The sequence below is a fragment of the Pinus tabuliformis genome, chromosome 2_2 (genome assembly GCF_031772625.1).
Source record: "Pinus tabuliformis cultivar Carrire ecotype Pingquan chromosome 2_2, CPIR1, whole genome shotgun sequence".
Classification (NCBI taxonomy): domain Eukaryota; kingdom Viridiplantae; phylum Streptophyta; class Pinopsida; order Pinales; family Pinaceae; genus Pinus; species Pinus tabuliformis.
In genome coordinates, this window is record NC_142300.1 from 39,287,539 (window position 1) to 39,359,627 (window position 72,089).

The 72,089-nt window shown below is 39.2% G+C and overlaps 1 protein-coding gene across 1 annotated transcript; it reads right to left on the minus strand.

The window, feature by feature from the left end:
• Positions 1 to 27,681: 27,681 nt before the first annotated feature.
• LOC149191395 (uncharacterized) lies at positions 27,682 to 57,257 on the minus strand. The gene is made up of 7 exons (XM_089404203.1): positions 55,978 to 57,257; positions 35,503 to 35,604; positions 35,028 to 35,300; positions 33,731 to 33,859; positions 32,708 to 33,346; positions 29,703 to 31,949; positions 27,682 to 28,601 (listed from the first exon to the last, which is right to left on the minus strand). Exons 1-7 carry the CDS (start codon positions 56,434 to 56,436, stop codon positions 28,560 to 28,562), a joined length of 3,891 nt encoding a protein of 1,296 aa, XP_089260329.1. The 5' UTR covers positions 56,437 to 57,257; the 3' UTR covers positions 27,682 to 28,559.
• Between the last annotated feature and the right edge of the window lie 14,832 nt (positions 57,258 to 72,089).

Sequence of the window (72,089 nt, forward strand, 5' to 3'; positions counted from 1 at the left end):
GATGAAGTGGGCTACTTGATTGGATGGAAACTTGAAGGTATTCTCCATAACCTACTCCCTCTAGAGGAGATCATGAAAGAAAATCTAGTAGGTTGTGCCCCATGAAATCAACACATTTTGGACCAACTCAGTTGGAATTCTTACATTTACACTATCATAGATGGATATGAAGAGTTGTTCTCCAACCAAGTGCCCTCAAAGTCCTCCATCTAGAAAGAGATCTGGCTTAATAATGCAAACCTAAGGTAAACATCTTATGTTGGCTTCTATCTCATGAAAAAATTTTGACGTATGAAAATCTAAGGAAAAGGGGCATTCTAGGCCCATCTCTCTGCTCTCTATGTGAAAAGCATGAAGAATACTATCTCATCTCTTCCTTAACTGTCCAAACACCAAAAACAATTGGGTTGTTCCCTTGGGTCCCTTGTTCTCCCACACTAGAGGGCATATTGACCTCCTATCATTCTTCTTGGTTTGGCATAAGCACTATACAGGATCATTCTCAGGAAAAATCAAATTTAAATGGATTTGGATCTCTCTTCCTAAGTTCCTTTACTGGAAAGTATGCTTATCCCAAAACAACGCCATACTTAAAAACCTTTGTCACCCCCCAAGGAATATTTTGATGAAGTTTCTCTCTCTCTATGTGATGTGTATAGTATATTAGAAGTAAGTACCTTAGACCCTCTCATGGAACAAAATGAAGAATAGTGGATGGACTCATTGGTGGAACCCTTGAAATGAATTCTCTCTCTCTCCAAATCTCGAGCACCTGAGAGGAACTAGAAGATCTGCCTCTCAGATTTTGACCTAGCAGGATGCATAAAATAAAAGAAATGTTGGACACTTCATTTTGACGGGGCTTCCAAAATGAATCCAGGAGTGGCAGGAGGGGGAGGGGTTATACACAATCCCGATGGAAAATTTGAGATCTGTTATTCCTTGGGGTTGGGACAAATGATCAATAATCAAGCAGAGATGTATGGCCTTCTGTTAGGTTTAATCTTGGAAAAAAGTTTGAATATACAAAATTTGGTAATCTTGGGGGACTCTCTTCTAACAATTCAACATTTGTACAAAGGCACTTGGCCTAAAGAAAACCATCTCAAACTCCTACTCCAAAGAATCTCTAGAGCTCTTGAATTCTTCCCTCTTAAATCCTTCTTCCACATCCTCAGGCACCAAAATTCAGAAACTGACAAACAAGCCAACCTAGCTTGTCTCCTTAAAGCTGGACAAATAGAAGTAAATGGTAGTCATGGATGGAAAAGTATCCCATGACCCCCTCCTCCAAGTACATGTTTTAATGTCTAAGATTATAAGGCCAAACCATTTTTGTTGAAAATGCAACAAGACAATGGAGCTTAGTGAAAAGAAGTCGCCTTCACTAAGTGGGCCCGCCGGCTATTTTTGGTGCAAAGTCTATTTTTAGACATATGGATCATGGTCTATGAGTTGCAGGATGCTATTTATGGATGATTGGTCATGTTATTAAAAATAGATGGACCTCTATTTTTAGACATATGGGCAGAGTCTATTTTTAGACTTCCGGTCAAAAATTATAACAGTCGAATATTATTAGCTCTTAATAATATTTGGACTATAAACATTATCTTATCCTTTTGCAGCACTTCAGTACGAGCTACGGATGTGGCACATGCAACTTCCAGAAGGAAATACGCTTTTCCTATGGGTTAGTTGAGTTATTGCATGATGGACTTCAGTTAGAACTCAAGTGATTGAGTTTGGTGGAGTTGATTGAGGAGTTGATGGAGTTGTGTTCAGTTTGACTTAGTTGAACTAGTTGTATTTAGTCTAACTGCCAAATACACTAGTGATGAGTGATGTGAATTAATTATTAATTAATTCACTAATTATTAACTCATAAATCAACTAAAGAATACATCAGTTAACTCAGTGCATGGACAGTTCAGTGGAGACAAGTGTTAGAGGTGGGTGAAAGGGTGAGACTACTATCAGTTGTGACTATAGTTGTGCATGAGATTTGCACAATCATTGATTGAGATTGCCAATGAGGATTGCGCAGTACAAGCCAAGGGAATTCGAACTTGGATCTGATCTATTCTCAACTTGGATTGCGCAGTAGAGGCAGGCAAACAGTGGAGGAGATTTGAACCCGTGACTTGTTCAGATCTGAGCTAGTTTGTGTGTAGCATGTGGAGATAGTACTGAGTACTTGTGAGGAGTATTGTACTGTGTATTGTTACATGTTCTCTATCATTATAATATACAGATAGTTGGGGGTTTTCAGCTGTATGCTTTCCCCATTACATACTGTGTCGATATGTGTGATTGATGTTTCAATGTGCACATGCAATTGTTTTTTTAATTCCGCAAATTGATGATCAAAGGTAGAGGAGGTTATGTATTATGCATGCATTCCGCAAATAGTGTATAATCAGGATAATCTCTGTGAATAAGTGTTATATTATTCAAATTTCTACATGGTATCAGAGCGAAGTTGATCATGAGATCTATTATTCAGAAAGTGATTACATTTTTATTTCTTCAGGCAAAGTTTGTAATCGGGCCAGGTAGCCTCTGGATTCATTCTTCTTTTGGAAGGTGAGATATCTGGTAAATTCCCATACAGTCAATCTTTGTACGATAAATATTTTATTCTCACGAATTTTAGATTAGAAGCGGTTGAGTTTTGCGCTGGTGGAATTTGAATTTGCAGCAGTGTTTTCTTGGTGTCGAAGTTGAAATGTCTTTCAACGGATTGCGATTGGAGTATGCCCTTGAAGGAAGCTCGAATTATATTGCATGGAAAGATAGGATGGAGGCGGTGTTAGATGACAATGGGTTGAAGGAGTTCATAGAGGCTGAGGTCCCAAAGCCTACTGATGCTGCTCAAGTTGAGGCTTGGCAAAAGAAGACAGAAAATTGTCGAAGGATTCTGCTGGAGGGCGTGAAGGATCACATTGTATCTAGCCTGCATGGAAAGGCTTCTTCATACTTGATGTGGAAAGCGTTGACAGATTTATTCCAAAGCAAGAGCGACCAGAGGAAGTTGGCGCTCAAGGATAAACTCAGAAAAATTAAGTGTGAGAAAGGAGACAGTATGCCCAAGTATCTCACGAAGTTCACCCAATGCCGAGATGAGATGGGAAGTGTGGGGGTGACTGTCGATGATGAGGACTTGGTGAGCTTGGATCTCCTTGGTCTTCCAAAGAGTTGGAATTCCTATCAGGACTCTGTTAACGGTCGGGAGAAATTGCCAGGATGGGAGAGACTTTGGTCTGATCTTGTGCAAGAGGAGATCAGGTGGAATACCAGGGACGGATCTTCATCAAAGGCATCTGATGAAGAAAATTGTGCTTTGGCTACCAAAGCAAAGAAGGGGAAGAACAAGAAAGCTTCTCATTCCGGTGCGAAAGGCAAGAAGCAGGACATGTCCAAGGTGAAGTGCTTTCACTGTCACCAGCACGAACATTATGCCACAAATTGTCCGCAGAAGAAGAAAAATAAGCAAGCTTCTGGATCTGCAGCGGGAGATGCCTTAGCCTCGCGTTTGAGCTGGATTTTTTGCTCATCGCATGCTTGGTATCAAGTGTGATGGGATCGGTATGGTTTTTGGACAGTGGTGCGTCTTTTCACATGACAGGAGATCGAGATTTGTTTTTGATCTGGATAAGAAAGATCTTGGAGTGCACATCGAGATGGGCGATGATGGTAGATACAGTGCGACCGGTATCAGTACCATTTCCTTTGAGAGGGAGTCTGGTAAACCCTTCGTATTGAAGGAAGTGATGCATGTTCCAGGATTGAAGAATAATCTTATCTCTGTGGCGATGTTAGAAGACAAGGGATATGATGTTGTCTTCAGCGAGGGAAAGGCTTTCCTGCGCAGTAAGACAACTGGAGAAACCTGGAAGATAGGGGTTCGAGTCAAGAACCTTTATCAATTGCATGTAGATGGTTGCGCAGCAATGGCATGCAAGGTAGAAGGATTGGTGAGCCAGGATGATGGCGAGTTGTGGCACCGGAGATTGGGCCACCTTCACCATGGAGCCTTGAAGATACTGCAGCAGATTTCTACTGGGCTTCCTAAAGGCACTCTTGCGCAGTTAGATCAGTGCAAGGGGTGTACTTTGGGAAAATTTGTGAAAGCCACCTTTCACAAGAAGGATAGTCATGCCACAACGATCCTTGAGAGAATTCACACAGACATGTGTGGACCTTTCTCAGTAGCTTCGACAACAAAGCACAAGTACTATGTGATCTTTGTTGATGATTTCTATCGAAAGTGCTGGATTTTCTTCATGCAGAAGAAGAGCGAGACATGCTCAAAGTTATATGAGTTCAAAGCACTGGTCGAGAAGGAATCGGGGAAGAAGCTGAAGGCTCTTAGGAGCGACAATGTTGGTGAATTCATCTATGGAGAGTTCAAAGACTTCTGCAGCGCAAAAGGGATTCGAAGAGAGCTCATAGCTCCCCATAACCCACAGCAGAACGAGGTTGCTGAGCGGAAGAACAAAACGATCGTGGGTGTTGCACGGGCGATGTTGCATGATCAGGGCCTACCCCTTCACTTGTGGGCGGAAGCATGCAATACTGCAGTATATGTGCAGAACTGTTGTCCTCACAAGATACTTGGCATGAGTACACCCGAGGAGGCTTATTCTGGTAAGAGGCCTGATATTTCCCATTTGAGGATTTTTGGTTCTCCTGTTTACATGCATGTGACGAAGGATGCCAGGAAGAAGCTGGAGCCGACCGCAGAGGTTGGGATATTTTTGGGGTAAACTGATACGCCCCACAACTATTGTGTGTATTTTCCAGACAGTCACAAGACTGTTGTGCGACGGGATATCAAATTTTAGGAGGAGAAAGCCATGAAGTGTTCGCTTGAGAGGGAGCCAAACTTGCATGCAGATGAGGAGCTATTAGTTCCTAAGGATGAGCTTCAGGATTTGGATCAGCCACAAGATGAAGTTCATGGAGTGGAAGAGACCACTCATGCAGCGCCAACCATAAGAGGGCGAAAGTGCACTACGGAAGCTGAGCGACTGGATTAAGATGCAGAGAAGGTTGTAGGACCACCTACAGCACAGCGCAGACAGAGACAGTCACCTGATCAGTACACTGGATACATGGCTCTTGTGAGCAAATGTGTCGTGACTGAGCCATCCTCTTTCGAGGAAGCTGTGGAGGATCCCGCATGGGTAGATGCCATGGTGGAAGAGTATGATTCGATTGTCAGAAACAATGTATGGTAGATTGTCCCAAGACTGGAGGGGAAATCAGTGGTGGGTTCGAGATGGATCTACAAAGTGAAGCAGGCAGCTGACGGGAGTGTGGAGAAGTACAAGGCAAGATTTGTTGCCTAAGGCTTCTCACAGATAGAGGGGATCGATTATGAGGATACCTTTGCACCTGTCGCAAGGTATTCTTCCATACGAACGATTCTTGCTCTCTCAGCGCAGATGGGGTGGCACATCCATCAGATGGATGTGAAGGCTGCATTCCTCAATGGAGTCATTGAGGAGGAGGTGTACATAGAGCAGCCCGAAGGTTTCGAGATCTTCAGCAGCGAGTCGCATGTGTGCAGGCTCAAGAGAGCGTTGTATGGGTTGAAACAAGCAACTCGTGCTTGGTACACACGAATAGATAGTTATTTCACCGGACTTGGATTCTCTAAGAGTGAGGCGGATCCTAACCTATACCAGATTGTGGTGGAGGGTAAGTTGTTGATCATTGTACTTTATGTAGATGATTTGATTTTGATGGGAGATGAGCTATTGATACTTTCATGCAAGGAGGATCTTGCTAGAGAGTTTGAGATGAAGGACTTGGGCCTCATTCATTATTTCCTAGGATTGGAAATTTGGTAGCGCAGTGATGGACTATTTGTTTCTTAGGGTAAGTATGCCCGGGAGATACTGGAGAAGTTCAACATGCATGGCTACAAGCCTGTTGATACTCCTCTTCCTGGAGGTTGGAGGAAAGAGGATGCTACTTCAGTGGAGGTAGTGGATGCCACTGTTTATCGACAGTTGGTGGGGTCGCTTATGTATTTGGTCAATACACGACCCGATATATGCTATGCTGTTAACTAGCTTTCACAAGCTATGGTTAAGCCAACCAAGCTCTTCTCGAAGGCAGGCAAGCATGTATTGCGTTATCTCAGAGGCACATCGGGATATGGATTGTGGTACAGACAGGAGAATGAGGTGAAGCTATGTGGATTCACGGATGTAGATTGGGCAGGGAGCCCAACGGACAGAAAGATCACATCTAGAGGGATCTTCAGTATCAATTCGACAACAGTTTCTTGGTACAGCAGGAAGAAGAGATCTGTGGCACTCAGTTCAGCAGAAGCCGAGTATATGGCAGCAATTTTGGCTACATGCGAGGCTATATGGATGAGGAAGATCCTGGTCGAGTTGTTTGGGTCACACTTGGAGCCTACTGTGATTTATTGTGATAACCAGAGTTGCATTAAACTCTCGGCTAATCCAGTATTTCATGATAGATCCAAGAACATCGACATCAGGTACCATCATATCAGAGATTGTGTGCAGCGGAGAATCATGTTACTTTCATACACTCCCATGGAGGATCAGGATGCTGATATCTTGACGAAGGCGCTCACCAGGAGCAAATTCGAATACCACAGAGGTAGGATAGGGGTTGCAGATAATCCATATCTTGTTGAGAGGGAGTGTTGAAAATGCAACAAGATGATGGAGCTTAGTGAAAAGAAGTCGCCTTCACTAAGTGGGCCCGCAGGCTATTTTTGGCGCAAAGTCTTTTTTTAGACTATGTCTATTTTTAGACATATGGATCATGGTCTATGAGTTGCAGGATGCTATTTATGGATGATTGGTCATGTTGGTAAAAATAGATGTACCTCTATTTTTAGACATATGAGCGGAGTCTATTTTTAGACTGCCAGTCAAAAAATATAACAGTGGAATATTATTAGCTCTTAATAATATTTGACTATAAACATTATCTTATCCTCTTGCAGCACTTCAGTTCGAGCTACGGATGTGGCACATGCAACTGCCATAAGGAAATATGATTTTCCTATGGGTTAGTTGAGCTATTGCATGATGGACTTCAGTTAGAACTCAAGTGATTGAGTTTGGTGGAGTTGATTGAGGAGTTGATGGAGTTGTGTTCAGTTTGACTTAGTTGAACTAGTTGTATTTAGTCTAACTGCCAAATACACTAGTGATGAGTGATGTGAATTAATTATTAATTAATTCACTAATTATTAACTCATAAATCAACTAAAGAATACATAATTTAACTTAACGCATGGATAGTTCAGTGGAGACAAGTGTTAGAGGTGGGTGAAAGGGTCAGACTACTATCAGTTGTGACTATAGCTGTGCATGAGATTTGCACAATCATTGATTGAGATTGCCAATGAGGACTGCGCAGTACAAGCCAAGGGAATTCGAACTTGGATCTGATCTATTCTCAACTTGGATTGCGCAATAGAGGCAGGCAAACAATGGAGGAGATTTGAACCCATGACTTGTTCAGATCTGAGCTAGTTTGTGTGTAGCATGTGGAGATAGTACTGAGTACTTGTGAGGAGTATTGTACTATGTATTGTTACATGTTCTCTATCATTATAATATACATATAGTTGGGGGTTTTCAGCTGTATGCTTTCCCCATTACATATTGTGTTGATATGTGTGATTGATGTTTCAATGTGCGCATGCAATTGTTTTTTTAATTCCACAAATTGATGATCAATGGTAGAGGAGGTTATGTATTATGCATGCATTCCGCAAATAGTGTATAATCAGGATAATCTCTGTGAATAAGTGTTATATTATTCAAATTTCTACAATTTTTCCCTCAATCTCATTCCAAACTTTAGGAAAATGGATAAAAATTGAGGGAGCATGTGGCAGGGTTTCATGGCTCTCATTGACGTAGCGCTTCATTCAACTCAATTTATCTGAATCTCTTCACAAGGCCTGAGTAGAAGGAAACAACAACATTTTGATCTATGTTCAAACCTCGCACTCCTATTATTGATTGTTCCAATGGCTATAGTAATTATGAAGGTTAATGGAGTCTGTAGTAGAATCATGTGTGTGATTAACTCCGGGCGTGTTAAATTTACAATGTTAGATTGATATCTAACTCTGTACCTCTTAATTCCCTTCCATTTCGGGTTTTGTTTCCCTCAGAGGTGCTCCAAGTAGTTTTTCTTGAACATAATCGACATATCCAGGCTTCTCTGTGGTAGCAAGCATATCTTTTTGGTATGTTGCTTCATTAGTTTTTGAATGAACTCTGGCAGTAGCACTTCCATCTAAGCTCATATGCGTTTCAAGTTCATTATGGTGTGCCCATATCAATTAGTCTTTTTTGGTATCATTTTCATTTCTATGTTTATCTTTTATGTTGGAGCTCCTCAAATCTAGTTTGCTTTATCTGTTTGTCTATTACCCTCCTCTTCTAGCTCGTCTTTGTGTCTTTCAATTCAATGGAGCCTCTTCCATTTCTGGAATTAGCTCTGTACTTTGGCATCTTTGTTATCTTCACCCTTTTGTCAATGAATTTAGTCAATCTCACTACTACATGGGCCCGGGTGTGTCTATATCTAGTTTTCTTTCGGTGAGCTCAGTCTCTTTTGGTGAATTGTGGTTGTTTCCTCTGCCTGGACCGTGTTGTCTGTACAAGGTTTTGTTGCCTTCATAGGTGCTCCAAGTAGTTTTTCTTGAACACAATGACATATCGAGGCTTCTTTGTGGCAGCTGGCATGTATTTTTGGTCTGTTGCTTCATTAGTTTTCGAGTGAACTCTGGCAGTAGCACTTCCATCTAGGCTCGTATGGATTTCAAGTGTTGGAAATACTGAGAAGGGGGGGTGAATCAGTGTTTCTTACTATTATTTTTAATTGTTCTAGTGATTTCCAAAAGCATATATAGGTATGTATAAGTATACACAGAACACAGAAATCAACAGCTAGAATTAATGCTTTTATTAATTCTCAAAATAGTGCAATGAAATAAATACAATATAAGTATAAATTTGATTGTGAATAGTTGCCAAGCTCCAACTTGGACTTTAGTGAGGCTCCAACCTCCTGAGCACCAACTCTGTTTTGCAGTGGTTCTACACTTAGGAGCACCTACCCCCAATGACTTCAGTCCTGTTCAGTTCTGAGGCTCCAACCCAATCTTGGTATACACTAGTATGCCGCTGCACTCTATTCAGCTGAGATTCACTCACTCCTACTCTCCTGCCTCTACAGCCTCCGCTGCTTTTTCTGCCTCTTTTGGCTCTGCTGCTTCAACTACCTCACCCTCTGGTTCTTCACCACAACAACAGTTCTCTGTTTTTACTATTTTTATACATTCCCATGCCACTTACACCGTCTCTTAGGCTTCCTCCTCAGTCGTTGTCGTTTCCTCTGACTCGCTTGATCTTTCAGCTTCCCTCCTTGATTGCTGTGACTTCCTCTGTGTTGGGTTTCCATTCAACTTCTTGGCTTTACGGTCACTGTGTGTTAAAACTGTAACCCAGGCCCGTTTTTTTCAATGATAACAGGCATCCACCGAGACTGTTTCGTTTAACAGACATGCTATGTCCTATCGCAGTCACAATCGGCATTATTTCAGCCTCCTGTGCATATATTTTCAAGTCCTCTTTTTTGCCTCCGATAGTGTTAAACGCATGTATGTAAGGTTTTGGCCACCGATGTATGTTTATGCCGTGGATAGTGTTAAAGTATATGTGTGTGTGTGTGTGTGTGTTTCTCCTCCAATAACGTATTCTGCGCATATATATATAAAATCTTCCTTTTCCGTTGATCGCTACACCCTGACGTAATATTTCCTTATCACATCAGACGAAGCCACACGGTTTAAGCCCTGCCATCCAATCATCCGCCAAGCGATCCAATGGCATTCGCTCCTCCTAATGTCGTAACTTAACCGCATGTTAACGCGCGGTAAAACGGTTTTGGTTGTGTCCCGTCATCCATGTGTCATGCAATGAATGGTATCGCATGCCATGGTACATTTACCACCCACCTCCGAAAGTGGTGCGGAGAATACCGCTTACCGTCATCCCCGCTCGCTATCTCCCATGCATCTTTATCACCCGCGACCGTTGGATCCGCCCGTCGTGCTATATCTGTCATCCATCTGCGCAACTATGATAGTGTATTTTCCAGGGATTCATAGTATTCCGCCTATGTTTACGTTAATGCATATTTATATGGTTTCTACTCTGATAATGTATTAAACGCATATATGGGCTTTACAGGCCCGATAAGCTTCTGATAGTGTAATCGCTAGCATCCGATAAGCTTCCGATAGTGTAATCGCTAGCATACAACTCTTTTGTGGCCTATACGGCTCCCGATGGCTCCCGATAGTGTTATCTGTGGCATATTTGCTCCTCTCGTCTCCATCTGCTCCGATGGCTCTGTGTGCTCCTCTTCTTTGGATTTGTCTGCTCCTCTTGGATCCATTCCATCTGCTCCTCGAGTATTGCCATATTGACATCAATGACAATCTGTGTCCAACAATCTCCCTCTTTGTTATTGATGGCAATATTATTATGCTCTCTCCCCCTTTGACATCAATGGCAAAGGGATGCATATGGACTCCCCCTGTCAAATTGCTCCCCCTGTCCTACTACATCTTTATGACTGAACTTGAGTAATGATAAAGAAATAACCCCCATCTTTTGACGCAAATGTTCAAATGCTTCTCGACGAAGAGGTTTTGTGAAAATATCAGCTATCTGCTCCTTAGTACTGATATATTCTAGGATGATGTTTTGTTCAGCTACTTGCTCATGGAGGAAATGATACTTGATTGGTATGTGTTTGGTTTTTGAGTGCATCACTGGATTTTCGCTGAGACTGATAGCACTTGTGTTGTCACAATAAACTATAATTGGTTGATCTGTACATATGTCGAGACCTTTTAGAGCTTCCTTCATCCATAGTATCTGAGTACAATAGTCTGTTGCAGCAATATACTCGGCTTCGGCTATGATAATGATATGGATGACTGTTTTTTGCTGAGCCAGGATACCAAGCAGTCTCCTAGGAAGAATGCATTTCTACTAGTACTTTTCCGATCATCTATACTTCCAGCCCAATTAGCATCGGTGTACGCAGTTACAGTCAGTGTTGAGTCCTTTGGATACCAAAGACCGAAATCAGAAGTTCCCTTCAGATATATGAGAATTCTTTTTACAGCTAATAAACGGGAATGTTTGGGAGCAGATTGAAATCTTCCCACCATTCCTACTACTTGCATTATGTCTGTTCGTGTCACTGTTAAGTATAGAAGGGCTCCAACCATTGACCTGTAATGAGTTGCATCTACTAGAGGGGAGTCATCATCTTTGCTCAATTTTCAGTTTGTAGTCATAGGTGTGCTCACGGGTGCACAGTCCTCCATTCCATATTTTTTGAGCATGTCTTTTAGATATTTGGTTTGAGATATACACAATCCTACTCGAGTTTGAGATACTTGAAGTCCAAGGAAGTGGGACAGCTCTCCTATCATTGACATCTCAAACTCTTTTGACATGCTTTGAGAAAATTCATGGCTCATTTCATCATTATTACTAGCAAAAATCAGATCATCGACATAAACAAGAGCAACTAGTAACTTACCTTGATCTGTCTTTATGTATAGATTACTTCCAGCCACTCCATTTTTGAAGCCTTGTTGTTGTAAATAGTGATCCAGTCTTGCATACCAAGCTCTAGGAGCTTGTTTCAACCCATATAAATCCTTTTTCAACTTGCAAACTAAGTCCTTTCCTACTATTAGATCAAAACCTTCTGGCTGCTCCATGTAGACTTCCTCCTTGAGTTCCCCATTTAGAAATGCTAATTTCACGTCCATTTGATAGATTTTGAATCCTCTTGAGCAAGCAAATGCCAAGAACATCCTAATAGCTTCCATACAGGCCACTGGTGCAAATGTCTCTTCAAAGTCAACTCCTTCAATTTGTGAATAGCCTTTACAGACAAGTCTTGCCTTGTTTCTGATAACCTGTCCTTCCTCATTCATTTTATTTTTGAACACCCATTTGGTTCCTATTATGTTTTTGTCCTTTGGACGAGGTACCAGCTCCCATGTCTTGTTCTTCTCAATTTGGGACATTTCTTTTTCCATGGCTTTTACCTAATGAGGATCCTTACTTTATTCTGCAAATGTTTCTGGTTCTATCATAGATAGGAGGGCAATGACTTTTCTCTTGGGTGTGATTGATATCCTTCTTCGGGTCTGCACACCTTCATCTCTATCGCCAATGATCTGCTCTTCTGGATGATGTCTTTGGACATACTTCATCTTTGAAGGGGTATTAGGTGGTTCTCTTTCCTCTTCTTCTTCTTCTTCTTCTTCATCTATTACTTCTTCTTTAAGTTCTTCTTCTTCAGTGAGAGAGTCATCTTCATGTTCTTCAATTTCCCTTTCTGGAAGATCTTCATCAACCTTTACATCAATGCTTTCCACTATTTTCTTCAATCGATAATTGTAGCATTTGTAAGCCTTGCTCCGTGTAGAGTATCCAAGAAATATTCCTTCATCAGCCCGAGAATCAAACTTTTCGGGTGATCCATCATTTATTTTTATGAAGCACTTGCTTCCAAAGATCTTGAAGTACTTCACAGAAGCAGGTCTTCCTTTCCATAGCTCATAAGGAGTTTTTTCATAATTTGGTCTTAATTGAGTTCGATTTAGTGTATAGACAGCTATTCCTACTACTTCTCTCCAGAATTTAGGTTGTAAGTCTGCTGCTAATAGCATAGTTCTTGCCATTTCTTGGACTATTCGGTTTCTTCTTTCAACTACCCCATTTTGCTGAGGTGTTCCGGCAGCCGAGAATTCCCTTTTAATTCCATGAATATTACAGAACTCACTAAACTCATTTGATGTGGATTCTCCTCCTCTGTCTGTTCTGAGGCACTTAATTTTTGAATCTTTTTCATTTTCTACAAGGGCTTTTAGATTCTTAAAACACTCAAAAGTTTCAGATTTATACTTTATGAAATATATCCACATCATTCTAGTATAATCATCAACAAATAACACAAAGTACCTTTCTCCTTGGAGTGCTTGATTTCTAGTTGGCCCACACACATCAGCATGAATGATCTCCAAGGGCTTTGATGTATAGAGCTCCTTTGTCTTGTGGCTGATTTTGGTCTGCTTTCCATGTTGACATGGACCACATACTACTTGATTTGGTTTGAACGGCCTTGGGATGTCTCGTACAGCTTTGATCTTGCTGATATTGATCAGATTCTCAAAGCTTGTATGTCCAAGTCGCTTGTGCCACAGCCAACTCTCATCTGTCTGACTCAAGTAGCATTTATTTTCTTGAATCTTGTTCAGAATGTAAATGTTGCCTGGTGTTCTCACCCCTTCTGCCACAAGTTTCCCTGAGGTAGAGTTCCTTATTTCACAGTCTTTGGTGATGAAAACAACCTTATGTCCTTGATCACAGATTTGGCTGACACTCAGGAGGTTGTGTTTGAGTCCGTCAACCAGCAGAGCATCTTGAGCTTTTCCTTTTCCATTGATCAGAGTAACTGTTCCTTTTCCTGCAATTCTGCCAGATCCGCTTCCAAAGGACACATTCCCTTCCTTTTTGCTCAGTGAGACAAACTTCCTTCTGTCTCCTGTCATGTGTCTGGAGCACCCACTATCTACAAACCACTGGTTTTCATTATTTTGAGCATATAGAGCCAGGCCGCACTTGTCCATGTTGGAGTTCTTGCTACTCGTCTTTCTTTCTTTGAGTGGGCAGTCTTGTTCATAGTGTCCATTGTTGTAGCAGAAAGAGCAAATTAGATCAAATTTGATCACGGGATCAAATGAATTGAAGGTTTTGATTTGTCCCTGCCTTTTTGGGGGCATATGAGTTGATTATTCTATCATTTATCTTTGTCTTTCCACTTCTACGAGCCATACAATGTCTGGCTTGATGACCGAAGTTTTTACAGTGAAAGCAGTGTCCAAGAAAGATGGTTTTGTACTTGTTGAAGCAACCATGGTTTGAGTCAATTTCCTTCCTGGTAATTAGTCCTCCCTCGTTCTTTGGATTTGCGATGGGCCGTTGGTGGAGTACATGTTTGTATTTGCTGTAGTGTCCATGATTGGGATCTGGGATGCACTTTTGATAACATATTCTTTCATATTTTGGATTGCAGGAAAGTGCATCGGCATAGCTTTTTGCACTATTCTTAGTGCTTGAGGATTCTCCTTTGAAACCTATTCCAGACTTGTCATGTTGAGGTTTCTGATTTTTCAAAATAGTCTCAAGTATTTGAGAGCTTTTACAGCCCTTTTTAATTTGCTCTAATTCCTTTCTCAGAGACACTATTTCAGCCTCACATTCTTCACAAGTCTCTTCTTTTTCTTTAAGTTTTTCTTCCAAGAGATCTTATCTCCTTCTTATTTCCTCGTTTTCCACTTTGAGAGAAATGATCTTGTTCCGTAGTTTCTCATTTTCTTCAATGGCGCTTATTAACAGTTCATCTACATTTCTTTCTAGCCCTGAGTCATCATCATCTGCGAGTGCCATGAATAATGCTTCTTGGCTTTCATCATGATCACTTTCCTCATATGATTTCTTTTTGATGACCATAAGCTCATCCTCATCAGATTCATCTTGCTTGGAGAAGAAGTTTTTCTTATTGAACCCTTTCTTTTGATGTGCCATTCTTTTAGAATTTCCTTCATCATCGCTGTCATGTTTATGAGGACATTTTGCTGCATAATGGCCTATTTTTCCACATTTAAAACAGATAAGAGGATACTTGCCTTTAAGCTTAGATCCTCTCTTTAGCTTTCGTACAAATTGAGCCAATTCAGATTCCACATCTGACTCATCACTACAATCATTCCTTTCTTTCCCCTTCTTTGACTTTGAGGCCTTGAATGTTGCATCTTTGGAGCTTGGGCCACCTTTCCTCATTTCATAGGCAGTGAGAATTCCATGGAGTTCATCCATTTTGAGGGTATCTAGTTCCTTTGCTTCTTCTATAGCGCTTATTTTGGAGTCAAATCTGTCTGGAAGAGACCTTAATACCTTTTGAACAATGGTACTTTCTTCAACTTTTTCGTCCAATCCTTTCAGGGAGTTTACCACTTCAGCTACTCGGAGGAGGTATGCTACAATATCTTCTTCATCTTCCATCCTCAAACTTTCAAATTGTCTTCTGTGAGTTTGAAGCTTTGCCTTTTTGACCTTTGAGTCTCCATCGTACAAACCAACTAGTTTCTCCCACATTTCTTTGGCAGAGGTACAGTGCATGATTTTTGTAAACTCGGAATCAGTGATTCCACTAGTGATGGATTTCATGGCCTTTGCATTTGTGATGTAGGCTTTCCTCTCGTCTTGGTCTGTTGGAAGAGTGGAAGTAGTTTTGTATTCATTTTGAACAAAATGCCAGACTTCAGGTCCAAGGGACATTAAGTAGTAGGTCATTCTTTTCTTCCAGAAACCAAAGTTAGTGCCATCAAACAAAGGAGGTCTTCCTGATGCTTTGTGATTTCTCATCATGGCTACAGATCCTTCTTCAAGCTGTTAGGCTAGTATGAAGAAGCCTTCTCTGATACCAATTGTTGGAAATACTGATAAGGGTGGGGTGAATCAGTATTTCTTACTATTATTTTTAATTGTTCTAGTGATTGCCAAAAGCATATATAGGTATGTATAAGTATACACAGAACACAGAAATCAACAGCTAGAATTAATGCTTTTATTAATTCTCAAAACAGTGCAATGAAATAAATACAATATAAGTATAAATCTGATTGTGAATAGTTTCCAAGCTCCAACTTGGAATTCAGTGAGGCTCCAACCTCCTAAGCACCAACTCTGTTTTGCAGTGGTTCTGCACTTAGGAGCACCTACCCCCAATGACTTCATTATTGTTCAATTCTGAGGCTCCAACCTCTTGGGCTCCAACCCAATCTTAGTATACACTAGTATGTTGCTGCACTCTATTCAGTGGACATTCACTCACTCCTACTCTCCTACCTCTATTGCTTCTGCTGCCTCTATAGCCTCCGCTGCTTTTTCTGCCTCTTTTGGCTCTGCTGCTTCAACTACCTCACCCTCTAGTTCTTCACCACAACAACAGTTCTCTGTTTTTACTGTTTTTATACATTCCCATGCCGCTTACACCGTCTCTTAGGCTTCCTCCTCAGTCACTGTCGTTTCCTCTGACTCGCTTGATCTTTCAGCTTCCCTCCTTGATCGTTGTGACTTCCTTTGTGCTAGCTTTCCATTCAACTTCTTGGCTTTATGGTCACTGTGTGTTAAAACTGTAACCCAAGCCCCTTTTTTTTCAATGATAACAGGCATCCACCGAGACTGTTTCGTTTAACATACATGCTACGACCTATCGCAGTCGTAATCGGCATTATTTCAGCCTCCTGTGCATATATTTTCAAGCCCACTTTTTCGCCTCCAATAGTGTTAAACGCATGTATGTAAGGTTTTGGCCGCCGATGTATGTTTATGTCGTGGATAGTGTTAAAGTATATATGTGTGTGTGTGTGTGTGTGTGTGTGTTTCTCCTCCAATAACGTATTCTGCGCATATATATATAAAATATGCCTTTTTCGTTGATCGCTGCACCCCGACATAATATTTCCCTGTCACATCCGACGAAGCCGCACGATTTAAGCCCTGTCGTCCGATCATCCGCCAAGCAATCCAACGGCATTCGCTCCTCCTAATGTCGTAACTTAACCACATGTTAACGCGCGATAAAACGGTTTTTGGCCACGTCCCGTCATCCACATGTCGTGCAATTAATGGTATCGCACGCCATGGTACGTTTACCACCCACCTCTGAAAGTGGTGTGTGGAATACCACTTACCGTCGTCCCCGCTCACTATCTCTTGTGCATCTTTATCGCCTGCGACAGTTGGATTTTCCCGTCGTGTTGTATCTGTCGTCCATCTGCGCAACTCTGATAGTGTATTTGTCGGGGATTCATAGTATTCCACCTCCGTTTACGTTAATGCATATTTATATGGTTTCTACTCTGATAATGTATTAAACGCATATATGGGCTTTACAGGCTCGATAAGCTTCTGATAGTGTAATCGCTAGCATACAACTATTTTGTGGCCTATACAGCTCCCGATGGCTCCCAATAGTGTTATCTGTGGCATATTTGCTCCTCTCGTCTCCATCTGCTCCGATGGCTCTGTGTGCTCCTCTTCTTTGGCTTTGTTTGCTCCTATTGGCTCCGTTCCATCTGCTCCTCGAATATTGCCATATTGACATCAATGACAATCTGTGTCCAACATCAAGTTCATTATGGTGTGCCCATATAAATTAGTCTTTGTTGGTCTCATTTTCATTCTATGTTTATCTTTTTACGCTGGAGCTCCTCAAATCTAGTTTGCTTTATTTATTTGTTTGTTACTCTCCTCTTCTAGCTCATCCTTGTGTCTCTCAATTCAATGGAGCCTCTTCCATTTCTGGAGTTAGCTCTATACTTTGGTGTCTTTGTTATCTTCACCCTTTCTTCAATGAATTTAGTCAATCTCACTACTACTTGGGCCCGAGTGTCTCTGTATCTAGTTTTCTTTGGGTGAGCTCAGTCTCTTTTGGTGAATTGTGGTTGTTTCCTCTACCTGGACCGTGTCCTCTGCTACAAGGTCACTCTTGTCCTCCTTCGGGAACTTTTTCCCTGGCCCCTTTCTCTTGTAGCCCTCCTATTGTTCTCCATTACCTCTTGTGCATCTTGCAAGAAGGAAAAGAGGTCTTCCCTGCCATTAATCTAAGCATGTGGGAAAAAGAGATAAAACTCCTTAAACTGTGGGTAACTTGGATTGTAGCAATTATTCCCAACAAATTGAATCTCTACAACTAGAAACAATGGAAATTAATTGGAAGTTGCATTAGCAAATGACATCCATCAACCTCCTTCAAGAAATACAAGCCTTGAAAGGAAAATTAGCTAAACAGGAGGATGAAATTGACTCTCTCTAAGAGTAGATAGAAGGCTTAAAGGTGCACCACCTAGCTAGTGATAGACTACCAACAATAGTGCTTCCAGTCGACATGTGGGCAGACTACTATCTAATCTCAATCGACTTCCCGAAAATGATCCCCCGTCAATTCTCTAATGTATTCCCTCTACAAATGTGTTTTGTTTCTCCATCAGTTTTGTAAATTTTATGCATATAACTCGTCAGTGATAGTCAGCTTACAATATAGATTTTCTATAATTCCAAAAAGCTTCTCTCTAAAAGACCCCTACTAAATGAATTGTTGCAACTACTACCTGGGTAATTGTTTCATCCCAGTGCAGATTTTAATAGAAAATATTCTCATTTTTGTTTAAATCCAGTAGATTCATCTTAACCATGTTGGAAATAATACTGAGAGGGGGGGGGTGGCGGTGAATCAGCTACTTCTATTAATTAAACCTGCATATATACGTAACTGTGTTTTGAGAAAACCGCGTATATCTTGTAGACTTTTAATTTAGTTAGTTGATCTTAATCTGTGTATCAGAACCATAAAACAGTAATCAAGTGCAGTAAAAAGTACAGGCAATCACACACATGGACACAAGATATAAGGTGGAAACCCAATGTGTGTGAAAACCACCTGCTGCAATTTGTCTCTATCGTCTTTTAATAAGAAACTTCTTTTTACAATATTTCTATATTGGTGCAGTCTTATACCAGTACGCAGGCTTCTACCTGCAGAAAACTACAACCTTCTCTTATTCTCTAGCTTCTCCTGGAAGGGAGCTACAACCCCCTTAGCTCTTGTATTAGCTGATGAACTAGTATGTAAGCGCTGACCTATAGAAGGCTACAACCTTCTCTTTTCTTCCAGGGACCACGTTTCATAAATTTTCACACTGGATCCATCAATAACATTAATCAACCATCAAATACATTTGCATCAACCAATCTCCTTTGTAACAACCAAAACTGAATCAAACAATCACTTCTCTTAAAGTTGTAACCAGAATACAGTAACAATAACCAAAAACCAATCCTGAACCCAGAACATTGCAGCAATAAACAGAAGTAGCTAAAACATATTTCAAGAGACGTATGCTACTTCAATCTGTATAACCTGCGTGCATACGCTGTTATATTGAGGCAAACCTGCGTATACGCAGTTTTGGTATGCCGAATCAGCGTGCATACGCGCCTTTTCTATGTGGAACCTGTGTACAGATCTATAAAAGATAATTTACCCTTTTTCAAATATTCAGACTTCATTTATACCCAGATCATCAAATTTATAGATCAAGTCATGCACCAAATGTAACAGATCAAAATCACACAAAGATACTTCTCTTCAAGCCTTGAGATCTTGACCCATCAATAGAACTTATCCTTCTTCTAGCGCTCAGGGTTCTCCTCGATTTAGATCCAGCTATGCACCATTACCCAAAGACCAGTATTCTAGATCTTGTTCTTTATGAGATATTCAATCCTTGAGTGCCTTTTCCTAATGATCTCCTTCCCCTTTTATAGTCTTAGGACTTACTCAATACCATGGTCCAAAACCATATAGAATCAATACCTTGGACCTAATACTTGGGGTCAATACTTCGGACCAAATACCATGGACCAATACCAAAATACCATGGACCAAATACCACGAACCAAAACCAAGTTTTTCAAACTGTACGCGCTTTTTTATTCATGAAAGTGCGTGTATACGCATGCGCGCCTTTTGGTCTGTGAAATCGCATGTATATGCGTCTTCGTCAAAGGGAACCTGCGTATACCTCATTTTCCTTTATTCTGAGAGCCTGAACTATGATCTATCATTTGAGTGAGTTTCCATCAAGCACAACACCTCGTCATAGTGTCAAACATGTGTCATAATGCCAACAATCTCCCCCTTTGGACTTGATGGCAACCCCAAGTCACTCAAAGTCATTCTCCCCCTTTGTCATCAAGGGCAAAGGGTTATGCTCCCCCTGAGTTCATGCTGAAATCTCTGCTCTATTGTGTTGTCTATGCTCCCCCTGACTGTAGGCAAGGTCTGCAAAAAGATGTTCTACAAGAAAGAACATGACTCTATACATCATAAATGACCTTCCTATCACCAAAGACTCATACGCACATCCATTTTCCAACCAAGTGGGGATGTACCAGGATAGACTCATCCACCCAACCAAGTGGGGATAAACCAAAAGTTTATACATGATAAAACAAGAACATTACATCATCCATCCCAGGCATAGTGGGGAAACCAAAATAGGTTGTTACATGACCTTGATAATAAAAGAAATACATGACATAGAGACTAAATATCTAAGACAAGACTATGATAGTCATCAACAACTAACATCAGCAGCATCTGTCAATCACCATCCAGACTGGCAACCATGATTTCCCTCTGCACCTGTTCCACCTGATTCAAAAACAACTGTGAGATTGTACCAAGATCTTCTAAGATAATGCCCTCAATGCATTATTATGTGCTCCCCCTGAACCTATGCTAGATGGTCTCTGTCAGACCTATATCAGACTCTTTTCCTCCTGAGTCTAGCCCACTGATTTCCTTCAAAACAACATATATGTGACTATATCCATAGAAACAAGCATATGTACGTAGATGATATTCATGAAACTTGCGTACACCCATTTTTCTCTGAAACAGATAAGTTTCAACAGCGAGATGATGCATCAACTACTCTCAGCTTCTATCTGAGGTATTCAAATGTCTCCCTGGGCAGTGATTTGGTGAATATATCAACAACATGTTCCTTGGAGGGAACATACTCCAATTTGACCTTTTGTCCAAGCACTTGTTCCTGGAGAAAATGATATTTGATAGGTATGTGCTTGGTCTTTGAATGCATGACTGGATTCTTTGAAATATTATCACATAAAATGGAGATAGGTGGATTACAAGTGATTTGAATGTCTTGCAAAGTTTGCATCATCCAAAGGAGTTGTGTACAACAAGATGCAGCAGCCACATATTTTGCTTCAGCTGTAGATAATGCAATTGAGCTTTGTTTCTTGCTGAACCAAGATACTAATCTAGAACCCATAAAGAATGCACCACCACTAGTACTTTTTCTGTCATCCATGCTTCCTGCCCAATCTGCATCTGTATATGCATGAAGTGTGAGATTTGTATCTCTAAGATACCATAAGCCATAATTTTGTGTTCCTTGAAGATATTTGAAAATCCTTTTAACCGCCTGAAGGTGTGCTTCTTTTGGATTAGCCTGGAATCTTCCAACTATTCCCACTGCATGCATGATGTCTGGTCAGGTACCTGTCAAATAGAGCAGACTTCCAATCATGGATTTATAGGTTGGTTGATGTACTATTGCTAATTCATCATTTGCGCTGAGGCTACACCCTGTTACCAGAAGGGTACATACTGGTTTTGAATCTTCCATACCATATTTCTTCAAGATCTGCTTGAGGTACTTGGTTTGTGATAGAAAGATATCGTCTTTGTTTTGTTGGACTTGTAAACCAAGAAAATATGTGAGCTCACCAAGGAGGGACATTTCAAATTCTTTCTGCATCACAAAGGAAAAGTTTTGACTCGTGATTTATTCATTGCTACCAAAGATGATATCATCAACATACACAACAAGTATTAGTGATTTATCATTGTCAACTTTTATATATAGATTGCTATATGTTGATCCTTTTGAAAAACCTTGTTGATGGAGGTATTTGTCCAAACGATAATACCAAGCCCTTGGAGCCTGTTTAAGGCCATAGAGAGCCTTTTTGAGTCTGCATACAAGTTTTGGATTATTCCCAAGGATGAATCCATCTGGTTGCTCAATATACACTTCTTCTTCTAAGTCTCCATTTAGAAAGGCAGATTTCACACCCATTTGATATACTTTGAACTTCTGAAAAAGCTAGAAAGATCAAGGAACATTCATATGACTTTAAGTCTAACCACTGGTGCAAAAGGTTGTAGCCTTCTGTTCATCCTTGAAGTATATTGACCTTGATTTACCTGGTGATCCGCTTTATGCCTTTGCTGACGATTGTCAATCTGTTCACTTCTCCTTGGTACATCAAGATAACTTCTGGAGGTGGATGGCTTCTGTGCTTGAGATGCTTCTTCTTTATATCCAAGACCTATCTTGATTAGAGGAGAACTTTGCACTTTGATAATCTCATCTAAAGTTTCAGATCCTTTAGCAAATCTAAGATTAAGAGCTTTTGTTTTCTCAATATATTTTCTAAGTCCCACAATTTCACATTCTAACTTTTCATTGTGTTTTTCCCTTTTAGCAAATTGGAATGTCAGAGTATCTATAATCATACTCTTTTCTTCTAAACAAATTGTAAGTTTAGAAATTTCTTCATAGAGACCTTCTTCATCTATAGCATCCAAGAAATCATCATCTTCAAACGCCATCAAAAGTCTATAATCATTACCATGTTCATCTTCATCACTATTTGAAAATTCATCGTTGTCTTCATGTGTATAATAGCTCTTCTTACTTACATTTTGTTTTTTGTTCCATCTAACTGGTTCCTTACCTTTATCAAGCTTATCTTTATGAGGACATTTGGCTGCATAATGACCGACTCTTCCACAAGCAAAGCATTTGAAAGGTATCTTAGCTTTGAATCTTCCAGAACCCCGTTGAAGGTTCTTGACAAAGTTTGATTCTTCCTCTCCTTCTGACATGTCCTGACTCATTGTATTCTCCTTTTCCTGAAGCTTTGAAAGCAGCTTCTCTCATGTCTGAAGGACCGCCTTTTCTCATTTCGAAAGCGGTTAGAATTCTGTGCAGTTGTGACATGGTAATACTCTGAAGATTTTGCTTTTTTTATATGGCAAAAACTTTTGATTCAAACTTAGAAGACAAAAATCTTAGAACCTTTTCAACTAAAGTAACTTCTTTTATCTCTTCACCCAAGTTTTTGATGCGATTAACAATCTAATCTATACGTAGAAAATAATTAACCACACTTTTATCATTTTGCATTCTAAGAATTTCATATTGAATTCTGAGAAATTGTAGTTTTGCACGTTTTACCTAATCATCTCCTTCATAACTTAGAATGATCTTGTCCCATATTTCTTTGGCGGTTTTGAGCTGCATAACCTTGACGAATTTTGATTGAGATAGAGTCCCCAATAGAATGTTGACAGCCTTTGCATTTGTTTCATACTACTTTTTACCAATCGTATCTGTAGGAGTCACTGATGGAAATGTGTATCCTCCTTCCACGATATCCCAAACTTCTGTACCAAGATATTGAAGATATGTTGTGGTTCTTACCTTCCAATAGACGAAGTTGCTCCCATCAAAGATTGGTGGCCTGATGGATGCCTCCTTTTCATAGTTGCTCATGATGATAGATCTTCCTTCAAGCGATCAAGCTTCTTCTGAAGGACCTGCTCTGATACCAATTGTTGGAAATAATACTGAGAAGGGGGGAGGGGTGAATCAGTATTAGCAATTTAACAATCTTTCATTTCCATAAACAAATTGTTATACGCTACTTCTGTTAATTAACCCTGCGTATATACGCCACTGTGTCTTGAGAAAACCGCGTATATCTTGTAGACTTTTAATTTAGTTAGTTGATTTTAATCTGTGTATCAGAACCATAAAACAGTGATCAAGTGCAGTAAATAGTACAAGGAATCACACACATGGACACAAGATATAAGGTAGAAACCCAATGTGGGTGAAAACCACCGGCTGCAATTTGTCTCTATCTTCTTTTAATAAGAAACTTCTTTTTATAATATTTATGTATTGGTGCAGTCTTATACCAGTACGCAAGCTTCTACCTGCAGAAGGCTACAACCTTTTCTCGTTCTCTAGCTTCTCCTGAAAGGGAGCTACAACCCCCTTAGCTCTTATACTAGCTGATGAACTAGTACGTAAGTGCTGACCTACAGAAAGCTACAACCTTCTCTTTTCTTTCAGGGACCACGTTTCATAAATTTTCACACTGGATCCATCAATAACATTAATCAACCATCAAATACATTTGCATCAACCAATCTCCTTTGTACCAACCAAAACTGAATCAAACAATCACTTCTCTGAAAGCTATAACCTGAATACAGTGACAGTAACCAGAAACCAATCCCGAACCCAGAACACTGCAGCAATAAACAGAAGTAGCTAAAACATATTCCTTGAGACGTACGCTACTTCAATATGTATACCCTGCGTGCGTACACTGTTATATTAAGGCAAACCTGCGTATATGCAGTTTTGATATACCGCACCAGTGTGTGTACGCACCTTTTCTATGCGGAACCTGCGTACAGATCTATAAAAGATAATTTACCCTTTTTCAAATATTCAGACATCATTTATACCCAGATCATCAGATTTATAGATCAAGTCATGCGCCAAATGTAACAGATCAAAATCACACAAAGATACTTCTCTTCAAGCATTGAGATCTTAAACCACAATAGAACTTATCCTTCTTCTAGCGCTTAGGTTCCTCCTTGATTCAGATCCAGCTATGCACCATTACCCAAATATCAGTATTCTAGATCTTGTTTTTTATGAGATATTCGATCCTTGAGTGCCTTTGCCTAATGATTCCCTTCCCCTTTTATAGTCTTAGGCCTTACTCAATACCATGGTCCAAAACCATATAGAATCAATACATTGAACCCAATACCTATGGTCAATACTTCGGACCAAATACCATGGACCAATACCAAGTTTTCCAAACTATACGCACTTTTTTGTGCATGAAAGTGCATGTATACGCATACGGGCCTTTTAGTCTGTGAATTCGCATGTATACGCGTCTTCGTCAAAGGGAACCTGCGTATACATCTTTTTCCTTTATTCTAAGAGCTTGAACTGTGATCTGTCATTTAAGTGAGTTGACATCAAAGACAACACCTGTGTCATAGTGCCAAACCTGTGTCATAGTGCCAACAAACCACAAATCTAGCTAGAGCCGAGGGATCAAATCCGTTAAAGTGTAAACCTCCTTTAGAGTAAAAAAATGACTAAAAAATTGCACTACATATTTGATCCCTCTAGAAGCCTAATATATATATATATATATCACATTTTTGAATGTATAAAATAGATTCAGTGTCTTCAAAACTTACTTGGGAACTTGGATTGTGTGCACTACATAGTTTAAACTTGCAATTCGAACATAAATACTTTAAAAAATGGCTACAATTAGACTACTTGAAATGTTTTAGCCATATATTGGCTTGCCATGATTCCTATCATCAGAATGCCTCTATGCCAAACATGTCTGCCATATGATGCTGCGGGGTTTTGCTCCTGCAAGAGGTTTTATCCCTCCAGATCGTCACTATCATGTCTGTTGGATCCTCTTTTCCATGGCCGGGCGTATCTGCCCCTTCTTCCTTATATGTTTTTGCATGTATCTGTATATGGTACAGTCTCGTCAAGTATTGACATGTCTCTGTCGAGCTTTTTTTGGAACACCTAGTCTTGTAGATGTGTAGTATATGTTACTTCTCTCTTTTCTGAGTGTTTAGATCTGGTCTATCTGACATCTATTTTTTTTGCTAAGGATGATAGGCATATATCACCTCTATGGATTATCTGTATGCTTTTTCTGAAAGGGAGACTGGGCATTTCTATGCCTCATCCGTATCTCGATTATGTATTGATGATCTTTATATACTCTTAATATAAAGCTATGTTGGTTTTTTTTTCTCTGAATAAAAAGATAGATAAAAATAATAATAAATAAATAAAAATATTATATATATATATATATATATTGAAATATTTTATTTATGGATCACATTATATTAAAAATTAAATGAATTACATATCTTCTAATTTTTAAGTACTCCTCTTTAAGCATTAAACATAAATACTTTTAGAAATGGCTACAATTAGAATACTTGAAATGTTTTAGCCATATAAATAGATAAAAATAATAATAATAAATAAATAAATAAAAATGTTTTATATATATTGAAATATTTTATTTATGGATCACATTATATTAAAAATTAAATGAATCATATATCTTCTAATTTTTAAGTACTCCTCTTTAAGCATTAAAATATTGTATTATAATCAATGTTACAATAATTTTTCATTTACTTTCTCTCCATATATATATATATGAATGAAGTTGAGATTGAAATAAATTAGTTAAAATATATATATTAAAAACATTATTTGAGTCATACCAAAATAAAAAAGTTCTTTTACTTTAGTTACTTTATTTTTCTATAAAATTAGTATAAGATTATAATATTTCATATGTAAATTGAAATATTTCATTTATGATTGAAAAAGTGTAAAACATATATATTCATTTTTGTTTTGACATTTTCTATTTAAAGAATATATATTTTTTTAAAACACGTGCAACTTGACGTATAAATCTCCCATCTCCCTCGTAATAGACTGTAAAAACAAAAAACTAAAACATTCCCTAAACCATATAAATTGTTTAAAATTTGTCCTTATACAATTCATATCCATGAATGATTTAATATAAATTGCAAACCAAATAGAAAAAAATTGAGTATCATGGGGTTAAAAATAAACACTCGTCAATTAATCACGTAAACTTAAAAATATGGGGCAAGGGGAATCTGTACTCTTCTTATTTATTTTTGACATTGGCAGTCTGATGTCAATTGAGATATGACCAAACATAAATAATTTTGACATTAACAGTCTGATGTCAATTGAGATATGACCAAACACAAATTCATTTTATACCAACGTGCCATGTAAATTTAATTTAGAAAAAATAAATAAAATAATAATGCTGTGGGAAATTATTTTATGCCAACGTGCCATGTAAATTTAATTTAGAAAAAATAAATAAAATAATAATGCTGTGGGAATTTTTTTTTAATAAAATTATAAAGTCGAGTGGAATCTATAATTTGCTTCCTTTATTTTTTAAGGACGGTTTTTTGTTGACATTAGCAGTGTGATGTCAAATTTTTCTCGTTTAATTCGCCACGCCACGAGTGGTGCAACGCATCCGATTGGGAAGAGCATAGTCTAACTTAACTTTTGTAAGCTGTAATTTTGGCTGGCTTTATAGACTTTTCGCATTCTGATTCCATAAATTGAAATTAGGGCCCTCTGCTGTTATGGTTCCCTTTAAAAGGCCTCAAATATATTCTTATCTACATCCTAGGCATATTGCATACACGATTGGAACAGAAGAAACCAAAAAGAAATTATCCTTACCGAGCCACTACATCGAGTGTAGAGCTGGAGCAGTACTATATGAGGCCATAATACAAATAACATAGCAGGGAAGCAAATATTTATTAAATCGATCTGCATTTAAAAACATATACAAAATCTTCCAGCTGATTCTTTCTTAGTTGCAAAACAAGTCAAATAACTTCACAAACTCCATGGTGATTCTTCTTACAAGTCAACATTTTAGAATTAATTACAATTAAAATTAATAAAATTCGTATTGCCAAGTTGTTCGTCCCTAGCCAAAACCAAGACACGACAGCAACAAAATCTCCATGCTCATTATTATCCCATGCCACAACAATAATAAAAATCCTAACAAATATAAGAAATGAACCATAAGTATTCATTTGCTACTGAAAAATATCAAACCTAAATATCATTTTCGAGGAAAAATAATGGATATAGATAGAAGTTGAACATTGGTAAATTAACCAATACATATGCTTATCAAGCCAGCACTTTAGGTAAAAGAGAGACTCGGAAAATGCATTAAAACTGCTATAAGCAAAAGCTCCATGCTTCCCAAAATCCATCCCAACGCTTCATCAGTATACATGATAACAAATAGCATATAAATATCAACCCCTCCAGCGAGCAATACTCAGAGATTTTGACACACAAGTTCACCTGATGACCTCTAATAAAATTTTATTTCCAGCATGATTACTAGGTTCCAAGCTCGTAGAACAGTATACATCCACATGTCCAAGTTCCAATGTTATTACTGTAGTAATTGAACGTCACACTAGAAAATATAGAACAATAAAATGAACTCGTCCTCGAAAGTAGCATCTCTTCCAAAAGAATAAAATACACGAAAAGAATATCATTCGTTTGTAAGAGAGTGAACAGGTTCTCTTATTTGATGTATTTCTAGATATCGAACATCTTCAGTTTTGTCGAATCTTGAACGAAATTGCCAAGAGTCCCTAGCCTCATCACAGTAGTTTATTATAATTTTATGAAGGGAAAAAAATGACAATTAAGCACAATGACTAGAAGCATTACATCCTTTCTGGCGATCAGCAAACCCGACCATAAGTGTTCAGTCAAAATTATGTATCACCGCAATGGACCTTCACTTTAGCAGGAGTGTCAAGCATGTATTAGGCCAAATATCAAAGCTCATCCTGAAGACGCTAAATTAAAATCATACATCACGACATGCACAAGCACATTAGGAAGCCCATATGGAATATCTGTTGATCCATTTCTTTCTTGAGGAAAATTGGGGGGGAGTAGCAATCTCCCCATTTACAAATACAGAAACAAGATGTTAGCATGCACAATTTTAATTTCTAACACATTGTGTCTACACACGATTCCAATACTTCTACACATTGAGGTTATACCTGCATTATACTTAATATTGTATTCTTCTACACCCTAAATCGTCATCATCATCCTGCATAAAAATAAATCCAAAGCTTATCAGTACATGTTCTTTGTATTAATAAATTAAACAGGTTGCTAGAATATACCTCAAAAAACCTGCTGCTAATGTCACAAAAGGAAATAACTTATAAAGTTGGAAGGAACAGTTCTATATTCTTGGAGCAAAATCAAGCAAATCACATGCTCTATAAAAATCGATAACATAACAGGAATATCTCTAGAATGGCAAAAATGATATTTTATTTTCAAGGGGGGACCATGGATATTTTCCTTTATGAGGAGACAAAAGTGGCCACTATGACATTTTTCTGAGAGCATTCTCTCTCTCAATTATAACAAGACAAAGGGGAAGCTATTGGACATTTTCTGAGCTTGCGATAAATATTAAAATGAAACCTTCCCACCTGCTCACCCACTTGCCCTGAGACCCCGCAACTTGTATAAATTCAAAAAAAAGGCCAAAGAATAAATAACTTGAAAAAACAAATAAAAACATCAAAAAAAAGCTGAGGTTTCCAGTTGGCTTAACTTTGACGACAGATCTGTCATTAGAGGCTTTCCAAGACAGTAAACCTGATATACAAAGCCCATCGCATGGCCAGCACAAGAATTGGAGCAGAGCAACAACTGGCACAAGATGGGCGAGGGTACAGTAAAGCATGCAAACATGCCCACAAAAAAGTGCTAAAATACAGGAAAGGGACAGTATTGGTCCCTTTGCACCCAGAAAAGGGTCATGGGCAGGCTATACAACATTAGAAGTTGCCAAGCTCTAGAATGAGAAGTAGACCAGGTTTAAAGCAAAATACAAACACACATGAAGCAATAATGTACCACTCTTGAAGAGCTTCAATGAACCCAACCAGACCACATCAACAAAACAACCTCACTAGTGCATTGTATTATATATACTTCTGAAACTGCCTGTTCGTACTCTACATGCAATTTTGTATGCACTAACTAGCTTGAAAATATAGTCACCTTAAGCTACATATATTTTTACAACTAAAAATCACAACATTCAGCAATAAAAAGTTTACCCTTAAACAAGTATAGTTTTAACAAAGATCATGAAAATGACAAGCTATTCAGAAGTGATCAGGAATCTTACCGCATCATTTCCTTCAGAATCTTCCAAAGTAAATGTTGTAGATTCTGATCGACATTTCACATGAACAAGTGATAGAGGGCTGTCCTTGTCTTCTATGCTTCCTTCAGAGGAAGCATCCAATTTCACGTAAACAGCTCCCCTGTACATCCACTCATCAGTTTCGTCACTATAAAATTCTTCAAATGGCTCTCCACAAAGTGCACAAACACTCTGGTTATCATCAGCAGGGACTGCCAGTTGCTCATTATCTTGTGCCTGCAAGTTTGCATCTTTAGACAAAAAGGATGGAGCAACATCAGATGTCAAGACTCCAGTTCCACTACGCCAATCCTTCACACATGCAAACCATTGCCGTGATATCTTTTTCTGGGACTTTTGCTCACGATTTTTGGATGCATGCCAATCCATGTGCTTGCTATGCTCTTCCTGAAACTTAAAGCGCAATCCACATGTCCTGCATTGCCTAGGAAAGTCATCATAAAGCCCATTGATTACAGATGCATGGTGCTCCCGGATTATTTCCTGCTTGAATTCAAATCCAATTGGATCCTTGACACCCTGCATTTCACTTGATGTCTCTAGAGGAGGCACTGCACAGGCTGGAATGGGAGGTACAGTTACTGTGGTTGAGACAGTAGCAACACCAACAAAAGGTACACTGGAAGAAGCCTGCAATGCTGTATTAAGATTATGTTGTTGGTTTGACATCAAAGATGTAGCGGGTAAAGAAAGAGAAGATGAGGTTGACTCTGCTGGAGGGGGGAATAAGCCATTTGCCACAAGAGAGTTTAAAAGAACTGAATATGGATTCACAGGCGGTGTGGTAACTAAACTTGTCACTTGTGATGCTGATCCAACCAATGATGAAGCAGGTGGAGGGCCAGGAGGAAGAGGGGGCTGCATTATCCTTGGAGGATGTGAAGGAAGCAATGGAAGGTTACTTGGGGGTGGGGCTAGTGCAGCCGCAGGTGTTGCCCCTGAAAGAGAAGATATTGGGATGGGAGGTAATGGTGCAACAGGCACCGAAGGCAATGAAACTGTAGTTGTTGTTGACAACTGAACAGGAGGAGGACCACTGGGAAGCGGTGGCTGTATATGTAAAGTTGGGTGAGTGGATCCCAAATCTGAAAATCCAGAGAAGCCACTCGAGGAAATAGGTTGAGAACTGGACACAACCTGACTAGAACCAGATGGAAAAAGGCCACTTTGAAGGATAGCAGCCAGTAGACTTTGTGTACTTGTTGTTCCTTGCAAAGATGGACTTGCAATTGTTGAGATTCCACTTGAAACATATCTGATTGATTGAGGTGGCCCATAGCTTGGAGGTGGAGGTTGGGGTGGAGATCGCAAGCCTGGGTGTTGCAGGGCATGGGATGGAATTAAAGGCTGTGATAAGGAGACAGGTTGAATTTGTGGCAATGGTGGCTCTGTTGGTGCTTGCTGTGAAAAATGTATTTGGTTGCCATGCAGAGGTGGGACTGCAGAAGGTGGATTCTGGAAATGTTGAGAAGGTTGAATCTGCTGAGGCATTTGTAAGTGCTGCAATGAAGAACCAGACTGAACATGACTATGTGGCAACTGATGTAAGGAATCTTGAGTATTTTGTGGCTGTGGAGCATGCTGCATTTGGGAATGGGATGTAGTGGTTTGTTGGACAAGTCTTGACGGATGTGTTGGGAGATTTTGAACTTGTAGATGGTCAGGCTTAATAAAATTATTCTGCTTCTGATGCTGCACGGGTTGAAGTGGCTGTTGAAGAGGCAGGGCAGATGAAGGTGAACCAGGTAATTGTTGTAAGGAAGGCAGTGATGGAGAAGTATTGGGAGATTGCCGTTGCCGGGAAGATAGCCCGCTTGATACTGGTGTCACAGTTGGAAGAGCACCAAAGCTCGGAGGGCCAGTCCCAAGTGAAATTCCATTATTTGTTCGAAAGCTTGGTCTTGGACCTGAAGGTAGACCAATACTTGTTGACAAGCTACCATTCAATGAAGAGATGGATTGACCATCTGATTGAACTACATTTATAGAATTTACACTACTATGATTTGAAAGATCCATTGAAGGTGTCCTGGGCCTTGAATGTCCAGAAAGACTAAGATGTTGAGGGGGCCAAACTGAAAGCGGTCGATGACCTAAAGCATTCTGATTTGGCCGCAGTAAATTAGACGTTTCCATCAACCCCTCTCTACTATTCCGAGATCCAACGTCATGTTGCAAAAGAGATGACGGAAGGGGATCATCTAATTCCTGCATCACAAAAAAAGGTGCACAATGTTTATCAATCATTTTCAGTCACTGCATCTTGTGCAATTAACACATGGTTACTGGAGGCAGCTGAATATCATTTATCATTATGCTTAACATGCATCATGTACTTAAATGAAAAGTCAGATAACCAATTATAGTGCAGAACATCTGCCTGATATGCATATGAGATTTCAGTTTCATCACGCAACAGAACAGTTCTAAAATCAAACTTTATTTATTAAGCTTGCTAAGTCAAAGGAGCTGAAAACTGAAATTGTGGTGTTATTAGTCAAGGATAAATGCCCCCAACGGAATTGAGTGAGAAATCAGCATTAAAGTGCATCTAATGAGGGAATTCTTAATGCTTCCCTTATAGAAATATATTTATATATAATAAATAAAATAGTAGAACAAAGCAAAAAGAAGAGAAAAGCCAATTAAACTACAGTTGCATGGCAAGAGAGGCCATGCACCGGTTATCAAAATTCTGATCTCCTAAAACAAATTTTCATCTACCCAAGAACATGAGTTTAGGACAATCAATAGACTTGCCTGCTACCAAAAATGCTCTATAAAACATAACCTCAAATGGCAAATATGTGATTTCAGAATACTAAAGAATGATCAGATTTGTGATGATCCATGCCAGTTAATTGATCTCAGTTATCTATTAACTATCTCCTATTAACCATCCAGCCACCATCAAGAATGATTGCATTCACATAAACAAATCAGAAATGTTAAAAAGACAAACATACTCTTTGATGAATCCTATCTTCACCACCCATGGGCTGATCCATTTGAGACAAGGGCCCAGGCCTGCGCCAATTCCCATCTGGAAGATCAGTTTCTGGTCTCATTCTTTTGCCCCTACCAAGGCCAAGTGACTTGTCTGTATCTACGGAAAACCAATCATCTTTCCTCATTTTGTCATTTCCTCTGCCATGGTCCACCGATCTTGTGCTCATGCTGTCCCACATGTATTCTTCTTCCTCTGAATTTTGCCAGTTTCTAGACATCACTCTACTGTTTCTGCCATCAATATCTTGAGGGGGCGGTAAATGTGAAATTGGCCCACGTGCAGCTCGAGGACCCCTGTAATTGCCATAAGAATCAATTAGAGCACCATGTGTAGATGGTTTTTGCCAATCATATCCGTTCCTTTGACTATACGGCACATTGGCTGTACTACTTTCAGGTTCCTCAATCCGCTCCCTATACCAAGGTCTCTCCAATCCATCATCCCTTTCTGTCACTCTCTCATTGGGTTTTCCCATGCCCATCTCTGATGAACGAACACGATCAATGCCAAAATCATAATCAACATAGCCAGTGGATGCCTTTTGTCCATATCCAGGTTCATTAAAAGCATCTCCTCTTGGTGGCCGCTGTATATTCTGCATAAAAAAATTATAAATAAACCCTATAAGTAAACTGAAATACAAACAGCTTTAAGCATATCCAAAATCAATACAAAATAAATGCAAGTCTGGCAATGAACTATGTCAAAATATGTTGACACTCCAAAATCATGCTTGAATTAGATGCCTAAGAATGAAATATTATATAAGCATAATAAAAAAGCTCCAAATGGATGCAAAATAAATAGCACGTCAGCTAGCTTGAATTTATATGAAAATTAAAGCAATGAAATATAAAGAATACCTAGACCATAAGTCTGGAAAATCAAGAAGTAGAATCAATGTAAACTATGGATATCAAAATAAAATAGTAAAAACCAAGAAGCTTATAGAATAGAAACAGAGATAAAGACTGCATACAGGTCTCTTTAAAGGAGCTTCAGACCACGCCTTTGGACTTGCATGCATACTTCTTTCTGATCTCTCTGATTCATGAATTGGTTCGTCTCCATTGTTCTCTGAGTTTGCTCCCTCTGCCTGAAAACGAGTCTAATTGAATTCATTGGAATCAGCAGTGAATACAAGGATTATTAGTCTTTTCCAAATTGAAGCTGTTTAAGAGTACTTAGTATCAAAATTCATAGTTGTATAACTATAGATTAGGCTATAGTTATAAATTTGATTAGGAAAATAATACAACAGAACAGAACAGCAAAGTGTAAACAATTGTATCACCAGTTTGGATTGTAAATATTAAAATCTTAAAGCCTAAAACATCACAGTGGTTTGGGCCATACCAGTGTTATACAGGGATGTGTTCCTGGGGATAGGGAATATGTTCCCCATGCTCCCGGAACATGGATACTCCACGGGGAGCGTTCTCCCACATCCCTTTTCTTGGAGGCACAAAGAGACACACTAGGCAAACAGCCCCCTCAAAATTGAGATGTTTCCATGCTCCCTGTTAGTTTTTATCAAAGCCCGTTTTTTAAACCCACCTCCCTAGTAATTACTGGGAATATTAAATTCTTTAAGGATAGAAAAGGAGAAGTGGAGAAAAGTCCACTTTATCAGACTTCATATAGAGAAAGTAGAATTCCACATCCCATTCAAAATTCAAGAGACTTGTCAGTTTTCAGGGTTCCAGTATTTGGGCAGATTGCAGCATTTCCATTGGTTCTAATATCTATCATATATGACAGTATGGGATTCACATTTAATCAACAGCACCCAACGCTCTATGCACCCCAATGTTTGTGTGCTGATTGTTGAATTCCTCTGTCATGATTTTGGCAAAAAGGTACCAGGGAAAATATATTTTGTCACTAAACTTGGAAAGACAGTCATATCCTCTGATTTTTCAATTTTGTAAATATAACAAGAAAAACAATCGTGATAATGTATAGATGATTTATGATTTATTAATTATTATGTTACATTGTTGTCTATAAGATTACAAAATTTCAACCATTCATCATTTAGTTCCAAATTTCATATATTCTTATTGAAATTTTTTAGTATTTTGGGTGTGGTCCCCTATGTTGAAGACGCCAACGTTTCCTAAAATTTTTGGAGTGATTTACATATTCCCTGATGTGTTTTCCTGCTCCTGTCTCCTGGAAAATTGGTGGGACATTGGGCTATACTAGCTAAAAAGTAACTTTAGCATGCAAATGCAAATAAGGTGTATTTCTTAACAAATGAATAATTCACTCACTCTGTTCGACTGCTGAAGACGTTGCCTTGCCTCTAGGTACTTGGGATTTACATGGATGCTATGACCTGGACGTTGAGACTGAGAGTCTGAGGATCTAGGTGTTGCAGTGCCAGAATCTGAACCATTCACAGAAGGGGAATATTGAAGCAACTGAAGCTCGTCCTCAATGGCATTAAGTGGTACTTTATCAAATACTCCTCTCCAAGTCCGAAATAAATGCCGCATTGCTTTGTGTATCGCAGGATCAACCTGCCTGTATGCCTTGCAAAACACCTAGAACAAAAGCAACTCAAATGATGAGAAGTTTAATAAAAAAGAGATCAGGAAAACCTTAGTGAATAAATACAAATGGCATGCCTACTGAAATATTAAAAGCTAATTTTATATCAATCAAAGGTTGTTGCCTTTCAAATGTGCATTAAACAGATTACAATGATAGGTGAGGAGATGAAAGCTTGAATGGATAAAAACATACCTCAGGTAATCTTGCTGCAAAAAATTTGACATAGTCTTTGCCAATGTTCTTAACAATGCTATCCAAAAGATAGAGTGAAGGCAATTTCTGCTCCTTCGGAACCTGCAAAGAAGAATATACATACATTAAGACAAAGGGAGGACAGTGCAGAGAAAAGAATCAGGAAACACTAGTAATTTTGAAAAATAATCTAAACAAGAATTAGTAAATATAGGAAAAAACAATATCAATCACAAACGGAACAACCTGACAAACTACTGTGCAGATAGACAAATCTACAATTTATACTAATGCAAATGCATTCAATTCAAATAGCACAGGTAATAACTCCATCATTGCACTTAATTAAAAAGACTACCATACAATGCTAGCCAAAACCTGAATCCTCTACAAGATCACCCATGGGAGATCTTCGATATAATTTTCCATACTCTTTAGATCAGATTTTAGGATCTGATTTAAAGGTCCATTAGCAACATATTGCAAATCCAGATAGCAAGCTACGGAAGGCACATCATACTTTACAAGCAGCTAGTGAGCTAGAGGGTAATACTACCAAGACACAGAGAACTAGTTTTCAGTTTTTTGGTATACTACAAGCTCTCACTGCTATTGTAAGCAAATACAAGGTTCAACCAGCAGCAAAAGGCTTTTCACATGATGGTAGATGACAAATCCAAGACCAGATACATTATGGTATAGATCAGAAACACAATTCTTCTACACTGCAACTGCAAAGTAGACATAGTATACATCGTATTTTGAAAGGGGGGTTTTCTTCGCATTGGGTTTTCTCTCTTTACCTTACTTTTTCATATTGTATCTTGCATTAGTTGTTCCATGAGTACCTAACATGGCTGCAAATTGTCAAGACCCATTGATTGTTTTACTGTTTACATAGTTGTTTGTAGATGAGAACCTAACATAGCTGAAAATTGATAGGAATCATTCATTATGCACACTCACCGCTTGTGCTTCAAGAGGGGTAGTGGGGTACATGCACACCCGGGACCTCAACAAAACCTCACTTAGGATCTCATTTGACCCCCTTACATACAATATTAGGGGCGCGTATGACCACTTTTCTTTCACCACCAGACCTTCCTTACCCTTTGGGATCATCCTCTACTTTTAGTAAGCCTAGTTTTAATGGGGGTGACACATAAGATGACATGTGGCAGTGACTAGGCACTGACTAAGCCATGATGTGGTTATTTCCTATCCATTAGTATGAATTGCCTATTCTCTAACCTTCCCATTCATGCATGTGCATTCCCTCTCTTATTCTAGGAGACTACCTTATCCCCTCACCTACCAACCTTATCCTTTGACTTTAGTCTTTTTGTCTTATTTTTGGAGGGTTCATACTCTAGTTTTAGTAAGTCTATTTTTAGCTTGGGTGACACCTAGGATGACATGTGGCAGCGACTGGTCACTTACTAGGCAATGACATGGCTATCTCCTATCTATTGGTATGAATTGCTTATTCTCAAACCTTCCCATTCATGAATGTGCATTCCCTCTCTTATTTTGGGAGACTGCCTTATCCCCTCCTTGTCCCCTCACCTACCAACCTTATCCTTTGACTTTCAATCTTACTTTTGACTCTTGAGTTAGGAGTTGCATGAGGGGGTCTACACTCCAATTCTAACTTATTTTTTACTCCATTTATATTTAGTCAACCCTCTTTTGGACTTTCACTCTATTATAGGGTATCCAACTCTAATTTCAAGCTACTAGCTAATTAGGGAAAGTGTTTTTCTATTTTCTAGTGTGCATGCACTATGGAACTGCAGCCTACTGTGCATTGGTTCCCTCTCAATGAGTGTTATAAATATGTATTCATGTCAAACAATAATACATAGAAGAGTTTAAGTAATTCAAATTGATCTCTTTAGCTACATAGTCTTTTTCAATGCAGCTTCATTCTCTTCTTTCTTGTTATGCAATTGCTAGTCTTGTATTTTTACACAGCTAAATCTTGTGCTTGTGCTTAAAATCCAACAGTAAGGACACTGACACGTTGCCAGACACTCATGAGTCATGAGATTCTCCCCTTTCCCAATTTTCCAAATGGAGGATGATAGTAACCACCACCCAAAATATTTAACCCGAGGGATTCAATAGCATTTGACCCCACAACTTCCATGAAATTTTGCACAAGATCATCTACCACTCGAACTAGCCCTTCAATCTCCCAACCAGGTATATTATGAATTAATTGCGAACCCTTTAATTATTTGCTTTAAAAGTGCACTAGTTGCTACTATGATTGATCCAATCAAGCTGCTAGAAAATATGGTCAAGCCTTTGGTCGTTAACAAGCTCAATGCCATGTCTTGTGAATATAGTGCATCTCCTCAAATCTACAACATAAGCTAAGCCAAAAGTAACAACTTCCACTGAACCAGATAGCAGTAAATTCAGAGTCGCGGTAACCTCAGTACAGGTTTGTCACAATATGAAAGCATGACTTCTAACAAATTATTGTTTTTGTATTCTACCCATCACCATTGCAGGACCCAATTGCATGTGTATTACATAATTGACCCCCTTCCATTTGTACGAACCACCACATGCATATTTAGATAACAAGCAAGATAGATTTCACTAAACCACTTTTATGTCATTTTCTTAAAAAGAAATAATGATTTTGTATTCAATATTTACCCTTGATTTGAATAGATTGTGAAGTGAAAGAAAAATCTGCAATATTGATCAAATGTCTTAATGTATCTATCTATTCAACTCCCATGACCCTGTGACTTTTCTTCCATTAGAAGTCTAACATTGATAGAATATCTTCATGAATTTCCATAGCTAACAATTATGATATAATTTTTATACTTGGTTAAGTTTGAGTGCTTGCAATCAAACTCCAATTCACTTGTACAAGTTCAAATCCAGATAGAAGGACGAGAGGTACATCATTTTGGTTAACTAAGAATAAGCTTTCTTTCAGTTAACATATCTTCTTATGAAAAGCATAGCCAACAAAGGATGACCTTACAAAGTGGGTCAAGAGATGTGAAGTATAGCTTAGGGTGTGGTGTTTCTTAGACCCACAGTGCACAAAATCTAGGAGTGAAAAACATTATGACTACACCAATATGTAGTTTACCTATACAGTGTCATCAAAGGTTATTTAGCTGGTACAAGCAACTACTTGGTATCAACAAATCAATGTGAATCTACTTAGTTATATTGTTACCGAACCTACTTGATGATTTATCAATAAAGAGCACCTAAGGTTGATGGTAGTTAGCATTACTGATTGGACATATCTAGAGCTACCTAAATGCAAGCAACTGTTTCTATGGTTACCTATTATATAAGGAATTTTCAGTGTTTATCCATTAATGTATGATATCTTTATAAATGAGTGATAGCCTCCCACAACCACTTGACATTGTTGATACTAGTAAGATGGCCTATGTGCATATGATGTCACTAAAGGGCAGAGAGATAAGTGCGTGAAGAGCCATGAGTTGAAAGAACAGAGAAGGAATGGGATCAATTGATGCACAAAAAATAATTAATTTAGCCACTCAGTAATAAGCTACAAGTTAAATAGAACCCATAGGGCATAGAACAGTCAGCAAATGGGTGCATTGTTAAGGCACTCCTTGCATAATGGTAACTAGTTGAAAACCTTGCAGGTGTCCCACCTGCCCAACCCTCACCTAAAGGTTATAGTGGTAGTGTTGGGGATCAACCCCATGTCACACAAGTACAAGACTTGATTAGTTGCTGTTCCTATTTGTCATGTACAAATATATTATACAACAACAACAAAAATTACAAGTTAAATAGCATTACCTTAAGCTTACCTGACCTCTGAATCTGCAGACATCACCCAGCTTCAGTGTTTTACTAAACTGTTGGACATCTTTGTTTCTAATATTATGATATTTCTGTATTCAAGAATTGACAGGAAATCTAAAGCAGAAATCTACAGGTGTATGATTTATGTTTTTCATCCAAGGTTTAGGTATTTTATTTTTCTTTTACCATAGAAAAGCCTTTACTATGATTCCTAAACAAATCCATTTTGAGAAGTTTTGTTGGTTCAGCAACCATCAAGCCATTAGTATAGATATATTTGAAACAATGAGATTACAGGAGATTCCGCTCAAGTATGTCCGAGCTCAAATTACACCATTTTAAGAAATCACCACACACAAAATGTAAAATTACGCAACAAAATAACACAAAAGAGTAAATAGAAGCAAATCCAATAGCAAGTGACCCAAAGGCTTAAATACTACTCAACAAGACCAAAAACCAGCCCCAGATGGAAGGCATAACAATTATCAATGAAAACAGGAAGCATTGTAACATTGCAATGTCAGAGGAATATTATGAAACTATAGTCAACTTATTTGTCACTGGCAAACACTGTGGAATGTCTAAGGGGTGCAAATCAAGGCTAATAAATGTCTATCCTCAAAAACCAAGGCCAAAAAAGAAAGGAAGAAGCTGGTAATATGTTGGCTTGAGCAAGGAAAACCATGTAATCAATGAGGTAATGTTCACTGTCAAAATCGCCCTCCTTCGGCAGGTCAACTAAAACAAGGGTTACTTGAAGGATAATACATGGCCTGTTTGAGCTCCATGTCACATCTTCCCCCCATTCTAATGACGAAGTGCCTCATTGATACAGTGGAAAGGTGAAGTGATTAGTCTGCCCTCTGATCACACAGCTGAGTAGCCTCAAATGCTACAAGTTTGTGTTGGTGTAAAGTTATGTCTTGAATCAGAGATCTATGCACCTCCTGTCTAGATGGGAAGAAAGCAAGAAGCTAGTTATATGAGCTGCAAAAGGGAGAATATTGTTTCTTTTCATTGTGAGGGGTTGAAGGGTGGGAGAAGACATGGACCTCTGTTTCAAGCTTGAGGAACAATAATCTGCTAATTGAACAGCAAAGAATCCCGCTCTATAAAACAAAAACAAAAAATAAAAGATAAAAGAAGTTGCCCTAAGGGGTGAGCCAATCCATAAAATAGAGATGTATCATCGTCTAAACAGCTGCAGTAGTTAACCCATTTACAATCTAAAGTTATGACAGGAAAGAGGAGTCTCGCTCTGCTTGGGAGAAACAAGGTAACTAGCTGAGGAGATCCAAGTAACCTGAAAGAACTGTAGAGACATCTTAAAGCAACCACAAAATTGCAGGGTGCTAGTATACTTGATTGTATTTTGATCCTCATCCCCTTCTATTTGTCAATGATATCATGCTTCTCTCTTCCACTCTAGATAGTAACAGAGAGTTATAGAGAAAGCTTGACACTTGGTCCTTTTTCAACAACTAGAATCAACCTTTTTAAAAAAAGATTATATGTTTGGATCCCATTAAAAAAATACTATCAAAAAAGCAGATAACTCGTAGAAGCGAAAATTTTCAGAACCCTTCATCCTATACTATTTGGCAATCCAGTCTATAGACTTGATTTTTAGCATCACAACTTCTGTTCAACTTCGTAAACAGTAGGTATTGGGTATGAAATTAAATTTGCTTGTAGTAAATTTAAATAAAGACTTTAAAGTTTATGTAGTCCTGCAATTAAGCCACAGGCCTGTAGGGATTTACATTGACAGATACTTGACTCAAATATGTTTAACTTTCAAAATGCCATTTGTCAACATAAAAAGACATGCAGAAGACACAAAAAATGGTAATTATCAGTGACATTTGTTGTTTCTGCTGTTCCCTTGTTGAGACCACAAAGAAATGATCCTTAACTATTTACACAATAATGGTAAAGGTTACTCTATTTTTCTTATAATTGTATTCATATGTGTGCCTATGGTTAGATTTACATATATTTTTTCCTACTCCTTTGTTCTCTTCATATCATTTCAAATTGTGTGATTGTTAATTTTAGGTATGTTCTATGCTTAGAGCAATTTATTTCAATTTTCACAGTTAGCTCCATATCTTTTCCAGATTAGCAATCACATCAGCATTAAAGTAAACTGCAGATAGAACATATACATAAATCGCAGAAGACAGGAAAAGACAAGACGATACAAGATGTGGCGCTAGCCAGGGACAAGCCCGAATGTGGGGAAACCCTTGATCAATTCTTCTTATATGTTCTTCAATAGTTCAGCAGAGAGAGAGAGAGAGATAGTAGGTTTACAACAGAGGTCAACACTTTGACTTATCTAGATAAGAGCATAGATCATCTCTAAGAAGATGATACATGAGATCAATTGAATACATGCTGCTTCAACTAATTCTCCAAGGTGACTCCTTCACCTATCGTTGTTCTGCATTTCGTCATCATCCTGCACCTCACCGTGCTGCACCCATCATCACTATGCTGCATCTCATCACGCTTCATTAATCATGACTATACCCATCACTGTACTGCATTATGTGCCATTGCTGCACCATGTTGCCATCCTAACCTATGTGTTGGTTGCACCATGTTGTCCTTCCTTGCATGCTGCTCTCCTTCGGAGACAGATGCTCCGGCTGTTTCGTCAGTTCCCGGCAGTTCCAATTGTTCCCCATTGTTCCAGTAGTTCCGGCTTTTCCCGCAGTTCCTGCATTTCCGGCTATTTCGGCTTTTTTGGCTTTTCCAACTTTTCTGGCAATTCCGACTTTTCTAGCATTTCTGGCTTTTCCGACTTTTCCGGCAGTTGCATCTTTTCCGACAATTCCAGCTTTTCCAACAGTTTCGACTTTTCGGACAGTTCCAACTTTTCCAGCAGTTCTGGCTTTTCTGGCAATTCCAGGATTTCCGACAGTTCCGGCATTTCCGGCATTTCCAGCAATTCCGGCTTTTCCGGCATTTCCAGCTTTTCCAGCAATTCCGGCTTTTCCAACTTTTTGCCCTCTAGATTAGAGCAACGTTATTCCTTAGGATCTCTCCTCCTACTAAAACCCAAAGACAAGTAGAGAGAGGAAGAGATCCCATGTGTGTTGAAATGACTTGAAGGCCACCTCTATTTATACTAAAACGTTGAGCACATGTGGGGTTTATTTGGTCGCTGGTTGACCTTGACAAATTGTCTTATAACGCAAATAAATTGATAACTCCATGAATACTTATCGGAATCGGATGATCTTTAGATCAATCCTACACCTCTTGATGAGAGGGATCCAAGAAAAATATCAGTTGCCATAAATAAGATGACCCACATGGAGTTTGGCCCTAGTTGCCAATTTTAACACTCCCTCTCAACTAGGGAGAACTCCATCCGTTGATCCATATGTCCGAGTGTACTATCTCTGCCATCAGTTCCCTGCACTGCTCTGATCTGCTGAGCTCTGCTCTGCTTTGATCTGCTGAACTCTGCTTTGATCTGCTGAGCTCTGCTCTGCTCTGCTCTACTTTGATCTGCTGAACCATGAAGAAGAAGAATTGATCAAGAATGTCTCATACCATTCTCTACTGACCCGAAGTCAATTTTGTTGATCCCAGATCAATATCACAAGAGAGTGTCTCAAACCACTCAAACTGATCCCAGATCAATGTCACAAGAGAGTGTCTCAAACCACTCATATTGATCCCAGATCAATGTCACAAGAGAGTGTCTCAAACCACTCACACTGATCCCAGATCAATGGAGGTCATCCTAGCATAGGGAGTACGGTAGATACAGTGATGCGTCTATCAATGGTACTACTATGGTCCCTATCCTCATTTCCCTGCTCATTGATCAGATGAGAGGTACTTCCCATGAGTCCCAGACTGCATGGGTAGGATGCCTCGACAAGAGAACTAATCATCCTGTCCACAGGAGAATGAATCATCCTATCAATGGATGCCACAGAGAACTAATCATCCTAGCCCACAGGAGAACTAATCATCCTATTCCACAGTCGCCACGGAGAACAAATCATCCTGGCCCACAAGAGAACTAATCATCATGTTCCATAGTCGCCACGGAGAACAAATCATCCTGGCCCACGGGAGAACTAATCATCCTGTTCCATAGTTGCCACGGGAGAACTAATCATCCTGGCCCACAGGAGAACTAATCATCCTGTTCCACAGTTGCCATAGGAGAACTAATCATCCCGACCCACAGAAGAACTAATCATCCTGTTCATAGCGCACCACAAGAGAACTAGAGTCCCAGAGTCCCAGACTGCATGGGTAGGATGCCTCGACAAGAGAACTAATCATCCTGTCCACAGGAGAATGAATCATCCTATCAATGGATGCCACAGAGAACTAATCATCCTAGCCCACAGGAGAACTAATCATCCTATTCCACAGTCGCCACGGAGAACAAATCATCCTGGCCCACAAGAGAACTAATCATCATGTTCCATAGTCGCCACGGAGAACAAATCATCCTGGCCCACAGGAGAACTAATCATCCTGTTCCATAGTTGCCACGGGAGAACTAATCATCCTGGCCCACAGAGAACTAATCATCCTGTTCCACAGTTGCCATAGGAGAACTAATCATCCCGACCCACAGAAGAACTAATCATCCTGTTCATAGCGCACCACCAGGGGAGGGTGAGTCGCCCTGTGGTCGTATGTTGCTCCAGTAAGTACCCCAAGCCCCCCAGAGCTCCCAGAGCTCAATGCATGCAACATGCAAGACCCTTATAAGAAGGTCTCTCAATGACTCCAAGTCGTTCGGGAAAGTCACAGATTTGACCTTTCCCCAAGGCTTTGACAAAATGTCTGCGACTTGTACATCAGTCTCAATGCAATGGAGCCTCCTCGCTCATCAACTTACCATATCGCAGATAAGGCAATATCTGATGTCTATCTGCTAGAGCAATCATCGAATACGGGATTCCTCAATAATCAAATCCCCCCTCTGGTTGTCACAGAGAATCACAGTGGTATTCATCATGTGTACAAACAGCTCACTTAAGAGCTTCTGCAACCATGCAGCTTCACACGAGATCATACTCGTAGCTATGTATTCGGTCTCGGCGGTGCTTATAGCAACCGACTTCTGCTTCCTACTCATCCATGATATCAAAGCAGAATCCAAAGAGAACCAGCACTGAGAAGTTCTCTAGTGATCCTCCACACTGCCTGCCCAGTCAGCATTCGAATAATCATGCAATTTCATATTTCCAGCAGTGTATCTCAATCCATGAGAGATTGTGCCCCAAAGATATCTCAAAAGATTCTTAGCACCAATCCAGTGAGGCTCAACCAAATATGAGCTCACCATGCTAACTGCAAAACATATGTCTGGACAGAAGTTCACCAAGAACATCAACGCGAATGAGTTTATGAAACTCGGAGGCATTTCCCAAATCTGGTCCGACATCACTTCCATATAACTTCTGAAAGTTAAGATCCTCGAGGTAGTCACAGGCTTGCAATTTATCATTCAACATCCGGAATCCAACTCCCTCTTACTTCTGCAAATGAGAGGGTCTGCACCTGTCAAAATAGGTCGTCCTCATAAGGTGTCGGTATGAGAGGTCTATCATCCACAACCTTCGGGTAATGGTTTGGATCGGTTTCACTCCTAGTGAATCTCAGCTTCATCAGAGAGTTATCAATCCTCTCATACTACGCCTGGGGTGTTTTGCTTCGAGCCATAGAGGGCTTTCTTCCACTTGTATACATGAGATCCCCGATCATGAATCTCAAACTCCTCGAGTTGTTCCAATCCTATGGACCTGCTGCATGAGGGGAATGGTCCCCTGATAAGATTTTCCTTTGGTACAACTCAGACATGTACCTTCATGCTCTACTTGAATTCAGACATCCCTATCACCATTTGACTCACATCAAGTAGGGCCCCATAAGTAGACCTCCAGTGTTATAGATGCGATATGTCAATTGACATGATCCCCAATGGACCATCTTGCAACTTGATACAAATTGCCAACCCTGAACCCATGAGAAAAAGCATCTTTGAAAATTATAATTTTTTTAACACGTACCTTTCCATTGATGAATGCCACCCTGAAATCTTTGACTTCCATTTCCGAGATGGACACCAAGTTCTTCTTGCGATCAAGTACATAAACGAGATTTTGTAAATGAATCGAGTTACCCTTACTCAATTGAGAGTTAACATTCCCTACACCCTTTCCGAGATAGGTGGCATCGGCTCCAAGTATAATCCCACGATTGTTTCCACCTCTACAAAATTAGAGAGTGCACCCATCCATCCAATGAAGTGCCTTGAAGCACTACAATCTATAAGCCAGATTCCCAAAGAATCTGAAGGAGAGGGCCAATACAAGATAACGCTTCTTTATCTTATCAAAAACAACATTTGATTCTTCATACCTGGGGTTCCTTGCTTTCTATGAAGAATCGGCCATTTCCTTAATGATCTGCATTACCTGTCACTCCTTTGATCATTGAAGATGTCCCTGGAATGATTGTTATCATCATCAAGTGATGTGTCCCTGCCATTCAGACACTCCTTCGCATAATGGCCGAACTAGTTATCTGCCTTTCCTTCCACCCTGAGATCCGGTCGTCCAATGAAGTGATCTTTAGGTAGGCCATATTCCGTTGCGCCACTCTGATAATATTCTCTGCTTCGACTTCACCCTTGGTGAATTTGAAGAGGAATGAGGAATCCATTGATCCTTTTGTCCTTTTCCAGCTGTCTTCGGTGATTGCTCTTTCACTCTTGCTTGGGCATTATCTTCACCTCGACTCTGATACCATGTTAATTTTAGGTATGTTCTATGCTTAGAGCAATTTATTTCAATTTTCACAGTTAGCTCCATATCTTTTCCAGATTAGCAATCACATCAACATTAAAGTAAACTGCAGATAGAACATAAACATAAATCGCAAAAGACAAGCCAAGACAAGAGGATACAAGATGTGGCGCTAGCCAGGGACAAACCCCAATGTGGGGAAACCCTTGATCAATTCTTCTTATATGTTCTTCAATAGTTCGGCAGAGAGAGAGAGAGAGAGAGATAGTAGGTTTACAACAGAAGTCAACACTTTGACTTATCTAGATAAGAGAATAGATCATCTCTAAGAAGATGATACATGAGATCAGTTGAAGACATGTTGCTTCAACTGATTCTCCAAGGTGACTCCACCTATCGTTGTGCTGCATTTCGTCATCATGCTACACCCATCATCACTATGTTGTGTCTCATCACGCTTCATTAACTATACCATAGTCATGATTAATGAAGCGTGATGAGACGCAACATAGTGATGATGGGTGCAGCACGGTGAGGTGCAGCATGATGACGAAATGCAGCACAACGATAGGTGAAGGAGTCACCTTGGAGAATCAGTTGAAGCAACATGTCTTCAACTAATCTCATGTATCATCTTCTTAGAGATGATCTATGCTCTTATCTAGATAAGTCAAAGTGTTGACTTCTATTGTAAATGTACTATCTTTCTCTCTGTTTAACTATTGAGGAACATATAAGAAGAATTGATCAAGGGTTTCCCCACATTGGGGTTTGTCACTGGCTAGCGCCACATCTTGTGTCCTCTTGTCTTGGCTTGTCTTTAGCGATTTATGTTTATGTTCTATCTGCAGTTTATTTTAATGCTGATGTGATTGCTAATCTAGAAAAGATATTGAGCTAACTGTGAAAATTGAAATAAATTGCTCCAAGCATAGAACATACCTAAAATTAACAGTGTTGCAGAGTTTACAGAAGAACAAATTGTAGACATTGCATAAATTTGACAAGCATAATTATATTTGGAATGAGAAAGCTAAGCTCCCCCTCCACTGGCAAGTGTTTTTATCAGTTGGAGCAACATGAGAAGACTAAATGATGATGGAAAGACCATTACAAGGAGAAGATAAAACATTTGGTCATTAAGTATTATTTACTTTTATAAAATTAAAGAATGATAAGCATTGAATAAGTGAAATAAGTGAACTTGAATTGGCACTTCAAACTCTGTTGTGATTTTCCACATGCCATGCATCCAAGCAATAGCCAACAATGGCAATGTATGAGCGTCCAACAATATTGTGGATAGCCATACACTACCAAACTCGGGACTCACAACCAGAACTCACAATTTGGAGGTTTACGTTGGCATTCCTATGACTTATGCTACCAGGTATTGTGTGGGTATCCTTGCACACTTGTGATTCCTATTTCTTAGGACACGAGATCTCAATTTTGCGTGCACACAATCTCCTAAATCCTTGCACACAAATGATGCCCAATTTTGCGCTCTTCACAAGAATGATGATATCACAAACTTGTGTGAATTATGTGCCTTCGTCCTCCTCTTTATAAACCCAATTTGAGCATGCAAATAAGGCTCTATTCAATTTTAGAACTCGAGTTCTTGATTGCAAGTTAATTAAGAGTCCAACTGATTCTCTCCCGAATCAACACTTGGAGTCTTAACTCATTCTCTCTCCAATCAACACTGAAGACTAACTTAGCTCTAACTGAACTAGCAACCGCCACCTCGTTCTATAGTCAAACTGAAGAAGACTCCATGTAACTAAAGCTCCTACTCTTTGCATGCTATCTTGGTGATCATTCCAATAATATGAACAAACAAAGAAAAATCACCCGAACTGAAGTCTGACTCATGAGTTCGCATTCATGGCTAGAGAAAGACAAATCGAAGTCTTCACTGGCTAAGGCACAAGCCAGAAGACCTTTACTCGCTACATTTTCAATAGTCTCAAGTATGGTAAAAACCTCTTTTCATCAAGCCTTGCAACCACTACAATCTAGGCTTGGTCTATGACTTTATGCCAAAGATTGTACTATTAAATTGTCGATGTTGGAGGTGATGACATGGTTGGAAGCCAGGAAAACCTGTTATTTTATTTGATTTTGCCCATTTATATTATTAAAAAATTGCCTATATTGGACAGGGATCCAAGAACAAGTGTAATACCCACTAAGTTTTAAATGACATCTTCATTCACAAGAAGTTGGAATATGCAATTAATGATTTAGTAACCAAGCATTAACAGCAAAATCAGTAGTGGACTTTCCAAAGTGTCAACTCTAGAGACAATGTGATTGTATTGTTCATTGCTTACACCGATATTACACAGTCCTATCTCATCCTTTAAACATAATAACCATCTTATAAAAACCTTCGTAAAAAATATTCTAATCCCTCTACTCTAGCATTCGATCGCTTAAGACAACACTTTCAAACTGTTGGATGTGAGATTAGTAAACTTCAATTGTACTTTAAAAGAAAATGCAACAATAAGCATGTCAAAAAAATATTTTCAGTATCACATTATCATATTTATTCTTAAACTTTAAGAGAATAGGCAAATTTAGCATACAAACAAAAAAATAGGGAAGATTTAGCATACAATAAAATAAGCAATAAATTGATTTTCAAAATGTTCCAACTAACAATTTCTCAATAAAGAGAGCAAACAAAGAGAAGAACAAAAATATTATATGATATTGATGTTTGATTTATTATTATTTGAAAGTTCATTTTGATCTTGTTTCTTCTAGCTTGCCCAATTCTCACTTGGAAGCCCGTCTTGATGACTTTGGGAAATCTAGGGGATTTATTTGCACAAATTTTGTTTTCTCGTTGCCAATATGACCAATGATTGTAGATCTGGCTCTCCTCTTCCCAATGATATTGTGTCAAAGGTTCAACAAATGTTCCACATTCTCCTTGTATCCTCATTCAGAAAGCTCCCTCGATCACTACTGCCATAATGGAAGATACTACTTACAAATTAAGATGTAAGTAAGTACTGTCAGTTCCAAGAAAAAATACATAAGCAAATGGAATAAAATACATATTTGGGTCTACATTTAGAGGCTTTTTATAAAAGATAGAACTTACTATCCAATAATGTTTCTTGAACATGTAGAGAACCAATTTAATTAAGCTTGCTTGACATTAATAAACTTCATGCACAAATGTTTATCTGAATCTTGGACAAATATCTGCTAATCCTTTTACGGGTCTCTTATCAGATTAATGAAATAGTTAATGAATGCTTACTACAAGAATAATTTCATTAGGTGATTTTATTTACTTTTCTAAATGAAAAATGAAAAATCATGGAAGAACTTATCAGCTGAAACTAGAAACTGATAAATTAATACCGTGCAATTAGAATATTCTTGGAAATGATAGCACGATTTTCAGAATTTATTTTAAATTTGCTCATCTGAAACTCTGTTTCCAGCATTTGAGCAGTTCAATTCAAATTAGAATGGAAATCTAAGCAAACAAACAGCAATAGTGTAAAACCCCTCAAACGCAGTAGATCGACCTAGGTTCACCTCCTGAGTTCAATGAAGATGGAGAACTACAGATAAAATAAAATAAATTGTTACAAAACTGCATGTCAAAGGTCTTTTGTAACAGCAAATCGTATATCCGCATACAGACTTGTGGACAATATTTTCGAACATTCTATTTTGCTACGCTTTTTCTAAGATAGCGTAAAATGTGCAGCCTTCTAAGTTCAACACAGAAAGTTGTCCTTCAGTAAATTGGTATATAATCATAGTCCGCAGTCTCTGGAATACTAACATATCGAATAAATTACTACAGCAAAAATACTGATAGCCTTTGAAAATTATGTAATGGGCATAGGAACTTGCAACAGCAAAACTAAACACCAAACAACAACGGGAAAAGGGAGTAAATAAACACAAAAGCCAGCCTTCTGGCAGAACTGGACTGAAGCAAAAGCCCACAATCGAATTACCTTGAGAATGTTATCACAAACAGTGGCCGCAATGCTCTTTGCTGCGTGAATATTTTCTCCAGCAATAATTGTCAAGTTGGTAATAATAGGTTTGGATTAATATCTCGCCAAGTGCAGTTTCACTGGCTCACAAGCTGGTGCTTCCCCACCTGTGTATAAGAATCAGCTCACTTAAGAGCTTCTGTAGATGCAGCTTCACACAGATCATACTCGTGCTATGTATTCGTCCCGTGCACATAGCAACCGACTTCTGATTCCTACCTCATCCATGAGATCATAGCAGTTCCAAAGAGAACCAGCATGAGAAGCCTCTAGTGATCCTCCACACTACTGAGCCCAGTCAGCATTCGAATAATCATGCGATTTCATATTTCCAGCAGTGTATCTCCATCCATGAAGATTGTGACCTAGGTATTTCAAAGAGCCTTTAGCAGTCCAGTCCAGTAGGGTCAACCAAATATGAGCTCCACCATGAGAACTGAAAACATATGTCTCGGACAGAAGTTCACCAAGAACATCAAGCGCCAATGATTTAAAGAAACCCGGAGGCATTTGAGAAATCTGGTCCGACATCACTTCCATATAACTCTGAAAGTTAAGATCCTCGAGGTGTCACAGGCTTGCAATTTATCATTCAACATCCGAATCCAACTCCCTCTTACTTCTGCAAATGAGGGTTCTGCACCTGTCAGAAATAGGTCTTCCTCATAAGGTGTCGGTATAGAGGTCGATGATCCACAACCTTCGGGTAATGGTTTGGATCGTTTTCACTCCTAGTGAATCTCAGCTTCAACAGAGAGTTATCAATCCTCTCATACTACGCCTGGGTGTTTTGCTTCGAGCCATAGAGGCTTCTTCCACTTGTATACATGAGATCCCCGATCATGAATCTCAAACTCCTCGAGTTGTTCCAAACCTATGGACCTGCTGCATGAGGAGGAATGGTCCTGATAAGATTTTCCTTTGGTACAACTCAACATGTACCTTCATGCTCTACTTGAATCAGACATCCCTAACACCATTTGACTCACATCAAGTAGGGCCCCATAAGTAGACCTCCAGTGTTATAGATGCGATATGTCAATTGACATGATCCCCAATGGACCATCTGCAACTTGATACAAAGTTGCCAACCCTGAACCCATGAGAAAAAGCATCATTGAAAATTATAATTTTTTAACACGTACCTTTCCATTTGATGAATGCCACCCTGAAATCTTTGACTTCCATTTCCGAGATGGACACCAAGTTCTTCTTGCGATCAAGTACATAAACGAGATTTGTAAATGAATCGAGTTACCCTTACTCAATTGAGAGTTAACATTCCCTACACCCTTTCCGAGATAGGTGGCATCGGCTCCAAGTATAATCCCACGATTGTTTTCCACCTCTACAAAATTAGAGAGTCCACCCATCCATCCAATGAAGTGCCTTGGAAGCACTACAATCTATAAGCCAGATTCCCAAAGAATCTGAAGGAGAGGGCCAATACAAGATAACGCTTCTTTATCTTATCAAAAACAACATTTGATTCTTCATACCTGGGGTTCCTTGCTTTCTATGAAGAATCGGCCATTTCCTTAGTGATCTGCATTACCTGTCACTCCTTGATCATTGAAGATGTCCCTGGAATGATTGTAATAATAATCAAGTGATTGTCCCTGACATTGAAAACTCCTTGCATATGGCCGAACTAGTTACCTGCCTTTCCTTCGAGATGAGATCCTCTCCAATGAAGTGATCTTTACCTAGCCATATTCCGTTGGCCACTCTGTAATTTTCTCTGCTTCGAATTCACCCTTAGTGAATTTGAAGAGGAATGAGGAATCCAATGACTTTTGTCCTTTCCATTGAGTTAGGTGTTGCTCACTCTTGCTTGGGTTATCTTCAACTCGACTTTGATACCATGTAAACCCGTAGGTATGTTTATGATTTGAGACAATTTATTTCAATTTTCACTGAAGCTCCATATCTTTTCCAGATTATGCCTCACTCAAATAAAGTAAACTGAGATAGAACATACCATCTCGCAAAAGACAATGCCAAGAAAGAGGATACAAATGTGGCGCTAGCCAGGGACAAACCCCTATGTGGGAAAGCCTTGACCCATTCTTCTTATATGTTCTTCAATAGTTCGGAGAGAGCGAGAGAGAGAGAGAAGTAGGTTTATCAACAGAAGTCAACACTTTAGTTATCTAGATAAGGAAAGATCATCTCTAAGAAGATGATACACGAAGATCAGTTGAAGACAATGTTGGTTCCACTGATTCTCCAAGGTAACTCCACCTATCTTGTGCTGCATATCGTCATATGCTACACCCTCATCACTATATTTGGCTCATCACGCTTCATTAACTATAACCATAGTCAATGATTAATGAAGCTTGATGAGACCAACATTTGATGATGTGCAAACACGGTGAGGTGCGCATGTTGACGAAATGCGCACTCGATAGGTTAAGGAGTCACCTTGGAGAAGCATTGAAGCAATATGTCTCATAATCTCACTGTATCATCTTCTGATAGAGACCTATGCTCTTATTTAGATAAGTCAAAGTGTTGCACTTCTATTGTAAATGTACGATCTCTCTCACTGTTTACTATTGAGAACCTCTAAGAAGAATTGAGCAAGGGTTTGCCCACATTGGGGTTTGTCACTGGCTACGCCACATCTTGTGTCCTCTTGTCTTGGCTTGTCCTTTAGCGATTTATGTTTATGTTCTATCTGCAGTTTATTTTAATGCTGATGTGATTGCTAATCTAGAAAAGATATTGAGCTAACTGTGAAAATTGAAATAAATTGCTCCAGCATAGAACATACCTAAAATTAACAGTGTTGCAGAGTTTACAGAAGAACAAATTGTAGACATTGCATAAATTTGACAAGCATAATTATATTTGGAATGAGAAAGCTAAGCTCCCCCCCCTCCACTGGCAAGTGTTTTTATCAGTTGGAGCAACATGAGAAACTAAATGATGATGGAAAGACCATTACAAGGAGAAGATAAAACATTTGGTCATTAAGTATTATTTACTTTTATAAAATTAAAGAATGATAAGCATCGAATAAGTGAAATAAGTGAACTTGAATTGGCACTTCAAACTCTGTTGTGATTTTCACATGCCATGCATCCAAGCAATAGCCAACAATGGCAATGTATGACGTCCAACAATATTGTATAGCCATACACTACCAAACTCGGGACTCACAACCAGAACTCACAATTTGGAGGTTACGTGGCATTCCTATGACTTATGCTACCAGGTATTGGTGGGTATCCTTGCACACTTGTGATTCCTATTTTCTTAGACACGAGATCTCAATTTGCGTGCACACAATCTCCTAAATCCTTGCACACAAATGATGCCCAATTTTGCGCTCTTCACAAGAAGATGATATCACAAACTTGTGTGAATTATGTGCCTTCGTCCTCCTCTTATAAACCCAATTTGAGCATGCAAATAAGGCTCTATTCAATTTTAGAACTCGAGTTCTTGATTGCAAGTTAATTAAGAGTCCAACTGATTCTCTCCCGAATCAACACTTGGAGTCTTAACTCATTCTCTCTCCAATCAACACTGAAGACTAACTTAGCTCTAACTGAACTAGCAACCGCCACCTCGTTCTATAGTCAAACTGAAGAAGATCCATGTAACTAAAGCTCCTACTCTTTGCATGCTATATTGTGATCATTCCAATAATATGAACAAACAAAGAAAAATCACCCGAACTGAAGTCTGACTCATGAGTTCGCATTCATGGCTAGAGAAAGACAAATCGAAGTCTTCACTGGCTAAGGCACAAGCCAGAAGACCTTTACTCGCTACATTTTCAATATCTCAGTATGGTAAAAACCTCTTTTCATCAAGCCTTGCAACCACTACAATCTAGGCTTGGTCTATGACTTTATGCCAAAGATTGTACTATTAAATTGTCGATGTTGGAGGTGATGACATGGTTGGAAGCCAGGAAAACCTGTTATTTTATTTGATTTTGCCCATTTATATTATTAAAAAATTGCCTATATTGGACAGGGATCCAAGAACAAGTGTAATACCCACTAAGTTTAAATGACATCTTGTTGACAAGAAGTTGGAATATGTGACAATTAATGATTTAGTAACCAAGCATTCTGTAAAATCAGTAGTGGACTTTCCAAGTTCAACTCTAGAGACAATGTGATTGTATTGTTCATTGCTTACACCGATATTACACAGTCCTATCTCATCCTTTAAACATAATAACCATCTTATAAAAACCTTCGTAAAAAATATTCTAATCCCTCTACTCTAGCATTCGATCGCTTAAGACAACACTTTCAAACTGTTGGATGTGAGATTAGTAAACTTCAATTGTACTTTAAAAAGAAAATGCAACAATAAGCATGTCAAAAAAATATTTTCAGTATCACATTATCATATTTATTCTTAAAGTTTAAGAGAATAGGCAAATTTAGCATACAAACAAAAAAATAGGGAAGATTTAGCATACAATAAAATAAGCAATAAATTGATTTTCAAAATGTTCCAACTAACAATTTCTCAATAAAGAGAGCAAACAAAGAGAAGAACAAAAATATTATATGATATTGATGTTTGATTTATTATTATTTGAAAGTTCATTTTGATCTTGTTTCTTCTAGCTTGCCCAATTCTCACTTGGAAGCCCGTCTTGATGACTTTGGGAAATCTAGGGGAGATTATTTGCACAAATTTTGTTTTCTCGTTGCCAATATGACCAAGATTGTAGATCTGGCTCTCTTCTTCCCAATGATATTGTGTCAAAGGTTCAACAAATGTTCCACATTCTCCTTGTATCCTCATTCAGAAAGCTCCCTCGATCACTACTGCCATAATGGAAGATACTACTTACAAATTAAGATGTAAGTAAGTACTGTCAGTTCCAAGAAAAAATACATAAGCAAATGGAATAAAATACATATTGGTGGTCTACATTTAGAGGCTTTTTATAAAAGATAGAACTTACTATCCAATAATGTTTCTTGAACATGTAGAAACCAATTTAATTAAGCTTGCTTGACATTAATAAACTTCATGCACAAATGTTTATCTGAATCTTGGACAAATATCTGCTAATCCTTTTACGGGTCTCTTATCAGATTAATGAAATAGTTAATGAATGCTTACTACAAGAATAATTTCATTAGGTGATTTTATTTACTTTTCTAAATGAAAAATGAAAAATCATGGAAGAACTTATCAGCTGAAACTAGAAACTGATAAATTAATACCGTGCAATTAGAATATTCTTGGAAATGATAGCACGATTTTCAGAATTTATTTTAAATTTGCTCAACTGAAACTCTGTTTCCAGCATTTGAGCAGTTCAATTCAAAATAGAATGGAAATCTAAGCAAACAAACAGCAATAGTGTAAAACCCCTCAAACGCAGTAGATCGACCTAGGTTCACCTCCTGAGTTCAATGAAGATGGAGAACTACAGATAAAATAAAATAAATTGTTACAAAACTGCATGTCAAAGGTCTTTTGTAACAGCAAATCGTATATCCGCATACAGACTTGTGGACAATATTTTCGAACATTCTATTTTGCTACGCTTTTTCTAAGATAGCGTAAAATGTGCAGCCTTCTAAGTTCAACACAGAAAGTTGTCCTTCAGTAAATTGGTATATAATCATAGTCCGCAGTCTCTGGAATACTAACATATCGGATAAATTACTACAGCTGATAGCCTTTGAAAATTATGTAATGGGCATAGGAACTTGCAACAGAAAAACTAAACACCAAACAACAACGGGAAAAGGGAGTAAATAAACACAAAAGCCAGCCTTCTGGCAGAACTGGACTGAAGCAAAAGCCCACAATCGAATTACCTTGAGAATGTTATCACAAACAGTGGCCGCAATGCTCTTTGCGGCATGAATATTTTCTCCAGCAATAATTGTCAAGTTGGTAATAATAGGTTTGGAGTTAATAGTAAGCTCGCCAAGTGCAGTTTTATACTGGCTAACAAGCTCCTGTTGTCCCCCACCTCGTGAAGAAGAATCAACTATTTCCCTTTCACTGTCTTTATCAATTCTGTCATCATCGTGATCAACGTAACTTCTGCTCCGCCTATCTCCCTCCCGTTCCCGCTCCCTTTCAATTGCCCTGAACCTCTCCAGCAAGGGGCTGCCTCGTTGTGGCTGCCTCTCTAGAGACCGTTCCCGTTCGATAACACGGTGAAACCCCCGATGGTCTCTTTCCCTCTCCACATCTTCCCCAATTCGGGCCTTCTTGACGGCAAGTTCCCTCGACCTGTCAATCGATCTTCCAGAGCTTTCTATCTCCATGTTTTTCCTGCTCCCCTGCAGACTTTGACCTAGGTCATTTCAAAGAGCCATTTACAGTCCAGTCCGATAGGGTTTTCTTTTATTTGCCAGCGACAGGTGACAAGCTCAAAACCCGTCCGACACCTGGCCACTTTAGGGTTTTCCCTTTTATTTTAAACAAAATAAAGCCTCCAGTGTCCAAGATTAAAAGAAAAACCCTGAGCAAGTGCCCGTGAGCTACAAATCCGAGTCCAATGCTCGAACCTTGCTATTACGAAACCGACCCGCAAAATTTTCTTGTCCGGCTGTTTATTAAATGGCTTGAGACTCCCTTGTGAATCTTATTCAATATCAATAAGAGCGGCAAGTTTTTGTTAAATCAATATTGACAGAGCAGGAACCAAATAGCTGCCATTATTTTAGTTCAACGAATTGAATAAGGATTGCTTCTATCTTCAGGAAAATGCTGTGTGCATAACCTGAAAACGCCGTTGAACTCTGCGCGGTAACAAAATCGAATCCTCTACCATCGCAAAAACTTGAGGGAGCCCCAAATTAAACGAACACAGAGCCGAGAAAAGCGTCTTTTGCGCACTCTCAAATCAAACGAAGCAAATCTATCGGCAACCACAAATAATTAATGGAAACGATGAATAACAGGGGAAATATTGGCTTCCGGATTTCCGATGGGGTCGGTCATATGGAGGACATGAAAGCCCTTATGACATTTTTCTTAGTGTTTAGATTGGATTACGAAATGTTGAGCTCGACCCGGCTGCCTAAGAGGGGCAGATTGTGAGCGATCGGTCTAGTGATTTTACTGATTGTCGCATTACGAGATATCTAAAGAGTGATCCAGAAAATCGTATAAGAGAAAAAAATATCAAAACCCTCGGAAAGAATAAAGAGAAAAGTGGAGAGTTCAAATTTTAATCAATATTGTTTAAAATCGTGTGATTAACCAATTATAAAGAAAAGATGATTTATAAAATATGATATTGTATTTGAGGATAACACTAAGTTCTTTAGAGATGCAATTAAATTTAAATTTGTATGTGAAGTTTATGTTAATGGGTTGATTTAAGTTGTTGATTGTTATGTGAATGGCAAATAAAAAGTGTGTAGTTTGAATAGGTTATAATTTTGTTTGAAAAATAATAGAAATTTCAGTATGATTTTGATTAAATTTAATGGAAATATTCGAAAATCCAGGTTATAGTTGCTAAGCTTAGAATTTTGGGTATTACAAGGTTTTTTTGATGGTGTTGAACCCATTTCCGGTATCAAATAAATATTTAAACACTCCCACAATCAGATTTCTTAAAGAATTTTTCACCGAATCCCGGTGAAAAATTCATATTAGGGGCAAAATTATGGCAATAAAAAGGGTTGGAGTCAAATCTCTAGTTGATATGTTAATATTTAGTGTTTTAGAATATCAAAACTATACTAAAAATTTCTTTGACAAAATTGTGTAGAAAAAAATAATAATAATTTATAATATTGTATATATCATTAATATAATTATTGAATATATACTTTATAATTTTATAAATAAATTAATTTAGGATAATACAAAACACTCTTACATATTTCAATGGTGAGATCCTATTAATATCTTTTGAATAAACGATTTTCAAACTTTTAATTTAGTTTTATTCTTTTATGTAATTAACATTAAATTTATTGGAATGTTTCTTTGTCAATGGTTTTTTTTGTACATTCCCTTTTATTTCATGGTTAATCACCTTTAATCATATCTATTCTCCATTGGACTTTTTTTAATTTTTGGTGTAACTTTGCATGTATTACAACTCTAGGTAGTTTAAAAATCGTTTTTAAGACTGTTATAGTTTTCCATCTTTAATAAGCGCACTTTATTTATTTGTCATTTCGGCCAACCCCCTCCTCATTTATGCATACATAATGCCTTATAATTGTGGTTTTCTTTAAGTTTTACTATGACATGTGTTATGTGGTTTTCCTTTGTGCGCATATGCTAATAATGGAAAGGACCCTTATGGGGAATTTAGCCACGACCTAGCCTTCAACATCTATAGGTTGGGGGCCAAAATGTGTAAATAGGATCATAAAAGAGGACCAATACTCCCTTTATTGCAAGGAAAACACGTTCTAACTAAGATTTTTCCAAAACCTCCCTAGTAAGATTCTCCTTGGTCCATTAATATTGGAGGGTTGTTAACGAAGGTGAGTGGTTGAAGGTTCAATGGAGGTTTTTTTGGCCATTACACTTAAATCATATTAGGTAACCTAATGCACTCACATCTATGATGCTCTAATGCATCCTTGTAATATGCACAGTGGAGGTCGTTATTATATTCCATAATAAAGGTTTAATTTAAATACAAAGCATATTTTAATCAAAGCATCTTAAAATAGTTAGTACATATATGTTACTATATAAATTGCATTAAATGACTTTAAACATTTTCTTATTTAATGTAAAATTTTATTTTAAAAATTACAAAAACTTATTGATGCACTCTGATAGAAGTAGTTGTGTGTCACCTCTATAAACACACCAAAGGTCATTTTATTGTGTCATGATAAAACTCTTGTCGATGCATCTTTAAAGCGTAAGCACACCAATGTGTAAGTATATAAGATGTGTCAACTAAGGCTTAGCCATTTTCTAATACAATACTTATTTATTGAAAAAATTATAAGAAACTCATCAGTGTGTTTACATAATTAATGTACCTTTACATTTTTTTCATTGGTGCACAAAAAGACATTTTCTAACTAGTGAATTTCTAATACCTAGGCACATTGGTGCATCCTTATATAAGACAAACCAATTAAGGTTTATTTATTTTATCATATAATATCAATTTTATATTAAAAATAAAAACATCTTTGTGCTCTCCCATATAGAGCACATATTTCCATTATTGGTGCAGCATAAAACTTAATTTAAGTGGTTATTTTCTATACCTTGAACACGTTGGTGTGTCTATTTGTAAGAAGCACTAAACAAGGTTTATATTTTTTTTGTTATAAGATGCATGTTTTTATCCAAATAAATTAAAAAAACTAAATGGTGTGCTTCCGCAACTTACACACTAATGCATTTCCATTATTGATGCATTATAAAAACATTTTCTAACGAAAGCATTTCTAAAACCTAAGTGCATTAGTACGTTCTTATATAAAACACATTGAATAAGATTTAGCCATTTTGTTATACAATATTGATTCTATTTGAAAATTAATAATAAAAAACTTCTAAATGTGCTCCCATATAGGGTGCATGAGTGCATTTCCATTATTGATGCACCATAAAACACAACCTAATCAATGCATTTTTACACCCTAAGTACATTGGTGCTTATGTAAGTGTGTGTCAGGCCAAGAGGTAACTCCTCAAATGAATTGTGTTTTTCCATTAAGGTTGATCATAGATATATACATGGAGGGAGAGACTCTTGGGCTTCATCTCCCAGTGTCTCTTCATATTCCTATTCTCCTTATTTTCTATTTACATTATTTTACATATATTCACCCAATCCCAATGATTAGGTGTCAACATTCCCCCCCTTAATCTGAAGGGATGTTGGTGAGTCCAAGCATCGTTCTGAACCTTTCAGACTTTTCTCTTCCAAGCACTTTGGTGAAGATGTCTACAATCTACTCAGTTATGGAACAATGGCATAGATGGATTGTCTTGGCCTCAACATGATGTCGAATTAGATGGTATTTTGTATTGATGTGCTTCGTTTGATCTTGGAACTTTGGGTTCTGTTGACGGTGCTAGACCCGCCAACATCAGGGGATCACCCCGGTATGAAGTCCCAACTAGACCTCACACCGTTTGGTGTGGGAGTCCCATCCGGTACAATGGCCCGGTGGCCATTATCTTAAATATTTGCCTCAACTCTTGCTTGTCAGCACAGGAGAGTGGTGTGCTTGGTCTCGCGAGAAGTGAGGTTCACGTGCTTGGCGATTGTAAGTGACTCTTGTGTTAATGGTTCTTTCACCGTAGAGGGAGAGGGTGGGAGTGAGTCCCAAGTCAGTTGTGAGAAGTCCCAACTCTGCTAGGAACACACAACACACTAGGACGTGCACAGCTTCCAGCGGAACTGTCCACATGGATGCAGCAGTCACAACACACAACGGAAGATAACACGTATAATACTCAACGGATTAGTCCGTGTGAGTGCGACGATTGTTATAGCAAGCTTTATGTGAAAGGTCTGTCTGATGTCCGAGAGAGTAGTCTACATGGGCGAGACAACGTTAACAGCATATACAACACATTCTCATTAACATATATATATTACAACAAGTGAATTAGTTCAAGTGTTAAACACAAGTTAAAGTAACATGCATTACAATTGTTAAAGATTAGTCTTAAAACAGTTACAATGCATGTTTGAAAACGTGTTGGCCTGTGAGCAAGCTTCTGAATTAAGCGAAAGTTCCAAGACACATTGTTACACCATACATCACTAACCCCATGTGCGGGGCATTGGAGCCACTACTTACTCCTCAAAGAAAAGACTATAGACTCTCAAGGCTATGCGAGAGGAGCTAAGTTGAAAAAGTCATTTCCATGTATAAATGAGGGGGTATTTATAGCCAAGGGTGAAACTGACCCTTGTGGTTGTTCGACTACCCTCATGACTGTTTGACTTCCATGACTTTTCAACTTTACATGACTCTTCATACAACAAGTGGGTCTCTTGGACTTCCACGTTACAATACATTGATTAGTTGGATGGCCCACAGTAGAGATGTGGACGACATGACTCATGACATCACTCGACATGACAATGCTGGTACATTCGTGCTACTGCTGGTGTGCATGTCGAGCTGCAGTGTTGCTGGTGATGGATGTCCTCGTGGTGTGTCACAACTTCACCTCCGTATGGCAATATGTGCGGAGTCTTCAATGGTCATTAGGTTCGCTTGACGTTGCATTCACACGTTGCTCCTTGCTTGTATGTTGGAAGGCTTGACAGGTTCGTTCGTTCACGAAATGTGCATGTTCGTTCGCCCGTCCGTCCATGAACGCATTTTGCATGTTTTCTCGTCCGTCCGTGAACACATCTTTGCATGATCGTCCATTTGCGAGCACATCTCTTTGTATGCTTTGTTTATTCGTTCGTTGGCGAACTTGTCCTTCTGCATGTGCTCCCTTCGTTTATCCCATCTGTTGTCGCACCATGTTTGTTAGTGTAGATGTATTTGCAGTCACTCATGATGAGACGACTTCAAATCCAAAAAAACTCCTAGTCTACCATGATACATGATCGCTTCAGATGTAGGTGACCATGAGAGGAGACAAGGTTGTGAGATGGGATGCAGGCTCCAGGCACTGCTGATGAGAACTGCGCAAGAGTCACTGGGTGATGAAGATGGGCAATCTAGATTGACAGTGACTGTCCACGGGGTCTGGCTCAGCTGGAGAACAAAACTATGTAGTTTTTTAGAGGAATAGTCTGGGTTGCCGAAAGGCTGGGCAGGCAAGATCTGCGTAATTTCCGGAACGAGCGGGCAGCAGGAGCTTGGCAACAAAAACTACGCAAATCCTTAGGGGAACTCGCAGTCAGTTGTTGGGTCACTAGCAGCAAAAACTGCGCAATTCCTTAGGGGAACTCACAGTTTGCTGTCGGGAGCTTGGCAACAAAAACTGCGCAATTCTTGGAGGGAACTACCAGTCAGTTGTTGGAGCTTGGCAGCAAAAACTGCGCAATTCCTTAGGGGAACTGGCAGTCCGCTGTCGGGAGCTATTGGCGGGAAAAATTGTGTTGATGCTGGGAGGTTGGCATGTTGGTCACCTCTGCGCAGTTTCTGAGCTGAGTGGATTGCTGGGTAGCAGAGGACTTACTCATGAAAACTGTGCAATTTTCTTAGTGAGCAGTTGCTCGATTGTCGGGACAACTGGCTAGAAAAACTGCGTAATTTTCTGAGGGAGACAGGGACAGGCACTTGGTGTCTGTCTGGCCTGTTTATGAAACTTTCTCAGTGAGCAGAGCGAGTAAGGTCTGCAGCCTTTGCGTAATTTTTTAGGGGAGTCAGTCCCGGGGTGGTTGTCAGGTCAAATTCTCTGGTTTACCAGCATGAAGGTTGATTGATTTGCTTGCGAACAATGCAACTTGAAATGTCTTGATGGGGCTTATGCATTGTTATGGGTGGCAGTTGATCGAGTCGACGTCGGGGTGGTGGTCTGGCTGTCAGAGTGGAATCTATTCGTCAGAACTTCAACAAAGTGACTAAGTGTGTGAAGGAGCGAAAGATGCATACATAATCTTGTAAACACACACTTACATGCCTTGGCGACGAGACGACTCAAACCATCCAGAGACACATGCTCAACATGACTAACCGACGGTGTAAGCGACAAACACGACACTTGTGATTGATCATTGGTCGATCGTGATGACGCTTGTGTGACAGTGTATGTGACTTCGTGTGTGAGTGCGACAGATGTTTACATAACAAACACAACAAGTACACACGGAGTGAAGACCCTGAGTATAACCAGAACATGGTCGCAAGCATGACATTGCCATCAACATGCAAAACTTGGGTGAAATGATCAAGCAAGGTGGGTGCAAAGACTCACACGAGCTCACAGAGTGAACTCGAGTGTGTGCAGCCATCAAGGTGCAGGCCAAAATTTTAAAGGGTGGTTGTAGCCACTACAACACTTGGCGACACACTAGTAGAACTCTAGATTCTTTGTTTTGGTTCATTGATAACACAGGGCCTTGGTCTTTTGGGGAGTATTGAATCATTGTGCAGATTACTCCAGCTTCCCCACTTACCCGCATACATACATGGTTCACCTTTTTCCAACTCAGTCAAACATAATCAAAAGTTCAGCTTGATCACAGTGTTTTGATTTCGGGAAGGGTAGTTTAGCTCTGAGTTGAAGATTTTTGGAGTATAAGTTTTCATCTCTCGTGTTGCTTCGCTGCTAGTAGGCCTGGACAGTACCCCGACAGAGTCACACAAGAACACATGCATTGCTCCATTGCCAGCAAGCCTGGTCAGTACCCCGATGGAGTTGCATGCTTCACCTCTCTGCGTAGGAAGCCTTTCTCTTCTTTTGCCTTTGTATTTTTTCAAGAGGATTGTGCATATGCACTTATTTATTTTTGGGGCGGAAGAGGGATCCCAACTTATTGAGATCATAAGAGGTTGTTCCTTCAGAGAAGCATGTAAGACCTCTGACATAGGTTTTGTTGTTTAGATTTTCCCCTTCTCTGTTTCTACTAGTTGGATGAGCTTGAACACATAGAGCAGAAGGCTAAGTGCAAACATGGGGCTTCCCAGTGTTGACACAAGTTCATGGTTGGACCAAAACTTCCCTTGTAGATGGCTCGTATTTTCTGTCAAGACTTCATTGACTGAAGGTTATAATCGAGCACAGAGAAGACGAACACAAGACTGGCCAAGTGATACAGTGTCACAAGTCTCTTCAAATCTCAGCCATATACTATATTCAAAAGCCAAAACGTAGTAGTTGGAAACACTTATTTCCAGAAACAAAAATAGTAAGGTATTAAGCAAACCAAACAAACGAAAACAAAAATAGTAAGAAAAGCAAAGAAAGTGAAAACAACAAGAAGCAAGCAAAGCAACCAAGTCAGCAAGAAAACAAACATGCAAACCAGAAAGCAAAGACAAGCGAAAAAGCAAACACTACTCCTACTCCTACGTTAAACGGTCGGGGTTACATGAAATGAAATTTCCAGTGAAGCCACCGTAGGCATACCTGACCTGCAATCACAAAGATACGAGTGATTAAAACAGATAAAAAATAGTGTGCAACAAAAAATGAAAAAACTTGAAAAACTTGCACATAAGAGAGAAGGTCTCACTTGTGGGCGGAAGAATGTGTCACAACCACCCAACACACATGCTTACCTCTTCCATGACTACCGTTTTTCAAAAAACCTCGAAGGCCTCTTACGAGTGTGTGTTGTTCTGCACCAGGTTTCTTAGCGGGTGCGAGGAAGGACTGAAGCTTGTTACTTGCAACACGACTCTCCAAGTAAGATTATTCCAGCCATTCAACGATTGGATCATAAAATTCGTGATGGTTGTTTTGAAAGATTCGTGATCTTTGAGAAGATGGATTCCTGATTCAATAGAGGGGATCACGATGGGAATCTAATACGAATAGATAAATCTGGTCATTCTCATCATTCATGTCAAGACAGTGAGGGCCTACCATAGCCATCAACGCAGGTCGAGGTGCCTCCCTTGCTTGACAGAAATCTAAGAATAAAGATGTTACACAGTGAAAATCACAGTGTGCAAAGCAACTGTCGTTGAACGTAATGTTGGGAAAATGATAAATTGCATGACAGCCACCCAAGGTAGAAGAAAAATCAAACTAGTTGATTGAGATGGCAGATTCCCAGTTTGACGTGAACAAAGAAAAATTTTGAACAATCGTGCGAACGCTCTAAATGAGGGAACCAAGTTCGTTGTCCGCTAGACATGATAGAACACCCACCTGCAGGTGGTGAAAAAGTGCACATGCATCATGGTAATCACATAAACGTAGAAAGGATGTCGACATTGTGATTGTGTGAAACCAGTTGGGGTGTGGTGAAATGAGAGTAACTTGATTCACGTGATAGGTTGGGTGCTCGTCATCACATAGGGAGATTGTTTTGGCATTATGATACAAGTGTTGTCCTTGATGGCAACTCACTCACAGGTCAGTTCAGATTTGATAAAAGGAAACTCTTATTGTAACAGGTCAATTCAGAGGTAACAGGACATTGGTATAGAAGAACAGGAAGTTGGAACAAGGGTCTACTGATTAGAATCAAGAAGTTGAAGGAAAAGGATGTTGTAAGATGTATACACAGGTTCACTTTGACAAAGAAGCATATACACGTGGGTTAATAGAACAAAAAGAGCGTATACGTATACACACACTTTCACAAGAGGAAAAGCGCATATAGGTTGGAAAATCAAGGAAATTCAAGATTAAAGAATACCAAGGGTCAATACCATGGTATTAGCCCACAATATTGAGTAGAGTAACGAATATTTGATCCCGTCCAAGAATACCACGAGTTTTAAGTGTTGTTTTGGTTCGAGGTATTGAGAAAAGACAAAAACTATATAAGAAGGAGAAGATCAAAGGACCAAGTGTGCAAGTGAAAGGGTTTCTCAGGAATACTTCTATCTAAAGTATATTTTATGTTGTAGGGGCTATGATTATGATATGATCTGAAATATTTTGTGCACCTTGGATACAATGTTGGATCAGGATCATGAGACCTGAAATGACTTATCATTATATGATCTGATATTGGTTGGGCTAGATCTAATTGCTTACGCATGTTTTATTCTTTAAATGTCATGATCTAGGTATGTCTGAAGTCTGGAATAGCAGCAAAGTTGTAAGTTAATATTTGCATATCTATACGCTGGTTCGCCTTGGTAAAGGCGCATATACATGCAGGTTTGACTCTTCCAAGTAGCATATGCAAAAGAAAATCCTGTTGTTCAGAAATGACTGATCTATCTGATCAGTGCTGCTGTTTTATTGTTGTCTATCAATGAAGTCTTCTTAGATCTAAAAGTAAAACTGAATGCATAAGGAGTTTGTGTTTGATTGATTGATTGATTAAGTGAGAAGGGTTATCTTTGCTGCTAACTGTCTGGATCTTTGTAAATTGACAATAGATGTTTAGAATATTACTGGTTGGTACAGATTTGATTCAAAAGTTTGTATGATTCAATAGTTTGGAGGTATACGCAAGTTTTGTTACAGGAAGTAGCGTATACATGCAGGTTGGGTTCATTAAAGTAGCATATACATTATGATGTATGATTTTTGAGGTTGCAGCTGATTCTGAATGATGATGCAGGTTTCTGGGTTCAACACAGTGTTCTAGTGACAGTGATCTGACTGTTCAGATTGACTGGTTGTTAGTTGATGTAGTTATTATTATAGAGTTTGAGCTTCAAAGTTTCTGATGGGTCCAATGTGAAAATTTGATGAAACGAGGCCTTCATATTGTGTTGTTGTGTACCAGGAGCATCCAGTCTGAAAATTAATGAAATGTGGTCCCTGGAGGAAGAGAGAAGGTCGTAGCCTTCTGTAGGTCGACGCCTACGTACTAGTAAACATATCGGTCAGTACAAGAGCTAGGGGGTTGTAGCTCCCTTCCAGTAGAAGTTGGAAAATGAGAGAACGTTGTAGCCTTCTACAGGTGGGTGGCTATGTACTGGTATGAGTTTGCACTAGTACAATATTGTAAACTGATTTTCTTTATATTAAGAAGACAGAGACGACAGCAACAGGTGGTTTTTCTCCCGCATTGGGTTTCCACCTTAAATCTTGGTGTTCACGTGTGTTGCTGATGTGTGATGGTTTATTATGTTATTATTGCACATAGTTACTATATAATAAGATATTGATGCATTGATTAGAGATCAACACATGATAAATTAACTAAATCATAAGTTCTCTAGGTATACGCTAGTTTCTTTAATCATAGTAGCATGCACACACAAGTTCACTTCACTGAAGTAGCATATATAAATCTGATTGGGAAATGAAAGATTATTGAATTGTAAATACTAATTCACCCCCCCCAGTATTATTTCCAAAAGATTGTTGGTGTGATGAGTGGGCAGATTTGATGTGCGAAATTTGCAAAAAGACCAAGGAGTTGATTACAAGAGAGAACATTCGATAGCTATGTTTCCAAATAAAGATAGTCTTTGAGATGATCAACTTCGTTGTCCCATAATTGAATGAGGGACAGACACTCCCAACCTAAATTAGATGTAAGAAAGGTGCATGAAGATAGACATGTTGTAACGGATTCGTGGATTTGATCATTAGCGAAACTATGAAATTTTGAAATATCACACCCAGAATAGTAAATATTCTTTACACGAGGATCCACGTCGAGTGCAACCATGCAAATATATGAATTGTACGTGAGAAGCAAGATCTGATTTGGTTTGGTGGGCTTACCAGAGTCGCGAGGTCCTGACATAACCATCAATGGACGTTGAAGTGCCTCGACTCCCTGACACGTCCTGAAACTTTCCAGAATTGAAAAAATGCATTTTGAGATGTGAACCAAATCATGCATGGCTTGAGGATGGTTGTTGTTACTGATTTCAAAATTGCTTTCAGGATGACAACCATCTCTGTCACAGGCTTCATAAAAAATTTCAGCAATCTGACTTGAGGAACTGTCTTCATGCAACACACAAGATGATGACGAGTGGGAAGAGTCCTGTGCGTTGAGACTATTTTCATCATGGGAAACCTCATTGCCTTGTGTCGATCGAGGAGATAACTCATGGGATGAAGAAGCAAGAGAATGTGGAATATCTCTGATGCATGTTGATGCACTGTGAATGATAGGGTGAGGTGCAAAGGAAGCTTTGATATGGATGTCTGCTTTGGCTAGTGGGAATTCTAGATCTGAGTTAGAGTGTACATGAGATGACAATAGATCATATGATGTGCTTGGGCGTTCATCACAACATATGGAAGCGTGGGAGTGATGACAGCCCAAGGCTGGAGGTTGATCGAAAGAATTGATTGTGCATGATGTTTCACCAAGATTCGCGGATCGAGAATCGATCAAGAATGGAGGCTCAATGTTTTGAGAGGAATTGATTATGTCTTCATCATCCTGCTCCTTCTTTTGTATGATTAGGATGCCTTACAAATGACTGCAACTTGAGCCAACAACTCGAGAATCAAGAGAGTGCGCGCAGCTAGCTTGTGAATCAGATCGCTCAAGCGAGTCATGGCTTGTAGATGATGGAGGATGGCAAAGATGTAGATTAGACTCAAGACTTGGATTACGAACAGTGATGTCCTCTTGCAGAATGGAGGGATGAGTTTTTTCCATAGGCTTTCTACACCATTCTAGAATTTCCTCCGTTGGGGCGGGAGACAGCCGAGCAGATGGGTTGGGAACATGCTGCGCAAATTTCTTAGCTTTGCAATCGCTGTAAGGGGGTATTCGCTACGTAGATTTATTAGATTTTCAATTGCTATGAGGGGGCACCCTCTTCAAGACATGAGGTGTCTCGTGATCTGCAAGAGTCGAGGAAGAAGGAAAATCAGGAGGTTCATTGTTTCGGGAGACATGAACCAAGTGTTTCAACTCTTGGATCATGAAGTCAAGGTCCACAAACCATTCAAGAGTTCCTCGACATAGGTGAAGGAAGCAGGTAGAAAAATCCACGACTAATTCGCCAGGCTTCATTCTTAAATGAGAGATTCTTTCATAGACATCTTGGTGGTCACACTCATCGAAGGCTTGATGGAGCTCCTTGAGGAAAGTGAGAAGGGAATGGATGGAAGCAGGTGGCAAGGTATGACACCACCGATTAGCACGACCTTCAAGGGTGAGGAAGAAGAGTATGCAAACAAGCTCATCACTATCGATTTCATGAGATTCACAAAAATGAAGAAAATCAGAAATGTGCTCAACTACGGATGTTCAATCCTCACCGTCAAACTTTAACAAGGACAAGTGATCAAGAAACTCATCGGGGATTGATAACTGATTGAGGGAGAAATGAGAGAAACACCTCGAGAGCACAAATTGTGTATTATTCATTGGGTAAGAGATTCAACCCAGATGTATGGGCTAGGCTTGTCATCTGGCCCTCTTTCTAGTGCCAAAATGTTAACGGTGTTGAACCCCCCAACATTAGGGGATCACCCCAGTATGAAGTCCCAACTAGACCTCACACCGTTTGGTGTGGGAGTCCGATCTAGTATGATGGTCCGATTGCCATTATCTTAAATATTTGCCTCAACTCTTGCTTGTTAGCACAGGAGAGTGGTCTGCTTGGTCTCCCGAGAAGTGAGGTTCGCGTGCATGGTGATTGTAAGTGTATTTTATGTCAATGGTTCTTTCGTTGCAGAGGGAGAGGGTGGGAGTGAGTCCCAAGTCGGTTGGGAGAAGTCCCAACTCTTATAGGAACACACAACATAACAGGACGTGCACAACTTCCGACGGAACAATCCACACAGATGCGGTAGTCACAACACACAAGGGAAGATAACACATACAATACTCAGCAGATTAGTCCGTGCAAGTGCAACGGTTGTTATAGCAAGCTTTATGTGAAAGTTCTATATGATGTACGGGAGAGTAGTCTACACAGGCGAGGCATTGTTAACAACATATACAACACATTTTCATTAACATATATGTATTACAACAAGTGAATTAGTTCAAGTGTTAAACACAGGTTAAAGCAACATGCATTACAAGTGTTAAAGATTAGTCTTACAACAGTTATAATGCATGTGTGAAAACGTGTTGGCCTGTGAGCAGGATTTTGAATTAAGCGAAAGTTCCAAGACACATCGTTACACCATACACCAGTAACCCCGCATCTGAGGCGTTGGAGCCACTACTTACTCCTCAAAGAAAATATTACAGGCTCTCAAGGCTATGCAGGAGGAGCTGAGGTGAAAAAGTCCTTTCCATGTACAAATGAGGGGGTATTTATAGCCAAGGGTGAAACTGACCATTGTGGTTGTTTGACTACCCTCATGATTGTTTGACTTCCATGACTTTTCGACTTTACATGACTCTTCATACAACAAGTGGGTCTCTTGGACTTCCATGTTACAATACATTGATTGGCCAGATGTCCAACAGTAGAGATGTGGATGACATGACTCGACATGATAGTGTTGGTACATTCGTGCTACTGTTGGTGTGCATGTCGAGTTGCAGTGTTGCTGGTGATGGATGTCCTCATGGTGTGTCACAGCTTCACCTCCGCATGGTCTGTCTGGCCTATCCGCGCAACTTTCTCAGTTAGCAGAGCAAGCAAAGTTTGCAACCTCTGCACAATTTTTGAGGGGAGTTAGTCCCAGGGTGGCTGTCGAGTCAAACTCTCTGGTTGACCAGCATGAAGGTTGATTGTTTTTCTTGTAGACAACACAACTTGAAATGGCTTACTTAGGGCTTTTGCGTTGTTCTGGGTGGAATTCGATCGAGTCGACGGCGGGGTGATGGTCCGGCTGTTAGAGGGGAATTCGATCGTTAGAATTTTAGTAAAGTAACTAAGTGTGTGAATGAGTGAAAGATGCATACGTAATCTTGCAAACACACACTTACATGCCTTGACGACGAGACAACTCAAACCATCCAGACACACATGCTCAACATGATTGACTGATGGTGTAAGCGACAAGCGCGACATTTGTGATTGATCGTTGGTTGACTGTGATGACGCTTGCGCGACAATGTATGTGACTCTATGTGTGAGTGAAACAAATGTTTACATAGCGAACACAACAAGTACACACGGAGCGAAGACCTTAAGTATAACCAGAACATGATCGTAAGCATGACATTGACATCAACATGAAAAACTTTAGTGAAATGATCAAGCAAGGTGGTTGCGAAGACTCACACGAGGTCACGGAGTGAACCCGAGTGTGCGCAGCCATCAAGTGAAGCTCTCAAGTGAGGCTCCGAAATTGGGTGCAGGCCAAAATTTTGGAGGGTGGTTGTAGCCGCTACAAGAAGTTCTTGGCCAACTTTGTTACAAAAGTGTTGTCAATCATGAGTGGAGTTGAATGCACTTGTTTCACATGCAAATCTTCTTTGTTGCTTCAGTTCTTGCCACATATTTTGCCTCTGTTGTGGAATCTGCTGGAACTGATTATTTGCATGACCTCCAGGAGATAACTCCTAGTCTAAGACTCATGGCATAACCTAAAGTAGATACCCCAATTTCTTTATCTCCATTGAAGTCTGAATCAGAGTATCCAATCAAGCTGAAGTTGCCCACTTGTGTATACTTAAGCCCAAAGTCTTGAGTTCCCTTCAATTACTTTAGAACTCTTTTTGCAGCAGACGAATGCCCCTCGCAAGGCTTTTGCATACGCTTGGAGAGGATTTCAACAGCAAATGAAATGTCTGGTCTGATAGTAGTCAGGTAGTTGAGACTTCCCACAAGCTGTCTATAATTTGTTGCATCCTCAAATTCTTTTCCTTCAGTGGATGGGAGCTTTAAGTTTTGTTCCATTGGAGTAGACAAAGGATTGCACTCAACCATGCCAAAAGTGTTCAACAGATCTCCAATGTACTTCTTCTGAGAGAGGAATATAAACTTTCGATGTTGAGTTACTTCAATACCAAGATAGTAGTGAACATACCCCAAGTTTGTCATTTCAAAACCTTTCCTCAATTCCTTCTTTATGGATGCAGTATAACTCTCATTGTTCCTTGTCATCAAAAGATCATCTACATACACCACAAGATATACAATTGTTTGCCAACTTTCTTGACAAGCAAAGTTGCATTGTTAAGATCATAATGTTTGAAGTTGAGTTTTAGAAGAACTTATCATACCAGGCTCGCATTGCCTGCTTAAGGCCATACAAGGATTTTACAAGCTTGCATATTTTATGCTTTTTGCCCTTCACAACAAATCCTTCTGGTTGTGACATAAAAACATTTTCTTTCAGATCTCCATTCAAGAAAGCAATTTTTACATCCATTTGATGGACCTTCCAACCGTTCTGAGCTGTCAAGGCAAAGAGTGTTTAGATGGTAGTGCACTTTGTTGTGGGGGAAAAGTATCCTCATAGTTAACATATTCTTTCTATGCAAAACCTTTTGCCACAAGCATGGATTTGTGCTTGTCAAGTGAGCCATCAGCTTTACACT

Bases quoted from the DNA above. Each gene is read 5' to 3' on its own strand.
- LOC149191395 (XM_089404203.1), bottom strand. From the start codon at position 56,436: ATGGAGATAGAAAGCTCTGGAAGATCGATTGACAGGTCGAGGGAACTT. The intron at 35,301-35,502 runs GTATGTTTTTAT...CTTTTGTTCTAG, and splicing joins TTGCAGCAAGATTACCTGAG to GTGTTTTGCAAGGCATACAG. The intron at 28,602-29,702 runs GTAAGATTCCTG...ATTTTTATGCAG, and splicing joins ATTCTGAAGGAAATGATGCG to GATGATGATGACGATTTAGG.